General features: G+C 35.5%; 1 protein-coding gene, 2 long non-coding RNA genes and 1 pseudogene across 3 annotated transcripts; all 4 read right to left on the reverse strand.

The window, feature by feature from the left end:
* Positions 1-26,160: 26,160 nt before the first annotated feature.
* Positions 26,161-31,603, reverse strand: LOC145961753 (nuclear RNA export factor 1-like; annotated as a pseudogene).
* Positions 31,604-37,902: 6,299 nt separating this feature from the next.
* Positions 37,903-40,148, reverse strand: LOC145961553 (uncharacterized). Its single transcript, XR_014435651.1, has 3 exons — positions 39,933-40,148; positions 38,664-38,864; positions 37,903-38,010 (listed from the first exon to the last, which is right to left on the reverse strand). It is a non-coding gene; the product is annotated as an uncharacterized LOC145961553 (long non-coding RNA).
* A 2,710-nt stretch (positions 40,149-42,858) lies between these two features.
* On the reverse strand, positions 42,859-45,126 carry LOC145961662 (uncharacterized). The gene is made up of 4 exons (XR_014435674.1): positions 44,167-45,126; positions 43,901-44,000; positions 43,692-43,739; positions 42,859-43,545 (listed from the first exon to the last, which is right to left on the reverse strand). It is a non-coding gene; the product is annotated as an uncharacterized LOC145961662 (long non-coding RNA).
* A 2,781-nt stretch (positions 45,127-47,907) lies between these two features.
* On the reverse strand, positions 47,908-55,659 carry LOC145961754 (uncharacterized). The gene is made up of 8 exons (XM_083082219.1): positions 55,509-55,659; positions 50,467-50,517; positions 50,327-50,376; positions 49,801-49,892; positions 49,533-49,699; positions 49,222-49,329; positions 48,895-49,128; positions 47,908-48,265 (listed from the first exon to the last, which is right to left on the reverse strand). The coding sequence occupies exons 1-8, from the start codon at positions 55,657-55,659 to the stop codon at positions 48,240-48,242; spliced, it is 879 nt and encodes a 292-aa protein (XP_082938345.1). The 3' UTR covers positions 47,908-48,239.
* Between the last annotated feature and the right edge of the window lie 5,289 nt (positions 55,660-60,948).

Genomic DNA, 60,948 nt, shown 5'->3' on the forward strand with positions numbered 1-60,948 from the left:
CATTTGCGGCAATCAAAATTAAAAACAAGCAAGCAAGTTCGTCAAAACCGAAGAAGAATGAATCACAAAAGGATAAACGGAATATTAAGTGCTTCTATTGCAAGAAAAAGGGACACTACAAATCGGATTGTTGATTAAGAATAGCGAAGTAAAAGGAAAGTGAAGAAAAAGAAATTAAGTGAAGAAAAGAATCATCGAGCTCTATGTATTGAAACAAAGAATTTATTAGACACAAACAATGAATACGATTGGTTGGCTGACAGTGCCGCTTCAAAGCATATGTCGCATCAAGAAGAGTGGTTTACTGAAATAAAGAAAAGTATAAACGAGTGTACAGTCCAAATAGAAGATAATTCTCAACTGAAGGTAGAAGGCTATGGTTCTATTCGCTTACATGCATGGGTTGACGGTAAGTGGGAGCCAAGAACTCTCGAGAATGTGCTATTTATTCCAGGATTAAAGAAAAATTTACTATCAGTCGGTGCAATAACAAGTAAGAATTTAAAGGTAACGTTTGATGTTGATAAATTAGAGATTCGTGGTTCAAGATTGATAGCCACTGGTATAAAGCAAAAAAATCAGTGCTTCAGGATGCTGTTCAAGATGGAGACAACTCAAGAAGAAGCTAACGTGCCAGTAGGAGACTCAGCCCTGTCGTGGCATGAAAGAATGGGACATATTAACTTTCATTCACTGAAGGGCCGACAATGGACTTATACCAGGTCTCAAAATAAACAGTCCCGACGCACTGTTTTGTGAAAACTGTCAATATGGAAAACTACATCGAAAACCATTTCAGAAGAAGACCCAAGAGAGAGCATTGAAGCTAGATGAGTACGTGTACATGGATTTATGTGGGAAGATGACACATCCATCAACAGATGATTCAAATTATTTCTTATTTCTCAAAGATGACGGTATATCATGTCGGTCAGTGTACTTCATCAAGCACAAGAGCGATGCATTCGCAAAGTTTGCCGAATATAAAAAGCTAGTGGAAACACAAACAGCAAACAAAATAAAGAAGGTGCATAGCGACAATGGTCTCGAATTCAGCAATGAACAATTTTGACAGTTCTTCAAGGACAACGGCATAATACATGAGTTCAGTGCTCCCTTTACAGCCGAACAGAATGGAAGGCTCAAGAGAGAAAATCGGTCAATTGTGGAAAATGCCAGAACAATGTTGATTGCAACAAATCTTCAACCAGAAAATTGGGCTGAAGCAATAAACACTAGTGTATACATTCTGAATCGGAAACCGCGCAGTCTGGACAAAAAGATTCCCTATGAGCTGTGGACAAGAAAAGCAGTAGATCTCAGACATTTACGCAAGTTTGGCGCCGATGTCTATGTACACATCCCGAAACAATTTCGAACTAAGTTCAGCAGTAAGGCGAAGAAAATGGTCCTAGTTGAATATGAAAACGACAGCACAAAACTATCACGTACTAGATACAACTACCGGAAAAATCACTATTACACGTGATGTCAGCTTCAATGAAAGTGTACACAGTGAGGAAGACAACAACAAGAAAATCGATAACACCTTCTCTGTATATTTCAATAACAAAAGAGCAGAGCCAGAAAACGAAGAATTAGAACAAGAGGATGAACCAGAGAATGAAGTGTTCGAGGATGCAGTAGCCGGACAAGACAACGAAGATATTCAAGTAACGCAGAAACGAAGATTACGTGACAGGAGCAAACTACGCAGACCATCATCCCGTCATCAGACCTACTTCATCCCGTTATGATGAAGAATGCTACATAGCATGTTCAGCAGTAACTATAGATGAACCACAAACATTCGAAGAAGCAATAGTTGGTGATAATGCCGAAAAATGGAAACAAGCAATGACAGAGGAGATAGAGTCACTCAGAGCAAATAATACATGGACTCTAGAAGAACTACCAGAAAACAGGCAAGGAATACAAGTGGATATATCGAGTCAGGAAGAACATCGATTGATCTATTGAACGCTACAAGGCTCGACTGTGCGTAAAAGGCTTTCTGCAAAGGAAAAGTATTGACTACGGAGAAATCTTCTCGCCAGTAGTCAGATACGACTCAGTACGCATTTTACTAGCTCTTGCAACAATCAACGAATGGAAAATAAAGCAATTCGATGTAAAGGCAGCTTTTTTGTATGGTGATCTGAAGGAAGAAGTGTTTATGAGACAGCCAGAAGGATTCAGTAGCAATAATCCAAATCTAGTATGCAGACTGAAAAAGAGTCTATATGAGCTGAAACAAGCTCCACGATGTTGGAACGAAAAATTCAGAAGTTTTCTCAACAAATTTAATTTCAAACAACTCGAATCAGATAGAAGCGTCTACAAGACAATATATGATAATGTTGTTGTTCATCTCGTTTTATATGTGGACGACGGACTCATCCTCATGTCTGAAGAAGGAAAGGTAATCCAGAAGCCACTAAATGAACTCGGATCCATGGTGGAAATAAAAATCAGCGAATTTCAATGTTTTGTCGGATTGGAAATAAAATGGAATCGAAAGGAGAAAACAACATTTATCAGTCAAAGAAGCTACATATCCAGAATTCTGAAGAGATTTAATATGGACAACTGCAGAGCGATATCAGTTCCAGCAGATCCAAGTACATATCTAACAAGCAACGAACAGTCAAGAAGACGAAGAGGTTGGAAAGAGCAAAACTCCTTATCGTGAAGCAGTGGGCAATCTAATGTTTGCAGCAATTATGTCACGTCCAGACATCATATATGCAGTAGGTCAAGTCAGCAGATTCTTGAGCAATCCACGAAAAACTCACTGGACAGCCGTCAAAAGAATCTTAAGATACCTGCAAGGAACTCAAGATGTCGGCATTCTGTACAGCAAGAACTCTGACGAACTAAAAATGTAGCGACGCAGACTTTGCAGGAGATGTCGAAACACGGAAATCTACATCAAGATATGTGAGTATGTTCGCAAACGCACCTGTAACGTGGTGCTCACAAAAACAAAAGTGTGGCACGCTCAACAACCGAAGCCGAATACATCGCCGCATCCAACGCAGCACAGGAAATCATGTGGCTGAGAATATTTCTCAAGGAGACTCGAGGAATAATAATGTCACCTACGAAGCTATTGACAGACAATCAAAGTGCCTTGAATCTTGTGGAAAATACGGAGCATCATAAATTCACAAAACATATAGATGTAAAATGTCATTACATTCGTGAGCTTGCAGCAAGAGGAGAAATTGAAACAGTATATGTACCATCTGATAAACAGTTAGCAGACTTTCTGATAAAACCATTGTCACGTGAAAGATTCAACTCAAACTGCAAGTCTATTGGCACAATTAAAAAGACTTTAACAAAAAATTAAATTAAAAATAGGAGTGTTAAGAAAAGAGTTTAATTTAGTTTTTTTTAGTTATGTTTTCTATGTGTCTCATTTAGATATTTTTCTCTCTATAATTATTTTAAGTTGGCACTAGGCAGAAGTTTTTTTTGTGCGGTTTGTAGCACTTACTTTTTACTCTCACTCACTTATCTCATCTAAGTTAAATTATTCTTTGTACAATAAATGAAACTACAATATGAAATAAGTTGTTCTCTACGAAGGCTCACATTTCCACAAATACATACAATCAAAGTTCAACAGATACAATTAGTCACAAGTACAATAAATTATATATTATTAATTTATAATTGAATCTGAACGAAAATTCGGATTCGCTTAATTTCTAATACATTTTTGATATAGTATAAAAAAATTCTACGTTAAGTTTAAATGACAGTTAAACAGTCTTTAGGTCGAATTTATGAAAACTTGGCGTGTCTGGGTTCGGATTATTTCACAAACAAATATATCTCGCTAGAAAGCTCCGTGGCGGAAAACTTACTCGCACTGAAAAACCACTTTCGAAGTGTATATAAAGCAAGCATGTTTGGAGAATTAGCTAAAGATAGAAAAATATGGAAACATTGGGGAAACTGTTAAAAAAGATGTTAAGCTTCGATTTTACTTTCGGCGTATGCGACGAAAGTAAAATTGATTTCATATATGCACTGCCACCGGAAATATCAAACATCATAATGGTGATGTTAGACAGCAGATCTCTTTAGTACGCTGCGATGGTCAGCCGCAGCTGGAGACGCATATCGGAAACCGAAAATCGAAGAAGTCTGCGACGGATGAACAAGTCAAGACCACGAAGGTATGCTGCGGTTAAATCGAGGAAGAGAATGCTTCTCCTCGATTTAATCGGAAAAAATCAAAACAATACGGAGCGGATATATTGCCAAACACCAATGTATGCCGCTCCCAATGGAAAATGGAAAAATGCGGGACTAACACGTAATATAAGAATATAATGGTAAAATGTAATCAAGTATTCGATTAAATCGTTCGTGAGAACAAAAATGCGACAAATATAGTCGATGTAGACAAATGTAATTTATCATGTTGTTCTTAGATGATGTAGACAAATGTAATTTATCATATTGTTTTTCTTAACCTTGATTATATATATTGCCTTTTACTTAATTACGAAAATAAACATACATATTTATGTGTAATCTAACTTCTTTAATTTATTTCTATATGTATGTATTTTCTTTAAGGTAATAAAGTGTAAGATTAAATGGGTGAGATCGTGATAAAAAGAGAGATAGGGGCAGAGGTGAGGAGGGAGATATTACGATTCGTAATTATTACGGAAATAAAATAGATAGATAATCATGTAAATGTGTTACGACCAGGGGACACGATTCTTTGCTTTCCCATGACACAGGCACACGCGCAAGGAGTCTTTAGGAAATATTAACGTCAATAATAAATCGCAACAGAATACTCGGTAGTGTTCCAATAATGTCAGCTAAATACTTTCGACTCATAATATTCTAAAATTAGGGAGATCGTAGAATCCAGTCACGTCTAAGTTCACGTCTAATATCAATGCACCAGAGCCTGAACAGTTATGGTAAATTGATACCTAACCATCACGGAATCAACTTCACAGAATCTAAAGAACTGTAACATGTATGAAGAAGACGGGCGCTCTCCGGAAGGTGACTGGATGTATCGATGGCTGATCGTCGCGACATACAGTTTATCGCAGGCACAAGGGGGTTCCTAAATATCCACAAGGTGAGGTAGAAAAGACTGAATAGAAATTCTAACGGGGGAGATTCTATTTGTTGGATTCTTTCGAAATTTTACGCAAATCGTAAACCGAAAAACAGAAACGAAAATTTTTCGCGGAACACAACACTATTATTCTCGATACGTTGTCAAGATATGCTCGATTATTCTCGTCTTCGCGATTTTTGCTCGACTGCCACTTTAATTTAAGTGTGACGCGGAACGGGGTGAAATCTATTCTCCTGCAGAGACCCCATCTTCGCCGCATCGCCCACTCTTTACAACAGCCCACAGAGCCGTTTGCCAAGCCTTCGCTCGATTGCTGCTGAATTCAACGCTGAAATCAACAACAAAATAGAGTGGGTCAAGTTATTTCTGGTCAATTTTCATTATGCTTTCTAAATTGCCTCCCTTCTGGTAATTATTTTTACGTCATAATCAAACATAGTCAACTAAACATTCAATTTCATAATGCCTAAAGTTTTACATTTTTTCTCTAGATATGTTTTGTTTGTGAAATAAACGACCCAGACACGCCAAGTTTTCATAAATTCGATCTAAAGACTATTTATGCGATTTTATTTTACGTAGAACCTTTTTTATACTATATCAGAGATGTACTAGAAATTAAAAGAATCTTAATTCTCATACAGTTTTAATTATAAATAAATAATACATACTTTATTGCACTTGCTGCTAATTCTATCGATCTCGTATCTGTCTTCAAGTATTTTTAGTTAGATTTTTTGTTATGTAAAATGGAAATTTTTTATCACGTTATAAGTGATGTACGCGCGCACTTAATATACGCTTGTTCAATTAATGCGCATCCGTGCCGCTAGAAGGCTCCGTGGCGGAAAACTTACTCGCACTGAAAAACCACTTTCGAAGTGTATATAAAGCAAGCATGTTTGGAGAATTAGCAAAAGATAGAGAAAATATGGAAACATTGGGGAAACTGTTAAAAAAGATGTTAAGCTTCGATTTTACTTTCGGCGTATGCGACGAAAGTAAAATTGATTTCATATATGCACTGCCACCGGAAATATCAAACATCATAATGGCGATGTTAGACAGCAGATCTCTTCAGTACGCTGCGATGGTCAGTCGCAGCTGGAGACGCGTATCGGAATCCGAAAATCGAAGAAGACTGCGACGGATGAACAAGTCAAGACCAAGAAGGTATGCTGCGGTTAAGTCGAGGAAGAGAATGCTTCTCCTCGATTTAATCGGAAAAAATCAAAACAATACGGAGCGGATATATTGCCAAACACCAATGTATGCCGCTCCCAACGGAAAATGGAAAAATGCGGGACGAACACGTAATATAAGAATATAATGGTAAAATGTAATCAAGTATTCGATTAAATCGTTCGTGAGAACAAAAATGCGGCAGATATAGCCGATGTAGACAAATGTAATTTAACATATTGTTCTTCTTAACCTTGATTATATATATTGCCTTTTACTTAATTACGAAAATAAACATACATATTTATGTGTAATCTAACTTCTTTAACTTATTTCTTTATGTACGTATTTTCTTTAAGGTAATAAACTGTAAGATTAAATGGGTGAGATCGTGATAAAAAGAGAGATAGGGGCAGAGGTGAGGAGGGAGATATTACGATTCGTAATTATTACGGAAATAAAATAGATAGATAATCATGTAAATGTGTTACGACCAGGGGACACGATTCTTTGATTTCCCATGACACAGGCACACACGCAAGGAGTCTTTAGGAATTATTAACGTCAATAAAATTGCAACAGAATACTCGGTAGTGTTCCAATAATGTCAGCTAAATACTTTCGACTCATAATATTCTAAAATTAGGGAGATCGTAGCATCCAGGCACGTCTAAGTTCACGTCTAATATCAATGCACCAGAGCCTGAACAGTTATGGTAAATTGATACCTAATCATCACGGAATCAACTTCACAGAATCTAAAGAACTGTAACATGTATGAAGAAGACGGGCGCTCTCTGGAAGGTGACTGGATGTATCGATGGCTGATCGTCGCGACATACAGTTTATCGCAGGCACAAGGGGGTGGTAGAAAAAAGTCAACCTATTGTTTTTAACAAATGTGTCGAGCACTTAATAAAAGGCATGGAATTTATTAGAACAAATGGCCATCAATACTGAGAATCCTGTCTCCCTTTTGGAAGACGCTTTCTTCTTTTTGCGGACGAATCTAATAAAATTCTGATTTGTTACATCTTTCCTAAATATCCACGAGGTGAGGTAGAAAAGACTGAATAGAAATTCTAACGGGGGAGATTCTATTTGTTGGATTCTTTCGAAATTTTACGCAAATCGTAAACCGAAAAACAGAAACGAAAATTTTTCGCGGGACACAACACTATTATTCTCGATACGTTGTCAAGATATGCTCGATTATTCTCGTCTTCGCGATTTTTGCTCGACTGCCACTTTAATTTAAGTGTGACGCGGAACGAGGTGAAATCTATTCTCCTGCAGAGATCCCATCTTCGCCGCATCGCCCAGTCTTTACAACAGCCCACAGAGCCGTTTGCCAAGCCTTCGCTCGATTGCTGCTGAATTCAACGCTGAAATAAACAACTAAATAGAGTGGGTCAAGTTATTTCTGGTCAATTTTCCTTACGCTTTCTAAATTGCCTCCCTTCTGGTAATTATTTTTACGTCATAATCAAACATAGTCAACTAAACATTCAATTTCATAATGCCTAAAGTTTTACATTTTTTCTCTAGATATGTTTTGTTTGTGAAATAAACGACCCAGACACGCCAAGTTTTCATAAATTCGATCTAAAGACTATTTATGCGATTTTATTTTACGTAGAACCTTTTTTATACTATATCAGAGATGTACTAGAAATTAAAAGAATCTTAATTCTCATACAGTTTTAATTATAAATAAATAATACATACTTTATTGCACTTGCTGCTAATTCTATCGATCTCGTATCTGTCTTCAAGTATTTTTAGTTAGATTTTTTGTTATGTAAAATGGAAATTTTTTATCACGTTATAAGTGATGTACGCGCGCACTTAATATACGCTTGTTCAATTAATGCGCATCCGTGCCGCTAGAAGGCTCCGTGGCGGAAAACTTACTCGCACTGAAAAACCACTTTCGAAGTGTATATAAAGCAAGCATGTTTGGAGAATTAGCAAAAGATAGAGAAAATATGGAAACATTGGGGAAACTGTTAAAAAAGATGTTAAGCTTCGATTTTACTTTCGGCGTACGCGACGAAAGTAAAATTGATTTCATATATGCACTGCCACCGGAAATATCAAACATCATAATGGCGATGTTAGACAGCAGATCTCTTCAGTACGCTGCGATGGTCAGTCGCAGCTGGAGACGCGTATCGGAATCCGAAAATCGAAGAAGACTGCGACGGATGAACAAGTCAAGACCAAGAAGGTATGCTGCGGTTAAGTCGAGGAAGAGAATGCTTCTCCTCGACTTAATCGGAAAAAATCAAAACAATACGGAGCGGATATATTGCCAAACACCAATGTATACCGCTCCCAACGGAAAATGGAAAAATGCGGGACGAACACGTAATATAAGAATATAATGGTAAAATGTAATCAAGTATTCGATTAAATCGTTCGTGAGAACAAAAATGCAGCAGATATAGTCGATGTAGACAAATGTAATTTATCATGTTGTTTTTAGATGATGTAGACAAATGTAATTTAACATATTGTTCTTCTTAACCTTGATTATATATATTGCCTTTTACTTAATTACGAAAATAAACATACATATTTATGTGTAATCTAACTTCTTTAATTTATTTCTTTATGTATGTATTTTCTTTAAGGTAATAAAGTGTAAGATTAAATGGGTGAGATCGTAAAAAGAGAGATAGGGGCAGAGGTGAGGAGGGAGATATTACGATTCGTAATTATTACGGAAATAAAATAGATAGATAATCATGTAAATGTGTTACGACCAGGGGACACGATTCTTTGCTTTCCCATGACACAGGCACACACGCAAGGAGTCTTTAGGAATTATTAACGTCAATAAAATCGCAACAGAATACTCGGTAGTGTTCCAATAATGTCAGCTAAATACTTTCGACTCATAATATTCTAAAATTAGGGAGATCGTAGCATCCAGTCACGTCTAAGTTCACGTCTAATATCAATGCACCAGAGCCTGAACAGTTATGATAAATTGATACCTAACCACGGAATCAACTTCACAGAATCTAAAGAACTGTAACATGTATGAAGAAGACGGGCGCTCTCCGGAAGGTGACTGGATGTATCGATGGCTGATCGTCGCGACATACAGTTTATCGCAGGCACAAGGGGATTGTAGAAAAGAGTCAACCTAATGTTTTTAAGAAATGTGTCGAGCACTTAATAAAAGTCATGGATTTTATTAGAACAAATGGCCATCAATACTGAGAATCCTGTCTCCCTTTTGGAAGACGCTTTCTTCTTTTTGCGGACGAATCTAATAAAATTCTGATTTGTTACATCTTTCCTAAATATCCACAAGGTGAGGTAGAAAAGACTGAATAGAAATTCTAACGGGGGAGTTTCTAATTGTTGGATTCTTTCGAAATTTTACGCAAATCGTAAACCGAAAAACAGAAACGAAAATTTTTCGCGGGACACAACACTATTATTCTCGATACGTTGTCAAGATATGCTCGATTATTCTCGTCTTCGCGATTTTTGCTCGACTGCCTCTTTAATTTAAGTGTGACACGGAACGGGGTGAAATCTATTCTCCTGCAGAGACCCCATCTTCGCCGCATCGCCCAGTCTTTACAACAGCCCACAGAGAGGTTTGCCAAGCCTTCGCTCGATTGCTGCTGAATTCAACGCTGAAATCAACAACTAAATAGAGTGGGTCAATTTATTTCTGGTCAATTTTCCTTATGCTTTCTAAATTGCCTCCCTTCTGGTAATTATTTTTACGTCGTAATCAAACATAGTCAACTAAACATTCAATTTCATAATGCCTAAAGTTTTACATTTTTTCTCTAGATATGTTTTGTTTGTGAAATAAACGTCCCAGACACGCCAAGTTTTCATAAATTCGATGTATAGACTATTTATGCGATTTTATTTTACGTAGAACCTTTTTTATACTATATCAGAGATGTACTAGAAATTAAAGGAATCTTAATTCTCATACAGATTTAATTATAAATAAATAATACAAACTTTATTGCACTTGTTGCTAATTCTATCGATCTCGTATCTGTTTTTAAATATTTTTAGTTAGATTTTTTGTTATGTAAAATGGAAATTTTTTATCACGTTATAAGTGATGTACGCGCGCACTTAATATACGCTTGTTCAATTAATGCGCATCCGTGCCGCTAGAAGGCTCCGTGGCGGAAAACTTACTCGCACTGAAAAACCACTTTCGAAGTGTATATAAAGCAAGCATGTTTGGAGAATTAGCAAAAGATAGAGAAAATATGGAAACATTGGGGAAACTGTTAAAAAAGATGTTAAGCTTCGATTTTACTTTCGGCGTATGCGACGAAAGTAAAATTGATTTCATATATGCACTGCCACCGGAAATATCAAACATCATAATGGCGATGTTAGACAGCAGATCTCTTCAGTACGCTGCGATGGTCAGTCGCAGCTGGAGACGCGTATCGGAATCCGAAAATCGAAGAAGACTGCGACGGATGAACAAGTCAAGACCAAGAAGGTATGCTGCGGTTAAGTCGAGGAAGAGAATGCTTCTCCTCGATTTAATCGGAAAAAATCAAATCAATACGGAGCGGATATATTGCCAAACACCAATGTATGCCGCTCCCAACGGAAAATGGAAAAATGCGGGACGAACATGTAATATAAGAATATAATGGTAAAATGTAATCAAGTATTCGATTATATCGTTCGTGAGAACAAAAATGCGGCAGATATAGTCGATGTAGACAAATGTAATTTATCATGTTGTTCTTAGATGATGTAGTTAAATGTAATTTAACATATTGTTCTTCTTAACCTTGATTATATATATTGCCTTTTACTTAATTACGAAAATAAACATACATATGTATGTGTAATCTAACTTCTTTAATTTATTTCTTTATGTATGTATTTTCTTTAAGGTAATAAGCTGTAAGATTAAATGGGTGAGATCGTGATAAAAAGAGAGATAGGGGCAGAGGTGAGGAGGGAGATATTACGATTCGTAATTATTACGGAAATAAAATAGATAGATAATCATGTAAATGTGTTACGACCAGGGGACACGATTCTTTGCTTTCCCATGACACAGGCAAACACGCAAGGAGTCTTTAGGAATTATTAACGTCAATAAAATCGCAACAGAATACTCGGTAGTGTTCCAATAATGTCAGCTAAATACTTTCGACTCATAATACTCTAAAATTAGGTAGATCGTAGCATCCAGTCACGTCTAAGTTCACGTCTAATATCAATGCACCAGAGCCTGAACAATTATGGTAAATTGATAACTAACCATCACGGAATCAACTTCACAGAATCTAAAGAACTGTAACATGTATGAAGAAGACGGGCGCTCTCCGGAAGGTGACTGGATGTATCGATGACTGATCGTCGCGACATACAGTTTATCGCAAGCACAATGGGGTGGTAGAAAAAAGTCAACCTATTGTTTTTAACAAATGTGTCGAGCACTTAATAAAAGGCATGGATTTTATTAGAACAAATGGCCATCAATACTGAGAATCCTGTCTCCCTTTTGGAAGACGCTTTCTTCTTTTTGCGGACGAATCTAATAAAATTCTGATTTGTTACATCTTCCCTAAATATCCACAAGGTGAGGTAGAAAAGACTGAATAGAAATTCTAACGGGGGAGTTTGTATTTGTTGGATTCTTTCGAAGTTTTACGCAAATCGTAAACCGAAAAACAGAAACGAAAATTTTTCGCGGGACACAACACTATTATTCCCGGTACGTTTTCAATATATGCTCGATTATTCTCGTCTTCGCGATTTTTGCTCGACTGCCACTTTAATTTATGTGTGACGCGGAACGGGTTGAAATCTATTCTCCTGCAGAGGCCCCATCTTCGCCGCATCGCCCAGTCTTTACAACAGCCCACAGAGCTGTTTGTCAAGCCTTCGCTCGATTGCTGCTGAATTCAACGCTGAAATCAACAACTAAATAGAGTGGGTCAAATTATTTCTGGTCAATTTTCCTTATGCTTTCTAAATTGCCTCCCTTCTGGTAATTATTTTTACGTCGTAATCAAACATAGTCAACTAAACATTCAATTTCATAATGCCTAAAGTTTTACATTTTTTCTCTAGATATGTTTTGTTTGTGAAATAAACGTCCCAGACACGCCAAGTTTTCATAAATTCGATGTATAGACTATTTATGCGATTTTATTTTACGTAGAACCTTTTTTATACTATATCAGAGATGTACTAGAAATTAAAAGAATCTTAATTCTCATACAGATTTAATTATAAATAAATAATACAAACTTTATTGCACTTGTTGCTAATTCTATCGATCTCGTATCTGTTTTTAAATATTTTTAGTTAGATTTTTTGTTATGTAAAATGGAAATTTTTTATCACGTTATAAGTGATGTACGCGCGCACTTAATATACGCTTGTTCAATTAATGCGCATCCGTGCCGCTAGAAGGCTCCGTGGCGGAAAACTTACTCGCACTGAAAAACCACTTTCGAAGTGTATATAAAGCAAGCATGTTTGGAGAATTAGCAAAAGATAGAGAAAATATGGAAACATTGGGGAAACTGTTAAAAAAGATGTTAAGCTTCGATTTTACTTTCGGCGTATGCGACGAAAGTAAAATTGATTTCATATATGCACTGCCACCGGAAATATCAAACATCATAATGGCGATGTTAGACAGCAGATCTCTTCAGTACGCTGCGATGGTCAGTCGCAGCTGGAGACGCGTATCGGAATCCGAAAATCGAAGAAGACTGCGACGGATGAACAAGTCAAGACCAAGAAGGTATGCTGCGGTTAAGTCGAGGAAGAGAATGCTTCTCCTCGATTTAATCGGAAAAAATCAAAACAATACGGAGCGGATATATTGCCAAACACCAATGTATGCCGCTCCCAACGGAAAATGGAAAAATGCGGGACGAACATGTAATATAAGAATATAATGGTAAAATGTAATCAAGTATTCGATTATATCGTTCGTGAGAACAAAAATGCGGCAGATATAGTCGATGTAGACAAATGTAATTTATCATGTTGTTCTTAGATGATGTAGTTAAATGTAATTTAACATATTGTTCTTCTTAACCTTGATTATATATATTGCCTTTTACTTAATTACGAAAATAAACATACATATGTATGTGTAATCTAACTTCTTTAATTTATTTCTTTATGTATGTATTTTCTTTAAGGTAATAAGCTGTAAGATTAAATGGGTGAGATCGTGATAAAAAGAGAGATAGGGGCAGAGGTGAGGAGGGAGATATTACGATTCGTAATTATTACGGAAATAAAATAGATAGATAATCATGTAAATGTGTTACGACCAGGGGACACGATTCTTTGCTTTCCCATGACACAGGCAAACACGCAAGGAGTCTTTAGGAATTATTAACGTCAATAAAATCGCAACAGAATACTCGGTAGTGTTCCAATAATGTCAGCTAAATACTTTCGACTCATAATACTCTAAAATTAGGTAGATCGTAGCATCCAGTCACGTCTAAGTTCACGTCTAATATCAATGCACCAGAGCCTGAACAATTATGGTAAATTGATAACTAACCATCACGGAATCAACTTCACAGAATCTAAAGAACTGTAACATGTATGAAGAAGACGGGCGCTCTCCGGAAGGTGACTGGATGTATCGATGACTGATCGTCGCGACATACAGTTTATCGCAAGCACAATGGGGTGGTAGAAAAAAGTCAACCTATTGTTTTTAACAAATGTGTCGAGCACTTAATAAAAGGCATGGATTTTATTAGAACAAATGGCCATCAATACTGAGAATCCTGTCTCCCTTTTGGAAGACGCTTTCTTCTTTTTGCGGACGAATCTAATAAAATTCTGATTTGTTACATCTTCCCTAAATATCCACAAGGTGAGGTAGAAAAGACTGAATAGAAATTCTAACGGGGGAGTTTGTATTTGTTGGATTCTTTCGAAGTTTTACGCAAATCGTAAACCGAAAAACAGAAACGAAAATTTTTCGCGGGACACAACACTATTATTCCCGGTACGTTTTCAATATATGCTCGATTATTCTCGTCTTCGCGATTTTTGCTCGACTGCCACTTTAATTTATGTGTGACGCGGAACGGGTTGAAATCTATTCTCCTGCAGAGGCCCCATCTTCGCCGCATCGCCCAGTCTTTACAACAGCCCACAGAGCTGTTTGTCAAGCCTTCGCTCGATTGCTGCTGAATTCAACGCTGAAATCAACAACTAAATAGAGTGGGTCAAATTATTTCTGGTCAATTTTCCTTATGCTTTCTAAATTGCCTCCCTTCTGGTAATTATTTTTACGTCGTAATCAAACATAGTCAACTAAACATTCAATTTCATAATGCCTAAAGTTTTACATTTTTTCTCTAGATATGTTTTGTTTGTGAAATAAACGTCCCAGACACGCCAAGTTTTCATAAATTCGATGTATAGACTATTTATGCGATTTTATTTTACGTAGAACCTTTTTTATACTATATCAGAGATGTACTAGAAATTAAAAGAATCTTAATTCTCATACAGATTTAATTATAAATAAATAATACAAACTTTATTGCACTTGTTGCTAATTCTATCGATCTCGTATCTGTTTTTAAATATTTTTAGTTAGATTTTTTGTTATGTAAAATGGAAATTTTTTATCACGTTATAAGTGATGTACGCGCGCACTTAATATACGCTTGTTCAATTAATGCGCATCCGTGCCGCTAGAAGGCTCCGTGGCGGAAAACTTACTCGCACTGAAAAACCACTTTCGAAGTGTATATAAAGCAAGCATGTTTGGAGAATTAGCAAAAGATAGAGAAAATATGGAAACATTGGGGAAACTGTTAAAAAAGATGTTAAGCTTCGATTTTACTTTCGGCGTATGCGACGAAAGTAAAATTGATTTCATATATGCACTGCCACCGGAAATATCAAACATCATAATGGCGATGTTAGACAGCAGATCTCTTCAGTACGCTGCGATGGTCAGTCGCAGCTGGAGACGCGTATCGGAATCCGAAAATCGAAGAAGACTGCGACGGATGAACAAGTCAAGACCAAGAAGGTATGCTGCGGTTAAGTCGAGGAAGAGAATGCTTCTCCTCGATTTAATCGGAAAAAATCAAAACAATACGGAGCGGATATATTGCCAAACACCAATGTATACCGCTCCCAACGGAAAATGGAAAAATGCGGGACGAACACGTAATATAAGAATATAATGGTAAAATGTAATCAAGTATTCGATTAAATCGTTCGTGAGAACAAAAATGCAGCAGATATAGTCGATGTAGACAAATGTAATTTATCATGTTGTTTTTAGATGATGTAGACAAATGTAATTTAACATATTGTTCTTCTTAACCTTGATTATATATATTGCCTTTTACTTAATTACGAAAATAAACATACATATTTATGTGTAATCTAACTTCTTTAATTTATTTCTTTATGTACGTATGTATTTTCTTTCTTAAGGTAATAAACTGTAAGATTAAATGGTTGAGATCGTGATAAAGAGGGAGATAGGGGCAGAGATGAGGAGGGAGATATTACGATTCGTAATTATTACGGAAATAAAATAGATAGATAATCATGTAAATGTGTTACGACCAGGGTACGCGATTCTTTGCTTTCCCATGACACAGGCACACGCGCAAGGAGTCTTTAGAAATTATTAACGTCAATAAAATCGCAACAGATCTCGGTAGTGTTCCAATAATATCAGCTAAATACTTTCGACTCATAATATTCTGAAATTAGGGAGATCGTAGCGTCCAGTTACGTGTAAGTTCACGTCTAATATCAATGCACCAGAGCCTGAACAGTTATAGTAAATGGATATCTTTTTTTTTACATAGGGAAATGTCCTATAGTATAGCGGGGTTTATGCAGGACTACGGAAGTCCTCTCGACTCTCCGCTATAACTCCATGTTTGCCTCTATCGCGCACGATGATGGTGCTCCACGGAATGGCTTGCGCATTCGGCCCCTACGCTCCTCTGCACGCAAGATCCCTCTCATGTGTAAATAGAGTATTCCCTGTCCTTTGTTGGGGTATTAAACCACCCCATTCCTGAACAAGTATGGCGACTAGACGCGGCCGCGCTATCTCGTCGCTCCTCCGGGGTTGGACAGTATGTATGAGGACGTCTGAAGCAGAATGTCACCCGCAGTCCCTAACCGAGAGTTATTTAATTCTTCTCGACCCGTCACTGGAAGAAGTGCGAGGGTAAATTTCCCTGCAGGAGGCATTACTGTAACTGGACATACTCCTAGCGCTTTCCCTCCTGCTGCGGATGGTAGCGGAAAACGGTTCGTCCTCACGCACCACCATGCCGTGACCTCCTTTCGCGAGATTACGTCCTCGCAGAAGAAGACCATGGCGCCCCACGCATTCTCGTTCCCAACTTAGGCCTTGACCGCGGCCGGAGCGAGAGATCATCACCGACGATTTGTCCGAGAACATCCGGCGCTGCACCTCCAGGATGTTCTGAACGTGTCCCTCACCTTCGCACAATGGTAACATTTTGTTTTTATTTCGTACTTTGCCTTCTCGTGCAGGTACTCACTAAAGGAGCCATGCCCGGTGAGCACCTGTACTAAGAGTTACTCCGCCATGCCGCCGATCCACCCAGTCCTTCAAGACCAGGTGGATGGCCCCGACAACTCGGAGGCCGGCATTAGCCAGTCTCGCCTTTCATTTTAATATTGCTAGCTGCCGGGCCTGGTGCTTAGCAACTTCTGCCGCTTGCGGTGTTGGGACAACACCCCATTGGCGGAGAACGGTACGCCACTCGTATAGAGAGCGTACATTTCCGCCAGCAGATCCCATGGAATGGACCCCGACACACACCGCTAGGGCCGCCTCGTAGAAGGTGGTCCTATACCCCCGTGTGATCCTGATCGCCAGCCTTCGCTGCAGGCCAAGCAGCACGGGTGTACTGCCTCGGCTGACCATCAAATCTTTGGAGCACATGGGGTCCCCTTAGAGTGGCCTTCACTTGGACACAGTACAATTGGACACAATGCAAATAGACACGGTGCAAATAGGCACGAAGCTTTGCACATGGTTCAATTGGACACAGTGCATTTGGACACAATAATTTTGGACACAGTAGCTTTTGAATACAGAAGAAAATTCATTTGGAAACCGTTCAGTTGCACACCGCTCAGTTGCACAGCGCTCAGTTGAAAAAATATAATCAGCTATCTTATTGCGTTTCATTGTAAATATTTATATGTTTGTAGTATGAGTGCTGGCGGATAGGGGGTACGGGGCAGAGCCCCTCCCTCATCTTTCATAAAGCTAACATCTATTATAAAAGCAAATATATATACTAAAAATACCGAAAAGATTAACAAAACCTATACGCAAGGTAGGACGCTTTCATTAGCGATTCATAATACACTCTACCTTGCGTAAGGGCCTCGCTAATCTTTTCAGTATCTATTATTTTTAGTATAATGTAGACTCATCAAGTATTTAGTAAGGCGAAGATTTATGCAATAAAATTCTAAAAAATTAAATATGCAGCAAAAATCTAATCACATTAATAAAATCACATTTCTAATTTTTTCAAGTAAACCGTTCGCCTTTGTAACATATCCAAGCAAACAGTGTGCAATTTAACGGTGTGCAACTGAGCGGTGTGCAACTGAACGGTGTGTAACTGAGCTGTATGCAACTGAGCGGTGTGCAACTGAACGGTGTGCATTTTTATGTGTTCAACTGAACGGTGTCCAAATGAATTTTCTTCTGTGTCCAAAATTATTGTGTTCAAATGCACTGTGTCCAATTGAACCATGTGCAAAGTTTCGTGTCTATTTGCACCGTGTCCATTTGCATTGTGTTCAATTGTACTGTGTCCAAGTGAAGGCCACTCGTATATTTTATGTAAAATCCTTTTCAATACCGAAAGGCAAGAAATAAATAAATCTATCTATCTGATCCCGCGAGTGCTATCTGCGACTATACTACGAAACTCTACTAAATCTAAAATTATGTACTATAAATGTTGACAAAAAATCAGATCGCAAAAAAAAAAACGCAGTATAAAGAATATAATAAGAGAGAATCGCGCAACGTAAAAATAGGAAGTTATCCTTGCAAATGTGCTTTACTGAAAATGTTGCAATAAAAGAGAGTTTAGAAAGCGCTTTAAGTGCACAGCTACAACACTAGCTCAGAATTTTTGCATGTCCAAATATCCAAAGAATAATGAATTGTGATGCAATACACATAGAAAGTAAATCAAAACTGTTGAAATGTAAAAGTTATAATTTTTTGTAACAGTAATATATAACTAGTATTCCTGTAACATAAATAATTTTCTAACAGGAAATTATATTTCCTACATTTTAACCGACGATTTTATTATTATTCTTCCTATTTTTTGTTATATATTTTTTGTTCGAAACGATTAAATAGTATTATGCGTGCAAATCATTTAAATTCAAATTATTTGCTAAATTTATTTTCCTTTAAAGAATTAATAAAATAATTTAAAAATCAAGAAGCTTCCGTTTGGAAAATTTGAGATTTTTCTATTTGACAAAAGAAATGTTAACTGCTTCTCAAATTCAGTTTTTTTATAGAAGAAGACATGTACATATATCATAAACATATTGTTACGCCCGGGGCGAGGGACTTCGAGATTTATCGAAGCGCGAATTAGCGGACTACCGGCACTCGCGGATCACGTTAAATAAATTAACACTTTTAAGGATAACAAGGAACTTTAATACGAACACAGAACACACACATAACAGATTAACACAACGGATTAATAACACAATAAAGGCTCGTAAGAAAACGCGTCCATTTAGCTTAACAGCTCGGCTCAGCTGACTATCGTTGTTTATCAACATTCTTCTTGTCAACGGGATCCGGACAACGGCAGGGCCGTAATGACTCGGGCGCGCGCATAACACTGCCTCTCTTCTTCAAGATTGTCGTCCCGACAATCAGCAAGGGGCTTCATGACTAATCCTCGCGGACTTCCAAGGACCCCGAACGATATCCTGCTCTCCCTGAGCTGCTGCTACAGGTTACCGAGCATCGCTCCGACCAGGCTCCAATCCACTGGGCAGACTCCCATTCGACTCCTTCCAGAGAGTTGGCCAGTCCCTCAAGAGCCGACTCCAAGGCAGCCTCCCATTCTTTTACTCTTCTTCTTTGTGTTCGGCGCAAGTCTATTCTTCTGTCCTTATCTTCCCGTTGCCTTTCTTCGGACAAGAGGGGGTATTCACCGTGGATCTATCGTCCTAAAGGACTCCCCAAGTCCCTGCCGCGGCATTTGCCCTCCGACCCACGGGAAAACCACGGCTCAAAAACCGTGGGCGAGGCAGTCTTCTATTAAGATCTCCTCTTCAAATGTTTATCACAGTAGACCACTCCGACACGTCTCCAAAATTTCTTTCCTTTACAACAAAAACAATAAAGCGAGTAACAAGTACTAAACTTTTCCATCCATAACTCTCTCCCCTCGGGCCTCGGATGTAGAACCATTCCCTAATCAAAATAATTTGGTTGTCCCTCCCACAATACTTCGATATCTCTACCAATAACAATTCACTCAAAGAAACAATTGGAACCAATACAACCATCATTAAAACAAACATCGGAAGTCACGAATATTACCATCCAGGCCTTCTAATGAAAGAATTATCCCCTATTCAAGATACATCCGAGCTCACTTTAATTCCAAACACGTTAGCTCATTCTTTTAAAGAAATTTTTTTTAAAGGAAACATTTTTAACAACGTTTTTTTAAAACAAATTACGCGTGCGGATCTGACTGCGTGCGATTTAGCCGAATTTTTGTAATATTGGAGCGACTTAGCTTTGTGAAGGCTGAGACCGGCTCCCTCGCAGAAGCTGCAACTCCTCGTTGTGCCGGCGAAGCATTGCAGTGATTTCCTCGCGCATTCGCCGCATCTCAAGCAACACAGTCTTTAGAGCTGTCGACTCCGTCGCTGCCGATTCCGTCGCTCTCGATTCCGATAGTTCTCGCCTCCTCCTTTTCACAGTTATCGTCGCCATCGCTTTCGCTCTCTCTATCCCGAACGAGCCCCCAAAATGTTACGCCCGGGGCGAGGGACTTCGAGATTTATCGAAGCGCGAATTAGCAGACTACCGGCACTCACGGATCGCGTTAAATTAATTAACACTTTTAAGGATAACAAGGAACTTTAATACGAACACAGAACACACACATAACAGATTAACACAACGGATTAATAACACAATAAAGGCTCGTAAGAAAACGCGTCCGTTTAGCTTGACAGCTTGGCTCAGACTCAGCTGACTATTATTGTTTATCAACATTCTTTTTGTTAACGGGATCCGGACAACGACAGTGCCGTAACGACTCGGGCGCGCGTGTAACAATATAACAATAACAAGATAAACGTTGCACTAAGCCATACAAGCATGCACGATCACCTTTGCAATCAGCCGATCGAAAAATGGTTCGCGCATGGTAAATATGATTTTTCGCACATCAGATCTCGTTAGTGGCCTACAATGCGCTCCGGCCTGAGGACGTGTGTGAACTTAGCATTCGACATTTACAAAATAGAAATTTAATATAAGCATTCGATTAAATATTGTTTGTACTCGTTTGTACTGCTTTTTGTTTCGTTTGTATCTTAAAGGTGTGAAAGTTATAAGGAATTGAAAAATCACCAGCACCCCATTTTGAGTTACAATTTTTAAAATGTTATTCGATTAAGCATCGTTTCTACTTGTTTATATAGTTTTTCGTTTCGTTTATAGTCTCCGGAATGGAAACATTGAAAATTCCCCTAAGAGATAATTTTATTACTTTTAAAGATTTTCCAAATCTGAAAGCGGATGCTGCTTCGTAATTGTTTATCAGTTTACCAGTTCCTATTGTTTTTCATTTCTATTGTTTAAGGGGGTACGCCACCTTGACAGGTTCAAAAAAATGGAAAATTTTTTTGCTTTATTTTAATGTTTGAAGTGTCTAAAATGCTGGGCCAAAAGGATTTTTGGGATACAAAGTTTTTACAAAGTTACAGCACTTTGAAGGGTCGCGCGTCCGCATAGGTAGAAAGCCGCAAGCGGAAGGGATCGGAGCCTGTTTCTCGTCGCCCGAATGAATTCTTTTATGCTTTATGGCTTGAGATTAATATGAAAATTGTATTACCATCACGGTTTGATGTTTATCTGGTGGCAATTTTTGCCACCAGATGGTGTTTATAACACTGATTTGTTTCGAGGTTACAATTCACGTGCCGTGCGCATAAAGTCGACTTTTTATCGTGACAATGTCGAGTAAAAAGCGTCCTTACATCGATTTAAAAGGAACTCATGAAACTAAAAATCGACAAAAAAGTTTCAAAAAGAATTGGCCGAAGAATAGATATGAAATGGAGCAGGAAACTGCAAGTACGAGTGCGTCGGCGAAAAAGCTGAGTAGCGGGCAAACGGTTGATGTGGAAATGAACGCAATTTTTGGTTACCGAATTTTGAATTTCGTAACTGTATTTTCTACTATTAGCAGTGTTGTGAGATGTAAAAATTGAGGCGGTGACGTAAAATTCCGGGAAACGAGCATACGAGGACTTGGATTCAAGTTACTAATTGTTTGTGATTCGTGTGAACCAACAAGTGTCAATTCAAGTCCCCTTATAAACGACCATACTTATGAAATAAACAGGCGATTGAGTTTTGTTTTTAGATTACTAGGAATCGGTCTTACTGGGATTGAAAAGTTTTGTGGACTGATGGATTTGCCAAAGCCTGTTTATCATTCTATGTACGATAAAATTATGATGAATGTTTATACCGCGGTTGAAGCTGTTTCCAAGAGATCCATGAAAAATGCTGTTGTTGAAGAAAAACAAAAAAATCTTGACGCGGGAAATAGTCCAGGATTAACGGTGATGGAACGCGAATGAAGCGGGGATTTTCGTCGCTTTTTGGCGTTTCGACACTGATTGGCTACTACTCCGGCAAAGTTACAGATTTTATGGTAAAATCCGTATTGCAAAGCTTGTGAGACATGGGAAAAACTTTCTTCGTCAGTTGAATATGTATTATGGAAAGAAACTCACAAAGAAACATGCAGTGCCAATCATGAAGGATCATCCGGTAAGATGGAAGTAGACGCAATTGCGGAAATGTTTGCCAGCTCGAACGAATTATATTCTGTACAATATATAAGATATGTAGGAGACGGCGATTCTAAGACGTACAACGGAGTTATTGCTTCGAAGCCTTACGGAGACACAAACATTGAAAAAAAGGAATGCATTTGTCACGTTCAGAAACGAATGGGCACTCGCTTGCGGAATGCGAAAAAGAACCACAAAGGTTTAGGAGGCAGAGGAAAACTGATCAACAAATTGATTAATGAACTGGCTGTTTATTATGGACTCGCAATCAGGAGAAACGTAAACAATAAGGACGAGATGAAGAAAGCAATATGGGCTACGTACCTCCACAAAATTTCAACGGACAAGACGCTGCAGCACAAGAACTGCTCTGAAGAATGGTGTTCGTGGAAGAAAGCAAAGGCGAATGAAACATTGAAGGACTACAAGCACAAGAACCCACTTCCCGAGGACGTACAGGACACAATTTATCTTATTTATAAGGACCTCACTTCGGACGATCTTCTGAAAAGATGCGAAGGCGGGTTTACACAAAATAATAATGAGAGCGTGAAATAATAATGAGTCCGTCATTTGGAATATGGCTCCGAAAACCACTTTCTGTGGTAAAAAGAACTGTTGATATTGCCGCAGGTGTCGCCATTAGTACATTCAACGACGGTTATATGAACATCCTTTTAATGATGCAATTAATGAATATTACTATTGGCACACAAGCTTTCGAGTACTGCGATAAAATGAACGAGCGCCGCGTCAACCATGCCGAGATCCGAGCGCAGCAGTCATCCAGAGAGGCCCGCCAGCTTCTCAAGGAGGCCCGGAGGCAAATGAGGAATTTGCAAACACAGAAGGATCCCTTTATGGCTCAGGAATAGCTGACTAAAGGTAAATTTTAAAAAATTTGGTTTTATTTAACCTTAAACTTCATTTGAAACTTTAAACACGTTTTTCTCGAAATCACATTTTTTAACCTTGCCACCAGCAGAATTTTGGCGCTGTTCATTCGATTGACTTGAAATTTTGAGGAATCATAGACAACAATATTCTCTTTCGTGTAGCGTAGCCGATTTTTGATATGCTTATTTATAACAATTTTATGAAAGTTTAAAGTCAATTTTTATATAGAAAAAAATAATGCTCAATTTTAAAAGTACCGCCATTTTGTTAAAAACAAAATTTTTAAAAACGGTTACGCTACACTGAAGACAATCTATTTTTAAACAAATTTCACAAAACTGGACCTATTTTTTATGTTTCAGGTCCATTTGATGCTGGTGGCAAGCGGACCGTGCCACACGCTGCACGCTCAGCAGTCATAGTAAATAATTAATTATTGTTATTATATTTGTATCAGATTGACGTGTTTAATAAAAGTCTAAAATATACTTATTAATCCCAAAAACTGTTATTTGATTCTATTGATTAGTCTCTGAGGAATATCACTTCGAATTTGACCCATTTTTTGAGGCTGTCAAGGTGGTGTATCCCCTTAATTTGTATCCTCACGAGAGTGGAAGTGCGGAATATTGAAAATTCGCGTAAGGGGTACTTTTGCCATTTTTAAAGATATTCGAAATCTGAAAATAGGTGCTGCTTCGTAATTATTTGTATACATTTATACTCTTTTCATTTCGTTTGTATTCTCTGGGAGTGATAATATTGAATATTGAAAATTCGCGAAAATAGGAAAGTTAGAAAAGGGGTAAGTTTGCTATGTTTTTCCGAGTTCCCGACAGTTCTCGCAAAGTTTTCACTGTTTTGATAGATTTTAACGATAGATCCGGCCTTTAAATACTTTTTTAAAATAATTTTTTAATTTTAGCGGTGGCTACTTTTTTTAGACTTAAGAAGTGCTAGCAATTATTTTTTAAACCTACGCCAAGTTTAACTGCTAATTTGAAGAGCTAAAATCTATTTTATAATCTGTAACTCTTAAAAATTAAGTACAATTAATATAATGTTTAAAATCTTAAATATGAAATAAATATTAAATATGATGAATAGATATTAAATACATGTAGCGTCGTGTGAAGTGTTGCGAAAGGATTTTTCGAAGGATCAGCCACTAAAATTAAAGAGAAAGAAGAAAGTATTTACGATAAATGGCGACTGAAAAAGAAAAAAATAGTATCCGTCCACAAATTAGATTTATGGAACAAGAAATAACCGAGGAGGAAATGCAAATGACAATAATAATATATTATTTTTTCAACGATTTGGAATTATTTTGCTTACTTAATTAACCATCCATTGCGCATTTATCTTATTTCGTTAATCACTATTTCTACGAGAAGAATTTATAAAATCACAGCTATTGCACGGATTACCTGCTTACGTGTTTTTTTGTATGGTCTCGATCTCGGACATTTTCGACAGGTGAGCGATTCACATCTTTGAATGATTTCAAATGTTTATTTCAATTTTTATTGCGTCTGGCTACAGTTATATATTTAATAATTTGTATTATATTGGTATATGATCATTTTTAGCGACCGTTATATTCAAATATGCGTCGTTTTTATTATTCAACATTGTTTCTGTTATCGTTTGCATTTGAACTCCAAAACTCTTTCTTTTTTATTTTTTCAACATTGAGAAGAAGAATCCAATAAGTCAAATAGAATAGATCGGAACGTTTGTCTGTCCACTTTACTGAATTTGTATTCTTCATTATCAACATCAAATTAATTATATTTTTAATTTATATTTATGCATACGTTCCGCGTTTTTGTTTTTTGTCCTTTTTTATTTTTTATTTGATAGTTCAATGTACGAACCAATTAATACTATAATTATTATTTAAATATGAAATCTAAAATCTTTTAATATTGTGTATTTTGTATATAAAAGCTAAATATAATGCATAAATCTATGTCTGAAATTTTTGAAAGCTAAACAATATCTATATATAATCTGTATATCTATATATTTATAATCTATATAATATCTATATGATCAATAATAAAATAATATAAATAATAAAGTAATACATCTATTTGGAGAATAAATCTATCTACATTCTTATCAATCTATTCTACATCTCGATTCAATTTTTTTTAAATTTTATATAAGACTTTTTTAAATCTATTTAATAATTTCATATAATTTTTTATAATTTTTTTGCTTGCATTTTATTTTATAGTTTTTTTTGTTTTATATTTTATTTTATTGGTGTTTTATTTAATATTTATCGATGTTTTATTTAAACTTATTTAACATATATTCTAAAAGATTTTTAAAAATACATGTACAAATTTATTTATAGAAAATTAAGCATTTATGTAGTTTAAAAGAAGCCTATTCTACTTAATAATAAATATGACATTGAGAAACTTCATAAAATAAAGAAAAATTAAGAAGAGGTTCAAAAAATATCAATCAAAACAAATTACAGAAGGCTAAAAACCAAGCGTCTATGTAAGAGCGTATACAAAAGATATGTAATTATTATTAATTCACATTAAAATATAATAAATCAAATAAAAGATCGAAATACATAATATAAAATAGAAAAGCGTGGCAAACGTTTCGTTTCCTACTCCAGGCCCTTATATCAATGTCATTACAAAAATATTATAAAGTGTGAGCGAAAGTACAATAAAAAAATTGAAAACATAAATCAACGTGTGCTACGATTTTTTATTTTATATTATGTATTTCGATCTTTTATCTGATTTATTATATTTTAATGTGAATTATTAATAATAATTACATATCTTTTATATCTTTGTTCTTACATTAAACTTCATAAAGCTGGATATCGCCTTTCGCATATTCCATTGAGCTTTCGACAGATACGATTTGTACCATTGTCATCCTGATGATTTGCCTCATTCTGATGATCAGCATCGACTTTATGCTCGAGCTGAAGAAAACTGGCATGATCTCATCGTACGCATTATATATTTCACTACTATTTTGTCAAGTGTCACAGGTGTTTCTCTGGTACTGCGTATATGTGATACTTATCATTTAAACTGTGATACTTGTTGTCCAGGGAACCCGATAATATGAACGTTCTGGAGGACATTCGTGCTGGAACTTAATTTCTGGAATAAACCCGAGACGCAGAATATGACACAATTGTCATCGTCGTACATAACGTCGTATGTGAAGGAACTCTTGTCATAATAGGATTTGAGCAATTTGTTCAAAGCCACCACAATGTCCTCTTGAGTATGATAGAGTAACATATTTTTCTTTGAGCCCTTCTTCAGAAGATTCCTATTGCTCGTGTACAAATTGAGTCCAATTTTCTGTGTTACAGAATTGGAAATGGCGAAGCTCATAGAATAAAATGCGTCTTTGTGATTGTGTCCGTAAACTCATCTTGTCTAGTTGATCATGCAGGTTGAAGAAGTGATAGCCGAATTTATACACGAGACGCTGCGTCCTTTCGTCTTAGAAGTGGTCTTTGTACATTAATGGCACGATACGCCACCTAATTCTTACAAATGCAAACAATATTTTCTCGCAGATTCGACGTACTACGTACTACGTACTACGTACTAGTTCACTGTTGAGTAATTTTTGCAAAGTAGATTTCGGTCCAACCAAAGTTTGACGACCTTTGGATTCTTCTAGGAGATCCAGTACGTTCATATTTAATAAAATGTTATGTCTCAGGTCTCTAAGAATTTGATGGATGTTGAATTCGAATTCTCTACTGCTGATAAATTAAATAGTTCGTTGCGTTGTAGATTTAGATGCTCAATAATGGCTATAGCATTTTTCATTCATCTTCAAAATGATTGGACATTCTGAGCTGAGATAATGGGCAATAGTCAGACAGACAGGATAGACAGTCTTGTTTATCCGGATCTAAGTGAAAATATTCCAGGTTTAAGATTTTCTGATTTGAATCGTATCTCTTGATTTGGTGCGCTTAATAACAGACACTGTATGGATTCTTAGATCATTGATCGAGGCATCTCCCAAAGGATGGCATCACCATTGATATTCTGATTTATGATGATTTGTTTTGCATAACTTTTCGAGAACAGGATCGCAATTTCTCGTTATGAAATATGTATCCTCTCCATAAATATTTCATATCAAATTGGATGGTGGTACTGCCTTTAAAATAGCCTTCAAGATTGTCTTTTCGTATATTGAGACTACTTTTAATAACTCTTTTTGTGCCTACTGCATCTTAATAGTATATTTTAGTATATAATAGTATATAATAGTATATAATAGTATTTTTAGTTTATTTTTGAAAAGCAAACAAAGTCTTAAGTAATTTGAAAATTTTAAAAATGTTAAAACTAAATTACTAATTTAATATATATTTCTTGAATCACATCTGATATATGTATATTATCCCATGGATTCATTTTTGTATATTATTATATATAATGTAGCTATATAATGTAATGTATATAATAATGTAATAATTATATATTTACTAGAATATAATTTATATCATTTAAGACTATGTTCTACGGAATTGAGTTTAATTCATGTTTAATGTCTAGTCGATTAATATATCATTTGTAAGTATAGATGTATGCATACCTAAAATGAACATAATAATGGGTACATCTATAATAATGGATACATTTATAATAATAAACATCTGTAATAATAAAAATAATAAATATATTAAATCGAAATTAGACATAGAAATAATTTAAATTCAATTATGAAGAATTTTTTTCGCAATTTTCTTTGCAATTTTTCTTAAATGATATAAATCATATTTTGGTGTGTAGAATAGTACATTATACATATATACAATATAAGAATAATAACAATGAACATTATATATATCGCATTTGCAGGTACATACTGGTACAAATATAATTTAAAAATTTAATTGTAAAATCCACTCAGATCATAAATCCATATGTGATAATATATGTCAGAGATATGAATAAAAAATGTATATGTATTAAATTAATAATTTAGCTTTTATATTTTTAATTTTTAAGAGTTTCAAATTAATTAAGATTTTTTTTTCCAAAAATAAAAACATACCATAAAGATTTTGAATTAAGTTAAATAAAACATAGACGAAATAAAATACAATAAAAAAAATAATGAAAACAAGTACAATAAAATGAAATACAAATACAAAAAAAATTACAAAACATAAAATTATAAAAAGATCAATAAGATGTATAGATTATAAGATAGATTTCAGATTTTTAAATTTCAGATAAATTTATAGATTGTTACACATTTATAGATTATAGACAGATTTATATTTTCCAGGTAGATTTATTACTTTTTTGAGATTTTCTTAATTTTTCTATTTTATTATTTTCCAGATATATTATTATATAGATATATTATTTTGAGATTTTCTTATTTTTTATTAATTTATTATATATATTTCAGATTTATAGATTATAATTATATACCATAAGATAGGTTTTAGCTTTTAAATTTCAGATATAGATTTTAAGAATTATATATTATATTTAGCTCTTTTAAGATTTAAAGATTATAAGATAGATTTTAATTTTCATATTTAAAATTTTAAGATTTATATATACGAATATATGTGTATAGGCTAAACTATATTTAAAACCCGATTTCATCAACGTCGTTTATCTTGATTTAATTCCCTCTTTGTCTTTTTTGCACACATACCTGTATGTACATGATATTTATCGTAATTTTTTATTTTAAATAAAGAAACTTATGAAAAGGGAATCGAGAAATTAGTCACGGCACAAGATACATATAATATTGAAAACAGTGAGATTTCATCTCATGAAATAAGAGAAAAACAAAAACAACAATGGCGCAATAATGCAAAAAAAAAAGAATTAATTCATATTCTTCAGATGAAGAGGATAAGGAAAATCGACAGATCCAAAATAAAAAACGATTACCTTCTCTTCCGAAATTACAAGATTTTGCATTAGTAAATAAAATTATGGGAAATATTACGCAAGATATGTTTAAAGGGTAATCATGCATAAAAAGGGCCCACCTTCGCACAAATGTGTTATTGACGTATGTTGTGAAGATGTTATCCCTGATTAACATTCTGAAGGTTTTAGCCGGCGGTCGTTCTTTATTCAAAAGTTATTAACAAATAAATGTGAGAAATATTGAAATAAAGAATCTACTTTATTTGTTCACCGATTTGCTTTATTTTTAAATATGTTATAGGGGAGATTTTCCCGAGTAATTTCGTATATATACAGGGTGATTCAAAATAACCTAACCTAACCCCCTTGTCCCTGAAATGACACATTCTTGAATCAATTCTAAGACGATTTTTCATTTGGCAAAATTTCGTCCGAAGCTTAGTTTTTGAATTATTAAAGGAAGTAATTAACGTATGACGGGTCGAATACAAGAGGCAGGCAAGGGTGGCGCGATTCACCGTCAGACGCGGGTGCTTACGCGGGGCGCCTGCTGCGATCAGCTGGTCGCTATACACATACAGACACACATGCGAACACATACATTCTCTCTCTCTCTCTCTCTCTCTCTCTCTCTCTCATTCGCTCACTCACCTGTATTTTTTTTTTTTTTTTTTACGAGAGAGGGGAAAATGCATTTTATGCATACCCACCGGTCGATCCAGTGAGTTATGTGGGACTCGAGTACCAAGTCGAATTACCAACTCGGTACTCCCTACCCACTAAAAACCCCTCTCTTTTCACGAATTTCCTTTGACACACTGACCCTCTGACTTCCCGAGATCTGTTTTCACATAACGTCAAAAAATAGTTATTATTACCTTGTTCGATGACTTTTGATGTATTGTTGTAATTGCTTGAAGGAGAAATGAATTTTCCGATAGATCGTACGTTCTCAAATTTAACGTAGATATCACGTTGCAAAAGACAAGAAATCCACACTAAATTATTAACTGAAAGTTTTTCTTCTTTCATGAACTGTATTCTTTTATAAACTTTAACGTAATTACATTTATTTACTCACTCGATGAGACGAGAAATTTACTAATGAATCTATCACTAATCACTATTAATCACTGTCGAATAATAACTGTTGGCGATTAAAAATCACTCGATGAAAGAAACACGCGCGGACACGTTACTACACGACGCGACGACGCGACGACACGACAATGCGACGATAATTACTCGACGACTGGAAGCAGTTTTTTGTCATGGTAGGTTGCGGTAGGTTAAGGTACTACTGGCGCTATCGAACGCGATCATGTGTTCGATTGAAGAATGCGGTAAACATAATAAACATATTAATATTATTATTATCATGAATGTGTGATATCCATACATCGTATGATATCTATTTAAAAATTAATTAGATTAAATAAGTGTTTTTAAAATATTTATTACTTTTACTATTATCATATAAAATATTAATATTAAATATTCATTGAACTATTTTATCTATTTATTTATTTATTTATCTATTTCACCTATTTATTTTTAACTATTTATTATCAATGATCGAAAATCGGTCATTGATAATAAATTGTTAAAAATAAATAGATGAAGTAGATAAATGAAAAAATATTAATTAATCGCGTTTTATTCTCTCTCTCTTTTTCTTGTGTTTTTAATTGCAAAATAAGATACTCCATACGTTAAAAAATTGGTCGCTCTGAAAAGAGCGAATTGTTTTTGATCGCCCTAAAAAGGGCGGATTAATTTTGAACATTTATAATAAATGTTCGAAGTGGCCCCCATCCATTCTAACGCAAGCTCTCATGCGTTTCAATAAATTTTGTTGAATATTTTCCATTACGTCTTCTTCTATGGACCATATGGAATATCGCAATCTTGTTTCTAAATCTTCTACATCTTCAGGGAGCGTTTTGTAGATCGTTTCTTTGCAGTATCCCCAAAGAAAAAAATCCAATGGATTTAAATCCGGGGATCTTGCAGGCCAACGTATTGGACCATATCGGCCCATCCAACGTCCAGGAAACTTGTTGTTTAGAAAAGTTGTCACAATCCTGGCATTGTGTGGACCAACACCGTCTTGTTGAAATATAATTTCTTCTCTTTCCAATAGCGGCACTTCTTCTAGGAAATCTGGTAAATTATTCTCCAATAATTCCAGATATGCTCCGCTGGTTAAAATATCCGGAAGGATAACTGGGCCCAGTATTTCTGTTCCCATAATTCCAGTCCAGATATTGAGCTTCCAACGAGTCTGAAAATTTCTGACTCGTGTAGCTCTGGGATTTTCTTCGCTCCACAAATGCATGTTATGTGTATTAAATATTCCTTCTCGTGTAAATAGCGATTCATCGCTAAATATTATACGAGAAGGGAATCTAGGATCTCTATCCACGCTCCTGAGAAAATTTTCGGGTCGCGGGTCGCGGGTCGCGTGTCGCGGGTCGCGGGTCGCGTGTCGCGGGTCGCGGGTCGCGTGTCGCGGATTCGTCGCGGGAGGCGCGGAGAGGGCATGGAGCCCCGCGAGGATCGTATAAATACGGAGAGACGATCGCTATTGAAATCAATAATCGCTCGATTATTAGAAGAAGAGTTAAGAGAACATGGCAAGCTATACGATTGAAGAATATTACGACATGATAATGTCACTCGGTGCATCCGACGGGCAGCATTACGTTGCTGCAAGACGATACGCCGAATTATACCCAAATCGGGCGAGACATCCAATGCCTGATGTTATACTCGGAGCAGCCCAAAGATTATTCGAAACGGGCAATGTTCTCCCGAATAAACACGACGTTGGAAGAAACCGAACCGCAAGAAATTTGCGGAATACCGAAGAAGTGGTTGGTGCTGTCGAGCAAGAGCCTGAGACAAGTATTCGGACTATTGCTCGAGAGCACAATCTCTCATATTCAACGGTACAGAGGATATTACGAGAAGAAAAGTTGCACGCTTATCATTATATCCGCGTGCAACATTTAAGACCAGAAGATTATCCTCTGAGAAGAACATTCTGCGAAAATTTTCTCAGGAGCGTGGATAGAGATCCTAGATTCCCTTCTCGTATAATATTTAGCGATGAATCGCTATTTACACGAGAAGGAATATTTAATACACATAACATGCATTTGTGGAGCGAAGAAAATCCCAGAGCTACACGAGTCAGAAATTTTCAGACTCGTTGGAAGCTCAATATCTGGACTGGAATTATGGGAACAGAAATACTGGGCCCAGTTATCCTTCCGGATATTTTAACCAGCGGAGCATATCTGGAATTATTGGAGAATAATTTACCAGATTTCCTAGAAGAAGTGCCGCTATTGGAAAGAGAAGAAATTATATTTCAACAAGACGGTGTTGGTCCACACAATGCCAGGATTGTGACAACTTTTCTAAACAACAAGTTTCCTGGACGTTGGATGGGCCGATATGGTCCAATACGTTGGCCTGCAAGATCCCCGGATTTAAATCCATTGGATTTTTTTCTTTGGGGATACTGCAAAGAAACGATCTACAAAACGCTCCCTGAAGATGTAGAAGATTTAGAAACAAGATTGCGATATTCCATATGGTCCATAGAAGAAGACGTAATGGAAAATATTCAACAAAATTTATTGAAACGCATGAGAGCTTGCGTTAGAATGGATGGGGGCCACTTCGAACATTTATTATAAATGTTCAAAATTAATCCGCCCTTTTTAGGGCGATCAAAAACAATTCGCTCTTTTCAGAGCGACCAATTTTTTAACGTATGGAGTATCTTATTTTGCAATTAAAAACACAAGAAAAAGAGAGAGAGAATAAAACGCGATTAATTAATATTTTTTCATTTATCTACTTCATCTATTTATTTTTAACAATTTATTATCAATGACCGATTTTCGATCATTGATAATAAATAGTTAAAAATAAATAGGTGAAATAGATAAATAAATAAATAAATAGATAAAATAGTTCAATGAATATTTAATATTAATATTTTATATGATAATAGTAAAAGTAATAAATATTTTAAAAACACTTATTTAATCTAATTAATTTTTAAATAGATATCATACGATGTATGGATATCACACATTCATGATAATAATAATATTAATATGTTTATTATGTTTACCGCATTCTTCAATCGAACACATGATCGCGTTCGATAGCGCCAGTAGTACCTTAACCTACCGCAACCTACCATGACAAAAAACTGCTTCCAGTCGTCGAGTAATTATCGTCGCATTGTCGTGTCGTCGCGTCGTCGCGTCGTGTAGTAACGTGTCCGCGCGTGTTTCTTTCATCGAGTGATTTTTAATCGCCAACAGTTATTATTCGACAGTGATTAATAGTGATTAGTGATAGATTCATTAGTAAATTTCTCGTCTCATCGAGTGAGTAAATAAATGTAATTACGTTAAAGTTTATAAAAGAATACAGTTCATGAAAGAAGAAAAACTTTCAGTTAATAATTTAGTGTGGATTTCTTGTCTTTTGCAACGTGATATCTACGTTAAATTTGAGAACGTACGATCTATCGGAAAATTCATTTCTCCTTCAAGCAATTACAACAATACATCAAAAGTCATCGAACAAGGTAATAATAACTATTTTTTGACGTTATGTGAAAACAGATCTCGGGAAGTCAGAGGGTCAGTGTGTCAAAGGAAATTCGTGAAAAGAGAGGGGTTTTTAGTGGGTAGGGAGTACCGAGTTGGTAATTCGACTTGGTACTCGAGTCCCACATAACTCACTGGATCGACCGGTGGGTATGCATAAAATGCATTTTCCCCTCTCTCGTAAAAAAAAAAAAAAAAAATACAGGTGAGTGAGCGAATGAGAGAGAGAGAGAGAGAGAGAGAGAGAGAATGTATGTGTTCGCATGTGTGTCTGTATGTGTATAGCGACCAGCTGATCGCAGCAGGCGCCCCGCGTAAGCACCCGCGTCTGACGGTGAATCGCGCCACCCTTGCCTGCCTCTTGTATTCGACCCGTCATACGTTAATTACTTCCTTTAATAATTCAAAAACTAAGCTTCGGACGAAATTTTGCCAAATGAAAAATCGTCTTAGAATTGATTCAAGAATGTGTCATTTCAGGGACAAGGGGGTTATTTTGAATCACCCTGTATAAGGTGTATATGATGGGGCTTGCGGAAAGACTGAGGGAGGAATGTGAGGCTAAAAGAGTGATTCCGCAGAATCAGACAGGGTTTAGGAAGGGAATGGGTACAATGGATAACATATATATGGTAAATTATCTAATAAATAGGCAATTGGGAAAGGGAAAGAGAGTAGTAGCATTATTTGTGGACTTGAAGGCGGCATTTGACACGGTGGACAAAGAGGTATTATGTGAGACAATGAGGATGAGAGGGATAAGAGAGGGTTTGGTGGAGAGAGTGAAAGAAGCACTGAGAGAGACGAAAAGTAGGGTAAGAGCGGGAGGGTAAACGGGGGAGAGTTTTTGGATGGCAAGGGGGGTAAGACAGGAATGTCCATTGAGTCCGTTGTTATTTAGTATAATGATTGCGGACTTGGAGGAGGAGATGAGAAAGGTGAAGTGGGGAGAGATCAAGATGAGTGGGGGAGAAAGGATATATACCTTAGCTTATGCGGATGATATAGTGCTATTGGCGGAGGAGGAAGATGAAATGAGGAGCATGATTGGTAGATTGGAGGAATATATGGAGAGGAAAGGTTTAGAGTTGAATGTAGGTAAGACGAAGGTAATGAGGTTTAAGAAGGGAGGAGGTAGAATGAAGAAGAGAGAGTGGAGGTGGAGAGGAAAAAGGATGGAGGAGGTAAGGGAATTTAGGTACCTGGGGTATACGTTACAGAGGAATGGAGGACATAGCGCATATTGGGGAAAGGATTAAGAGGGCGGCGGCGGTAATGGGAGAAGTATGGGGAATAGGGAGAAGAAAGTTTGGCAAGGATTGGAATAGAAGGCTATGGCTGTTTGACAGGCTAATGTGGACAATATTGAGCTATGGAGTTGAGATATGGGGTTGGAAAGAAAGGGAAGGAATAGAAAGATTAGAGGAAAGATATATGAGGTGGGTACTGGGCCTAGAGAGAAGAACACCAGGATATTTGATAAGGGAAGAAATTAAGAGGGGAAAGTTAAGAGAGAGAGCGGGAAAGAGAGGATTGGGGATTTGAGGAAAGACTGAAGGAAGGGAAAGGTAGTGAGTTGACGAGACTATGCTGGGAGGAATTGAGGGAGGGGGCAAGGGAGGGAAAGGTAGGATCAGAGTGGGAGGAGGAGAGAAAGAGGTTCTTTGAAAGCAGGAGATGGGGGATTGGAGAAATAGAGAGGAAGAGAGAGGAAGGGGATGGGTGGTTTGGAGAATTGATTAAGAAGGACAAAGAGGAGCAAAGGTTGGAGAGAGAGGGAAGGATAAGAGACTCAAGATATAACAGATGGTATAAGATGATAAAGGAAGAAGGAATACCAGAATATCTAAAGGAGGGATGGGGAGAGAGCAGGTGGAGGAGGGTATTGAGATTTAGATTGGGGAATGAGATAGGGGAGAGTAATTATTGGGAAGAGGAAGATAAAAGGATGTGTAGGTTATGTGAAGGGGAGACGGAGACTTGGGAACATGTATGGGAGGGGTGTAGAGTGTGGAGGACTGGGGGGAAAGCTGGCAGGAAATGGCAGGGTGGATATTGGGGGGAGGAGGGGAGGGAGAATGGTGGATGAGAGAGATAGAGAAAGAAAGAGAAGTAAGAAAAGATAGAAGAGGGAGAAGAGAGGGGGGGGGGCAGAGGAAGAGGAAGAGAGAGAGTGAGAGTGAGAGAGAGAGAGGGGGGGTAGAGGGAGGGACGACGGAGTTGAGAGGTTGAATGAAAAGCAAGAGGAAGCGGAAGTCGAGGGCGTGTGTGTGTATGTGTAAAGGAGGGAGGGGGAGCGAAGAGATTCGCGATCCCTCAAGTAGTTTATAAGTATAGGTTAAGTTTAGGATAAAAATAGATTTAAGATTTTTTTTGTAATAGATTGTAACCCTGAGGGGAACAATAAAGATTATTAATTAATTAAATTAATATCGCTCGTATCCATTTCATTTGCATTCTCTTTTGCAATTTGTTTTGATCCTTTAGTATCAACTTTTCGTTCCTTTGATTTATCTAAAATAATTATATGCATATGTATTAATTAACACTCATCATTTGAAAAATAAGTAAGCCCTCATAAAAACATACAGATAAATGTACAGTAATAACAAGCCGATTAAGTTTTTGTTAAATTTAATCAAAAACTTTTGAGTTTAAATTATATAATAAAATGATCGTTATTATTACTCTATAAATATAAACGGAAATATCATGTAAAACCCTGGGTATCTATTATGAAACTGTTCGGAAACGTTTCCGTTCGGAATAATTTTGTTTTTCCCTAGATTTTCTATTGTGCATTTAGAGGAAAACAAAATTATTCCGATCGGAAACATTTCCGAACAGTTTCATAATAGATATCCTGATGTCAGAATTTTTCATTAAGAAACGTAGGAAAAATTTACAACTAAACCGTTTGACAAAAGATGACATCAGTGACACTCGCGTATCGATTTTATGAATCACGACCGTAATTCACAATAACCTTTTTATTGTGTGAAACTGATAACGGATGCTTCACAGATGACATAGTGCTGTAGATTTTAAAATTACGTCTATATGAATTGTTTACGTATTGTAAACAAATATTAATAATAAATATAAATATGTATATTAATAATATATTAATATAAATATTAATTTTACAGATTAATATTAATATATTTTTAATATATATTATTTATATTTATTATTAATATTTGTTTACAATACATAAATAATTCATGTAGACGTAATTTTAAAATCTACAGCACATTGTCATCTGTGAAGCATCTGTCATTATTTTTTCTATATGAAGAAAGGCATGTGACGCTTGAATTGTTGCCGTTTTTCCGCGATGCCGATTGGTTCTTTCGACTCAGTTCATGTCATGAGCAGCTGTCACTTGTGTTAATTTGTGGTTATTTGCAAATTGACAGATTGCATAAAAAGTCTAAAATCGTATAAATAAGAAGTCTTTTAAATTAAATTAATAAATGTATTAAATGTACACAGCGTTACTTCTATCACCAACTTTTTTAGACATATGTGTATATATTTTGAGATATTAGAAACACTAATCTATTTGCAAAAATATTACTTACATTTTCTCTGATTTTAAAAATTAATTTTCTGTAATTAAATTTATTTTTTATATATACTTATATATATTCTTATTTCTTATTTATTTCTTTTATTACTAACAGAATGCAACAGTGTGTTGCATCAACAACAACACTGAAAAAAAATTATTAAATTCAAATAAAAATCTATTTCAATACTCCTTAGTAAATCATTTATTTAATACTAATAACATTGATTTGATATATTATTTGTTCTCATTTCTTATTTATTTTAAATTAATGATAAAAAATTTTTAATTATCAAACATTTTAATTATTTAATTTAATTAAATTAAACTTAATTAAACTTAATTAAAATTATTTTAATATATAATTTGCAATTTAGTTTTTCTTTTCTTTCTTATTCTCAATTTTCTTTTCTTCCTTATCCTCAATTTTCCTCTTTCTTGGAGTTTGTGTTGCCTTTAATAGCGCTGCTATGGACATTTGTCCTTCTATTTTTTTTATGTCTTTTAAATTGTTAGTTGCCAAATATAGTGGAACCGCTGTAAAATTATAAAGATAATAAATTATTTAATATTATAAGTCTTAAAAATTAATAAATTAATTATGAGTTAGAGAGAGCAAGGAGCCATAGCAAGATTTTTGTGCTACAATTAATACGTTTATTCTCGTGGTATAACAGAAGTATCAGTCTACTTTAGACCATCTTCAGTGTCATACAACGCATAATATGGATTGCCACAAAAGTCAACGCAGAATTATAGATTGTCGCAAATTTTAATAGTCAACGCAGAATATTCACGAAGAATGTAGATTGTAAAAATGTTTTTTCCTACTATAATAATATAGACACGGATATAAGTACTATTATTGAATTTTAATAACACTAAAGGCGGTCTAAAGAAAACCGAGACGTCTGTTACACGAGAAGAGAATAAACGTATTAATTGTAGCATGAAAATCTTGCTGTGGCTCCTTGCTCTCTCTAACTTATTGATGATTTAATAAATAAATAAATTTTTGATTAAAGATTCAATATATATTAAAATAAAAAAATGCCCAAAAATATTCTAAAATACCAATATGTGTATATATATATATATATATATATATATATATATATATATATATATACATATATGTGTATATATATACATATATATATATAATATATATACATTTATATATTGTTTACCTGTAGCATACATGGTTCCAACTATTTTTATTTTCTCTCCTTTACTTATCTCCATTTCATAGTAATCGTCTTCGTTAAAATTTAAAATGTGCACTTCTAATTTATATGTTCCATCAGTAATCGATCCGCAACCAATCATTTTATTTAGTTTTATTTTGTTATGTATAAATGTGAAGTTTGTTTTGACGAATCCTTCTAATACTATAAAAGAATACAATTTAATGTTATACAATATAAATATAGTAATAATAACAAAAATAATATAAATACAATAAAAAAACTATAAAAAAATATATATTTGTTCTTAAAGAAAATTTCTTGTGTGTAAATATATTGAAGTTTATATGATGTATATATGTATACAGGGTGACTCATTTTAACTTAGGCAGCCAAATAACTCGAAAAATAAGCAAGATAGAGAAAAATGTTTTAGACAAAAGTTGTATGGTTTCGAGGGGGCCATAAGATGGTATCATTGGTTTGACCTTGAAGAGTCATTTGAAGGTCACGTGAAGGTCACTTCAATTTTTTTAAATGGAATACCCTATATATTTTTGTACATTCTTGTAGCTTATTTCGAGAGCTTTCCAAAACACTATAATTAAGTACCTTTCCGTTAAGTACTTTTTGAGTTATGATGCTTGAAATAATTTCTTAATTTTACATAAACCGTAAAATATCTTGTAAAATATTCATTTTTCGATTATCTTACCTTAATACTTTTACGTACAAAATAATGAGAAGAATCAATTGGTATAAAGAAAACACATAGTTGTTTTTAAGAAAAAATATGGAATTGTTAATTGCAAATTACATATTTTTTCTTCGAAACAACTATGTGTTTTCTTTACACCAATTGATTCCTCTCATTATTTTGTACATAAAACTATTAAGGTAAGGTATTCGAAAAATGAATATTTTACAAGATATTTTACGGTTTATGTAAAATTAAGAAATTATTTCAAGCCTCATAACTCAAAAAGTACTTAACGAAAATGTACTTAATTATAGTGTTTTGGAAAGCTCTCGAGATGAGCTACAAGAATGTACAAAAATATATAGAATGTTCCATTTAAAAAAATTGAAGTGACCTTCACGTGACCTTCAAATGACTCTTCAAGGTCAAACCAATGATACCATCTTATGGCCCCCTCGAAACCATACAACTTTTGTCTAAAACATTTTTCTCTATCTTGCTTATTTTTCGAGTTATTTGGCTGCCTAAGTTAAAATGGGTCACCCTGTATACGAGGGCGGTTCAATAAGTACCCGTCTTTGAAGACAGGGGGCGTTGCTGAGGGAATTGGTGTTATCATCGTGTACTGTCATCTGTCAAACGACGCTATAACAAATTTCACACTGATTCATATAGCGTTTTCGACTCGTCGGGTTCAATCGCTCTCGGAGCGATTGAACCCAATTTCCAAATAAACTTGTGTTCAATCGGTAATGAGTTTAAACCTGAATTAGGTTCTATTTATAAACCAGCACTGAAATAAAATGGCGAGTCGATATCATTGCTTAATACTCGCTGTTATGGAATTTTTATCTTCGGATAGTTCAGATGATGAAGACATAAAAATGAAAGCAAAGGCGATAAATATACCGAAGAAAATACCTTGCATAGAAACATTTATGCAAGTAATTGATCAATAATAGGTGCTTTCCATTTACATCAAAACTCAGATAAATCTCACTTCTGTCTTTCTTTAACATGAATGTTGAAGAAAGACAGAAGTGAGATTTATCTGAGTTTTAATGTAAATGGAAAGCACCTGTAATGATAATGAAGTGAGTGTGAACATAACCTTTTCAAACAAAAATTTCATAACAAATTTTTATTTATATTACAATATAGAAAATATATTATATTTTTACTAACAGTTTAGAGATCGTTTCCGTATTTCACGTGATACATGTGATTTTCTCATTGATATGTTTAAAAGAAGTGAATATTATCCTTTGGCGTCCTTAGGAGGCACGCAACCAAAAACAGCTAAAGAACATATTCTTTGTTTTTTATGGTAAATATTATGTATATTATTATCATTATAAATTAATAAAAAAATTTTATTTGTATAATTTCACATAAGATTTTTATCTAAACATTCATTTTTGATATTTATTTTCAGGTTTGTAAGCAATAAAACTGTTATGCGTAGTGTTGCAGATTTATTTAATGTTTATTTATCTACTGCACATAATATGATCAATAGAGTAATAGATTTTTTTTGTATAGATTTTTTTGTATAATTTAGCTTCATCGATAATTAAGTTTCCCCAAACTGCTGAAGAAAGAGAGAAACATGCAATTGAATTTAAAGAGGTATAATAAAACATACTTTTAATATTTTAATAAAAAAAAATATATTTCTCGATTAAGCACATTTAAAAATAAAATTTATAAATATATTTATATATGTTACTGAATCTTCAATCTTTTTATAAAAAACTATATTTTTCTTCAAAATATATAAATTCATGCTTTTTACAACAAAATTTTTGAAAGCAAATAAATACAAATATTGTGAGCAAACGAAATTGATTTATAAAAACATGCTTTATAGATTAATTTTATAAAAACATTTTATACTTGTGAAACACGAACATACAAAATGAATAATTTTGATTTTAATATATATATATTGTAAGAATTATTTTATAAAAATGTAACATTCTATAAATTTTACTTTCAGATATGTGGTATCCCTGGTATTGTTGGGTGCATTGATGGCTCATACATAGCTATTCGAACACCTACTCATAAAATTAGATCTACATATGTTAATCGACATGATGAAACAGCTTTAACATTACAAGGAATATGTGATGCTCAAAATAAGTTTATAGATGTTTTTACCGGTATTTCTAGTAAAATACATGATTCTCGCGTCTATAGTATGTCTTTCATTCGAAAACAAATATGTGAAATGGGAAAAGATTACCATATAATTGGAGATGCTGCATATCCTTTGTCTATAAATTTCATCACACCATATAAAAATTATGGCACTTTGAATGCAACAGAGACGACGTTCAATAATGCATTTTGTAAAGCTAGAGTCAAAATAGAGAATACATTTGGTATTTTAAAAACTAGGTTTAGACAACTAATTCGTTTAGAAATGTGGTCTGTTTTAAAAATGTCTAAATTTATTATTGCATGTTGTGTATTACATAATTTATGTATTGATAGAAATGATAATTTAGAAGTCACAGAATGAATATAGAAATATATCATGAACCAGATGAATACATACTATATCCATCACAACAAAGAGAAGCTGGTAAACAAAAAAGAAATATCTTAGCTGCCAAACTCATAGAAAACATCGATACATAGTATTATTTATATTTATGTTTTAAATTAACGTTTATTATTATGTTTCTATTTAATTTTATTTATAATACAGGGTGTTTCAAAATGATTCATCCGATTTCACAAGGCTGTAACTTATACATGAATGAAGGTAGAACCTCGCGGCAAATGTGAAACTACATATCGAAACGTCAAGTTTTCCGTGGCGTATGTTGGATGTTGCCGGTTCACTTGGTTGCTGGTAGTCGCCCTGGTGCCGCTACAGCTGGTACTTTGGTACTGCTAGCGCGCACGTTCAGTATGCGTCGAGATGGTGACAACACAGCAACAAAAAGCGTTTTGTATTCTCCGTTTCAACAAGTATGAGTCAGTTACAACTGCAGCGTGATTTCCGTCGACATTACGGGTTTACGAGTTTGACTACCGTTTAGACGTATGCCATGCGTCCAGTGGAGGGCACATTGAACATTTGTGAAAACTTGGTATTCTTAAACTTGGTATTCTTATACGTATATTAAAATTTACCCGAAGGTTCTATCTTCATTCATTTCAAAGTTATAGCCCTGTGAAATCGGATGAATCATTTTGAAACACGCTGTATATTAAAAAAAGTGCATATAATATATATTTAAGCAATAAATATTTTTCCAAGAATTATAGTTTCTTACATAACGTAAAATATAGATTTCAATTTCTTTTTTCCTTACACAAATAAACAAATTCCTTATACAAACAAAAAAACGACATTTATCAATAAAAAAACATTAAAACAATTTAACAAATCTGTTCGTAAAACTTTATAACTCACAATCAGTCTTCTTTAGAATTAACATACATTTTTAGAAATAACATATTTTAAATTTATATAAAGCGCGTTTACGTATTTTTTAATAATCTTATTCAGAACTTGCTTATTGCTCTTATTCAGAACTCTTTTGCTGATTTTCCAAGTAAAGATATTAATAATTCACATTTTTCTTTATGACGTCGATTTCTATTTTCTTCAGCAGGCTGATATTTCTCGGAGAACATCCTCCAACGAATTAGATTTTAATCTTTTTTTTGATTTTTCATATTCAAAGTCTTCTATATCATTATTAATATCAGATCTGTTATTCTTTTTGCTCAAACCTATTTTCATCTTTTTATTTACTTTTATATGATTAACGCCAAGTAAAACTTCTGGTTGAAGACTATCATCTATACTTTTAATTTCTTCAAACTCACTGTCATAAGGTACTTCTTTTGGGCTATTTCCAGAAATATTATTATTAATTATTGCGTTTTTATTTTGTTTACTAGCATTTTTAAATCTATTAAGGCATTGTTGTCCGGAAACGTCTATGTTAAATTGTTGTTTCAACTTTTTACTTATTTGCTCAAATAAGGCAGTTTTATTTTTAAAAGCCGAACGGGCCAATTTGAGGATAATATATGCGGTATTGATTGAATAAATATTTTGTTTCTTTTTCATTCCATCTATGTATTACGTGATTGATATTAATGTTAGAATTTTGATTTTCTTTTTCACAATATCTTGTGTTTCCAAAATACTTTCCGTACCTAAAAAAAGTATGTAATGTAAATATTATATATATTTTAAAGTTTTTAATAAAGATTAATTAAAAATTTGTATATTTTTATTTAAAACTTTAATCAATAAATCCACATTTCTAAGATATTTATTACTATATTTATATTATATTTACATGATGTTGATGGTGATGGTGATGGTGAGTTCAATGTATCGATAATACCTATTGATTCCAAATAGATTATGGATATAAATTTTATTTCCCTTTCAATTGAAAGAGAGAAAATATTTTTATTATCTAATGTTTATACTATAATTTTTAATTATTGCAATATATAATGTTGTTATGTATATATTATATTTACAATTACATCTAAACCTAACCTTTATCATTTATAACTTCACACAAGATTTCGTTTTCATTATTTTTAATTGGATCATTTCCATCGTAAATCATCCTTTTGACTACCATTGTTCAAAATATCTGTAAGAAATATTTCATTATTAATATATATTTATATGGAATTATAAAAGAAGCACATTAATCTTTTTCTTTTTCCAATACAAATATTAATAACATTAATTTCTTTGTATATTTTATTATAATTAACTTCAATTTTTTATAAAGTAAAATATTAATTTTTACTTACAGTTAAACAGTTAAATTTTCTATTATAATTGTTCCTCAAGTTTAGGTGCAAGCCAAATTAATACGGGTTGAACATGGATCGGGTAATTTGATTAATCCTAGTAACCGAAGGTGGATCCTGTCAGCCATTACATTCTTCAGAGAATGGCTGTGATTGGTCAATAACGACTACCCCGGAGTGATTGAACCCGAGCAGTCGAAAACGCTAATAGATTACTTTGGATTTGGCAGCCATTTGAGTAAGACGTGTTTCGTGGTTTTCGCTAAGATGGAAAAAGAGCAGTATCGTTCAGTGATTCGCTTTTTGCTTTTGGATGGGAAAACGTGCGAGGAGATAAAAGCGAAGTTGGATGCTGTTTATGGGGACCCTTCGCCATCTATGACCACAGTTAGATATTGGTTCAACCAATTTAAACGTGGTCGAACATCCGTTTTTGATGAGGAGCGCCCAGGACGTCCGGCAGACGTAGTTACCGAGGAAATCATTGAAAAAGTCCACGACATGATTCTCGCTGATCGACGAACGAAAATGCGCGAAGTAGCAGAGGCCGTAGGTGTGTCGACCGGAACGGCAATTAATATTTTACACGATAAGTTGACGATGAAAAAATTGTCGGCCCGATGAGTGCCGCGATTGCTCACGGTGGACAACAAGCGGATGCGGCTGTCAACTTCGAAGCAGTGTTTGGAGCAATTTAAGCGAGATCCGAAGGACTTTTTGCGTCGAGTTGTCATCGTCGATGAGACTTGGATTCATCATTATACACCAGAAACCAAGCAAAAATCAAAACAATGGGTTTCTCCCGGTGAATCTGCTCCAAAGAAGGCGAAGACGGTCCCATCGGCCGAAAAGGTCATGGCGACGATTTTTTGGGATGCGAAGGGCGTCATCTTCATGGACTTCTTAGAAAAAGGAAGAACGGTCACTGGACAATATTACAGTGAGTTATTGGACCGCTTCGACAAGAAATTGAAGGAGACACGGCCTCATTTGGCGAGAAAGAATGTGCTGTTTCACCACGACAACGCACCAGCATATTCATCCGGAGTTGTCGCCGCCAAACTGCATGAATTGCGTTATGAATTGCTGCCGCACCTCCCGTATTCGCCTGACCTGGCTCCCTGCGACTTCTTTTTGTTAAGCGTACGTGTGAGCTCGGCGCCTGCGCATTATGATTACACTCACATGTCCGCTCAGCTGTAGTTGCATGCTGCTGGCGTATGCACTCTGGCAACAGCCTGCGAAAGCTGAGACAGTTTTAGTAAAAATGTGTTCGCGTAGTAAATTAACAGTGAAAATGAAGTGTACTCTGCAGGAATATACGGATATGATTGTGGTATACGGGCTAGCGGGAGAAAATACTTATCGCGCGGCCGCAATTTACGTGGAATGATTTCCCGGGCGTGCACGAAAACCAAGTGGACGTACAATTTTACGTGTTGTGCAATAATTATGTGAAACTGGGTGTCGTGCATAATATCGGGATAACCGGTCCAGCAGTGCGTCTTCGTGTACGAGATGAAGAAAGGATTCTTGAAGCATTTTATGAAAATCCTGGAACTAGCGTGCGTCGTGTGGCACATGAATTTGGTTTTTCCCGATACGCGGTACATCACGCTTCACATGTAACGGATTACGCTCGTATCATTACCAACGTGTGCAACACATTTTATCGAGGGATTTTCAACCACGGATCAATTTTTGTGAAGGTACTGTCATCATCAATTTTTTACATTTACGATACATTCAGCGTACAGTAACGGCATTTTGAACAATTTTCACAAATATTTAAATTGAGAGTGGAATAGGCCTATGGGGGAAACCACTATAAAAAAAGCGCACCATGCTATCTACCGCAAGGTGGTGTGGAAATGATAGCGCATCATTTTCTTGCCACTAAAAAGACGAGTCATTTTTCGGCGCGGTATTGCGATATATCCATGGACATAGGAATAAAGGGACGGAGTATAAACCTCTACTTTAGGCGAGGGGAGTGAAGCCGCTTCCGGGGAGCGGGGAACACGGTCACGTGGTACTTTGGTGCCGCATTGGTAATTGGTTCTAGCATAAATGCGCGAAATTTGAAAATGAGACATTTAGTTTGTTTACAATTATAAATGTGTGATAGAATATTTTGAGTAAAATAGAGAAACAAAGTGTTTTATTTATAAATCAGCATATTGAAATGTTAATGGTGTTAATGCATGTCATCGAGATGTCAGAATTAAATGATAAAAAAAAGTTAGAATCTATAGATATGAAAAATCTTTATTGTTTTTGTTTTAGTATTTTATTTTGCAATTAATTGCAATGAATTCAGTAAAATAAAACTATTTATAAATAGAAATAACTAGAAAAATATTTATGATTATTAAGATTTTTAAGATTAGAAAATTATTTTTCACTTTTCTGCATTTAATAATGTGATTTAACGGATTTTGCAACAGCATATAACTTGCCCATGGAAGTAAGTATTGGTTACAGTTTTATAATAAAATATTAAAAATTTTATTATAAAATGTTAATGTAAATACCTAAATATTGATAAATAATTCATTCTTTAATAAATTGTACAACTGTCAATATTTATTGCATAAAGGGATTAGGATGGTATTATTAATAACAAAATTATTTTTTATCAATTTTATTACATTTATTGACCTTTAAATAAAATTAGCTTATTAAATACATGTCGCATACTCATTGATGTATTAATAGCTTGTTGCGCAATATAATGTAATCTTATTTTTATATATCTATTACTTATTGAACGTATTAAATGAACAATATGATTATCAAGTGCGCTTTGTTCAGATACATGATTCTCTAAATTTATAAATAAGTTATGTCCAATTAAATTATTTAAAACTTGAACTGTCAAGTAGGCAACGGTAAATTTCTTATCCATATAGGTATTGCCACTTTCACATAATGCATTTCTAATTATTTTTTCACATATGCGGCAAATTGCTATTACATCATTAGATGGATATGTTAATCGACCTCTATCTTTATAAGCAATTAAACTATCGCTATACATGATTTTATTTGATTTCAATGCTTCTATACATTGGGTGCATAAAATAGTTTTTTGTAATTGCATGACAACGTATCCAGCAATATACACTGTCACTTCTTTTGCAAATTCAGATAAATTTCTTAAATCTGGTATATAATCATGATCATTTATTATATCATTCGTTACAACTGTATCATCCTCAAGACGATCTAATCCACTAGACCACCGAATAACATCTTCTGAATTAACAGTCGTATTAAAGGATGATACGTGTAGGATAGATATTTCTTCTAAGGCTATACAATTTCCGTTTGAAATGTTTCTTAATTCACAATGTACTAATATTTTTTTTATTGCAGCTTGAAATTGCCGAGATGTTGGGTTATTGTTACCACCTCCCCTTGATCTAATGCAACCAAACAAAAGCTCAACATGATCTTGATTCAATTTGTAAAATGGAATATATTTTAATACATTTTTTTCTTGACACCAAATTTTATACAAAATTTGGGCACTATTTATGCATATTAAAAACCTTAGAAATCCAGTTTTCCTACGACCTTTATACAAAAGTTCCCCGTTAGTTGTTTTTAAAGATGTTATGTAGGTTTTGCAAATTTCTAATCTATTTGTAAATATTGTAATATTTTCAAAACATAATGCTTTTTTAAAACCTGTTTGTTTTAAACTTTTAGAGTTTAATATATCGAATAAATCATTGAAAATATTTAAAAATTTAATTGTGGCTTCAGCATATTTAAAATCATCCAGTTTTAATACATCTTTGCAGTAATGTAATGAATCTGCCACAGATCGGCTTAATGTTTGTGCAGCTAATCTCACTTTCATTTTTTGTTTACCATAATTAATATGTGCTGTTCGCAACTTATTTCCCAAATGCATTCCTTCTATTGCTTGTAAATTGTGCAATTTTTCAAGATATTCCCATTTCATCAATTTGTTATCTTCATCGACAAACATTTTCAAGTCCCCAAATGCATTTCTTATTAATTTCAACATGTGGCATGGATCTGGAAATATTGCTATCGGTTCATTAGTAACTGGGTGTTGAAATGTCGCCTGCAAAGGTAAAATATTAAAATTACATCCTAATTGTTGCATCATAGCAAAATTGGTAGCTGTTCCATCACACGTAACACACACAATCTGCATGCCTGCATCGTGCAAAGAAGAAATGCATTGTAAAGTTAGATTCTTTTTTTGTTCTGCAGTTATTCTGTCAATTAGGAAATAAGCCAATGGAATTTTCCATGCACCATTAATGCACACAACCATAAAAACTAAAGCATCTTTTGCAAGCCTCGTATCAGTGACAGTTACAGTCTCACCCATATCCACATATCCATTAAATTTTTTACCATCATATTCTACATGCTGACGGATAGCCATCTCGTCAAATACTAATGATCCAAACAATTGATAATCGACACTATTTGATTGTTGCTTGATAGCATTTACAGCTTCTAACATAATGCCAGGTTTTCCATGAATGCTTTGATACCACTTAGATATTGTTTTACAATGTGGTAAGCAATTATTAAATTCTTGTCGTACATATTTATACGCTCTTGGCGAATAATAATGTAAAGTTAGAGCAAATGATCTAAGTCGACTATCAAATTGTTTGTTTAAAGGTTTTCCTCTATTTTTAAGCAATTGTCTTTCTAATATTTTAGAATTTGACCCACCTATGTCTTGTAATATCTGCAATTCTTCAGTCCCTAACATATTGTTTTTCTTGAGTGAATTAAGAATTGCCTCCAAAGTGATTATTCGTGATTCCTTTCGTCGAACCTTCTGTTGCAAAAGTTTAAACTTTTTTGAAAAAGAGGTTTTTGTGTCTTGCAATTTTTTGTGGAGGTATTCCTTTTCAAGAGCGTTATGGTCTCTCTTTGGTGATGTATTTGTTGACTGATCCGCAACTAAAAAATTTAAAAAATATAATGTATAACAAATTTTAATTTTTTAGAAAATTGTTACACATATTATATTAAATAAGATGAAATATTTCTTACAATGATTGCATCCAGGGATAGGAGATGTGGCTCTATCAATTTTTAAAGTATTACATACAGAACTTGATGCAATAATACCATCATTTGGAACATTCTCAATCACACGTTCTAGCAAGTAAACATAAGATACAAAGCAATATATAAATAAAACTGCATAATCTTGTGCCATACAATAAATCAGACAGTTGGGAAAGTTATTTGATAAAAATAATGCCACTACTAACTTGTAAACAGAAAAAAATTATAATAATAATGGCATTACAAATAACGTATTATTTCTCAATCCTGATAATAATAATACTATTTGATACCTATATACGGTAGTGCATTTGGTCGAAGTCTCTTTGTACCATATAAAAAATTAAAGGCATCTTCTGCAAAATGTGCGGAACAAATTCTTGCTCCAATAGGAACTAATTCCGCATTTAGCTCTAGTATATCCAACCAAAGCAATTTTGCTTTTTCATTCTTTAGAAATCTATTAAAAAATAAATGTGTTACTTTATATTATATCATTTGTCTTATTTTGATAATACAATATAATTTTCATATATGCTAATAAAATATGATTTTTCTTACCGGTGATATGAGACATTATTTATATTTTTTTCTTTTATTTGTCCCAAAACGGGACGACTTCTTGTACGGTTTTTACAATTTTTTACAATGCACTGTGACATTGTAAAAACAGTATATTTTTTCTTTGAATTATAATTCAATAAAACTGTTCTGACACTTCCATGACACTTCTGACTCTCGATGAAAGATTGCGCTTGCGCGATCACAACCAATCGCCAATGCGGCACCAAAGTACCACGTGACCGTAGTTTCCCGCTCCCCGGAGACGGCTTCACCCCCCGCAGCTATTGCTCTGTCCCTTTATTCCTATGTCCATGGATATATCACACGCCACCATCATGTCTCGGAGAGCGATCCGCCCATCGCTTCGCCACGCGCCTAGTATAAGATTACAGTGGGACGACTCTCGTCGCCGCGCGCTTCTACTCACGCAGATTGGCCGATATTCTTTATTTAATTTTTCGTTAATTATTGCGAATGTCACAAAACAGTACAAGTCCTTCCTTCTTAATTTGAGCCAATTTACCTCCTTACTTCGTGTGGGTAAAAATTTTCCTGACACCCTGTATATTGAATCTTTAATCAAAAATTTATTTATTTATTAAATCATGAATAAGTTAGAGAGAGCAAAGAGCCACAGCAAGATTTTCATGCTACAATTAATACGTTTATTCTCTTCTCGTGGTATAACAGACGTCTCGGTTTTCTTTAGACCACCTTTAGTGTTATAAAAATTCAATAATAGTACTCATATCCGTGTCTATATTATTATAGTAGAAAAAAACATTCTTACAATCTACATTCTTCGTGAATATTCTACGTTGACTTTTAAAATTTGCGACAATCTATAATTCTGCGTTGCCTTTGTGTCAATCCATATTATGCGTTGTATAACACTGAAGATGATCTAAAATAGACTGATACTTCTGTTATACCACGAGAATAAACGTATTAATTGTAGCACAAAAATCTTGCTATGGCTCCTTGCTCTCTCTAACTCATAATTAATTTATTAATTTTTAAGACTTATAATATTAAATAATTTATTATCTTTATAATTTTACAGCTGTTCCACCATATTTGGCAACTAACAATTTAAAAGACATAAAAAAAATAGAAGGGCAAATGTCCACAGTAGCGCTATTAAAGGCAACACGAACTCCAAGAAAGAGGAAAATTGAGAATAAGGAAGAAAAGAAAATTGAGGATAAGGAAGAAAAGAAAAACTAAATTGCAAATTATATATTAAAATAATTTTAATTAAGTTTAATTAAGTTTAATTTAATTAAATTCTTTTATTTCATTTTATTATTGTTCTTAATAATAATCTTTAATACATGTTACATAATATAATATATAATATAAGATCGCCAACAAAAAACAGTGTTTTTCAATTTCATTACAAATTTGTTTTGTAATGAAATATTAATTTTAAATGGCAAATTTTTAAATAATTAAAATGTTTGATAATTAAAAGATTTTTGTCATTAATTTAAAATAAATAAGAAATGAGAACAAATAATATATCAAATCAATGTTATTAGTATTAAATAAATGATTTACTAAGGAGTATTGAAATAGATTTTTATTTGAATTTAATAATTTCTTTTCAGTGTTGTTGTTGGTTGCTAAGTGCGTTTTGGCTTCCTTCACGCGTGTCTCGATTTGCCGTTATTTGTGCAAATTTTGACATCTCGTGTAACTTGTGTACTGATCTCTATCTCAGTTTTTTTAATAAAAAATAAGGAGATAGAAGAAGGAAAGAAGAAGGATAGAGTTATTAAAGAAGTTATTATAGAAGAAGGAAGAAAGAAAACGAAGAGTCGACTAAAAAAAGGGTATCTATTTTTATTATGTATTATGTATTTTTCATTCCTTTTAAATTCTTCTCAAAATTTCTGTTATTTCTTCTCTTAATGTATTTCATAATTTTTTATTTCTTTTAATTGGTAATTATGAAGGAAAGGGATTTCCTCATCGATTTGGTTGGAACTTCGCAATTTTGTATATTTTAGTGCGTGAAATACGAATCTAGAAGTTAAAATTGTCGCGTTGAATTATAAAAAAAGTTATTAATTACTTTTTAATGTATCAATTATTCTCTGCTTTAAAAAAATAAAATTCTATTTCCATCTTTTAAACCATTTAATTTAATATATTACAGCATCTTCAGTCCAACAAAACTGCATATTTATTAAAGAAAATAATAATTTTAGTTTTTTTTTTAAAGCAGAGAATAGTTGATATATAAACTGTGCGTCTATATCATGTCAGTATGACAAATATCCTAACCATATAACTGTTAATTTTAGTATTTAATAATTTTTTTCCCAATTGAGAGCGACAATTTTAATTTATAGATTCATGTTTTACGCACCAAAATACACAAAATTGTAAAGTTTTAGCCAAATCGATGAGGAAGCCCCTCTCCTTCATAATTATCTTTGAATTTTATTTTAATAATTACTTAAAAAGTTAAAATTTCATATAAGATTTCATTGAGAGAGCTAATCGAGATTATTATTATTAATATATCATTAATATATCCTATTATCCATTAATATGTCCTTTACAGAACACAATTTGTATGTGCGTGCATGTGCGTGCGTGCGTGTGTGTGTGTGTTTTTTAATTTCTAATTTTTTACATATGAAATTAGAAATTAAATTTTCAAAACACAATTTTAATTACGATACAATTAAATATATATATATATATATATATATACACATTACCGCCAAAAGTATTTGTCATCCTAAAATATTTAAGGATTTTCTAGGAAAATAAATATATTAATATATGAATATAAACTTAAGTTGCAGAGAGTGTTCAAAGTTGATTTTTATAACATTTTTACGAAAAAATCTGACTCACTTTTGATCAAATGCCTTTCGTTAAAACTTTATTTATTGATTGTATTCATAAAAAGATAAAAATCACTGATATCATAATTTTTTATTTTTTTTAATTTTTTAAAGACAATAAAAAGTAGAATAGTTTTGTAACAATTACTACGATAGTGTAAAGTCAAAGCATTTTTCTAAGCAATTTTTTAATTTTTTCAAATTAATAAAAAATTTATTTTTACAATTTAATGACTTGGCAACTAACTATTAATCCTTTTTTTCAAATAAATAAATTAATACATCGTAAAATTAATGTCAACATAAAGATAATTGTTTGAATCTAATATTGTTTACACTTTGTAATGTTTTTCTTAAGTTTTATGTCATTATTTTATCTTATCTATTAATATACTACTTATTTAAACGATTTTTATAAGAAACAAGATTTTTTAATTAAGTAACTATCTTTAATAAAAATTATAAAATTGTGGATAGACAAATACTTCTTGGGATGGCAGTATATACAGGGCGATCCTGAAAAACATTATGTCTTTAAAATGACGTATTCCTGACACCATTCTAAGACAATTTTTCCTTTACCAAAATTTGATTTGAAACGTAGTTTTTGAATTATGAGCAAAAATAGTTAGTAAATCACGCGTCGGGTACAGAAGGCAGGCAGGAGCGGCGCGGTGTGCCGCGAGCGCGGGCGCTCCCCCGACGGGTGATTATCACCGCATGAGTCGCTAACTATTTTATCTTATAACATAAAATTATGCTTTAAATAAAATTTTGGTAAAGAAGAAAATGTCTTAGAATTACGTTAGAAATACGTGTTCCTTAAAATAACGTTATTTTAATAATGAAAAGTTGTTCCGGATCGCCAGCCGTCCGACGTTGCAATCAGCTGATTGCTACACGCGATGTGTGTATGGCGGAGTGTGAGCGTAAGAAAGAGAGAGAAAGAGAGAGAGAGGGAGGGTAGGAGGGACAGACATTCATACACACGCACGCACTTTTTTTCTCGCTCTCTTTCTCTCTTTTACGCAACACTCATACACTCTCTCATTCAGTCTCTCACTCACACTCTCTCGGTCACTCACTCACTCACTCACCTGCTTACTCACTTGCTCACTCACCTTGTAGCAGCGTAGCGAATCTTCATGCTATGTATTGTTGTTATCTGCTGCACAGTTATGATTGCTAGAGATGCGCGACACATCGAAATTTTTTCGATTATTAGTCTCACACTCGATTGACACAATACAGATTACACGATAACGAGTTTACTGTTTATTCACTCACTATTGATTTATCGATACCAAAAATTACTTTCAAAGAAACGCGAATGCAAACAGCACATGACTCGACGCGAAGCGACGGACCGCGGAGACTGCGCGACCACAAGAGTTATGTTGCCAGAAACGCGACACGCGACATCTAACAAACGACTTGCACGTGGCGCGTGATTGACGCGAGATAAGACGAACGATCGGCTAAAACCTTCGCATTGCGAATGCGGTAGAAAACATGAAACGTATAATGACATACTTAAAAAATTAATTATTTATTATAAATAATAACTATTTCTAATTATAATAAATAATTATAGTAGTGAGTCTAGGCCGGTTCTAACTCAGGGGCTCCGAGGGGGGGTGAGGGGAGGGGGGTGACGTCACGCGGGGGGGGAGGGGGTGACGTCACAGGGGATGACGTCACGCGGGGGGGTGACGTCATGCGGGGGATGACGACGTCACGTGCGGGGGATGATGACGTCACGCGGGGGATAATGACGTCACGCGGGGATGATGACGTCACGTGCGGGGATGATGACATCACGTGCGGGGGATGATGACGTCACGCGCGGGTAGGGGGGAGGTCCGCGGCGCGACCGGTGGACGAGGGGGTCCGCGCGGGAAAGGGGGGGGATCCGCGGCGCGAGCGATGGACGAGGGGGTCCGCGCGGGAAGGGGGGATCCGCGGCGTGAGCGATGGACGAGGGGGTCTGCGCGGGTAGGGGGGATCCGCGGCGCGACCGATGGACGAGTGGGTCCGCGCGGGAAGGGGGGATCCGCGGCGGGCCCGCGATGTGTCCACGTGTGAGAAGGACGGTGCACTGGTTTGAAAAGGATAGCGTAAAGTGTGTGAAGAGGACAGTGCGACAAGGATGGCATCAAGTGTGACAAGGACGACATCAACATACGACAAGGATGACGTCAACGTGGAACAAGGACGACGCATTGTAAGATGCTGCATAGGTGGGAGAAGGATGACGCAAAGGTAAGTGAGTGATAGCGATGAGCATATGAATGAGAGAGAACGATAATATCGCGAAGAGAACGCATACGAAAGAGAACGATAATAGTTAAGATAACGGGTGCGAGCGAGAACGAAGATATCGCGAGACTTACAACTAACGCGAGACTTATTGTTAGAACGATAGCGCGTACGAAAGAGAGAGAGAGAACGATAAATTCTTACAACTAGCGCAAGAGAGACGCAAAGGATGGGAGCGCAAGGAGAGGCGCGTAAATAAATACATTTCTTTTTTTTTAAATTAAAATATAAAATTTATTTAAATGTGTGCGTGTATTATACAATTTTGTGTGTGTGTGTGTATGTGTGTGTGTGTGTGTGTGTGTGTGTATGTGTGCGCTTAATATATAATAATATATGATATAAAATTAAAAAAAATAATAATAATAATAATAATATAAGAAATAAAATTTAAAAAAATATATAAGGGGGAGGGCGATGTGCCGGGCTAAAGGGAGGCCGCTTCTGGAACAGAAAAAGAGGAAAGATGTATTAATAAAAAACCTAGTCACAATAAAACTTATAGAAGGAAAAATATGTACTTACATCTGTATCCATTATATGTAATGCCATTGGGCGCCCGAATCTCCCCGGACACCCAAATCTCCTCTTCCGCGTAGGGCTCCTCCCCAAAGAGCCGCCGCAAGTCAAAGATGTCTTCCTCGTCCTGGGGACTCTCCGGGGTGTCACCCCACATATAGGAGAGTTCATATCTCCTTGCCCGACGCTCCGCCCGCACCCACTGCCGGCGCCGGATATTCATAAACCCAGGGATTTGAACCTCATCCTAGGACTACATTAAAAAAATATAATTAGTATAAATACACGCACATTTTTTTTTTTTTAAATATTCGCAAATGTAATACTTACCTCCCAATGGAAGGCCAGCTTAACGAGCAAAACACAGAGCAGGTCGAAGAAATATTGCTTCCACCCTGAGCAATTTTCCAAAATGCTATCCATTATTTTTTTTAATTTGACTTTGACACGCACACGATTCAGAACTTTCTGATGAGAGAACGAGGTCCCGGCACGAGGTTTTATAGTAGAGATGCGACATTATCACCATATCAAAAACGTGTCGTAAGACAAAAGTACGGTCCCATGAAACTCAGCGTGGTATATAATATAATATTAATATTATCATATCGCGACTTTGCGAGGAGACAAACGTCTCGGTATGAAACTTTAGAATAGGGATACGTATCATTATCGCTTTACCAAAAATGTGTCGTAAGACAAAAGTATGCATGTTCCCACGCAAATTAGCATGATATAACGCTATAATGCGTCAACCCTGCTCGAAAGGTCATCGAACAGAAACGAACGACTGTCGAACGGCTATCGAACGCTCGTCGAACGGAAACGAACGCCCGTCGAACGGAAACGAACGGTAATTGAACGGTCATCGAACAACTGTCGAACGCAAACGAACGCTCGTTGAACGGTCGTCGAACGGAAACGAACGCTCGTTGAACGGTTGTCGAACGCAAATGAACGACCGTCGAACGGAAACGAACGCTCGTCGAACGGAAATGAACGCCCGTCGAACGGAAACGAACGGTCGTCGAACGGTAATTGAACGGTCATCGAACGGAAATGAACGGTCGTCGAACGGTAATTGAACGGTCATCGAACGCAAACGAACGCTCGTCGAACGGAATTGAACGCTAATTGAACGCCCGTCGAACGGAAACGAACGCCCGCTGAACAGTCATCGAACGGTAATTGAACGGTCATCGAACGGAAATGAACACCCATCGAACGGAAATGAACAGTCATCGAACGCCCATCGAACGGAAACGAACGCTCGTTAAACGGTCGTCGAACGGTAATTGAACGGTCATCGAACGGAAATGAACGGTAATCGAACGGAAACGAACGCCCGTCGAACGGAAACGAACGCCCGTCGAACGGAAATGAACGGTCATCAAACGCCTGTTGAACGGAAACGAACGCTCGTTAACGGTCATCAAACGCCCGTTGAACGGTCATCGAACGGTCATCGAACGGAAATGAATGGTCATCGAACGGAATTGAACGGTAATCGAACGGTCATCGAACGGAAACGAACGGTCATCGAACGTAAAACTATATTCAATTATCAAATATTTAAATGTTTTATCATGTACTACAATGTAGTATCGAAATACAATATCTGTAGCAGCTGTGTCACGTACGGAAACACGATACTGCACACGTACATAGATAGAGATGAGGAAAGAAAGGAGAGAATAAGAAAGACGATAAAAATATATTGCATCATCAATTTATTATAAATATGGATTCGATGAATCATGATGTTTCAACCATCAATTATAAATCTTAAATATATTTTCTAAAGCGCAATTTTTTACATGATTTTCACAACGTACAGTATTCTTAACATCTAACTTATTTAAAGAAGCTACATCCTCATAATCTGCATCCAAAGTTTCGATAATCACATCGTTTCTCGCATCATTGTCCAGTATATCGGCTAGCCATTGCCGTTTTTCATGCCCTTTAACGTACACGAGAGGTGACGCATCATCATCCTTCCCCGTTGCACCCATCACCGCTGTCGTAATTAAACGTTTCGATTTCCAATATGAAACGTGTCCATCATTCCACGATAATCCATGGTGATTTTTCATCAACCATAAAACCTGACATCTCTCAGATTTTGTGAGCATGTGCCATGGTTCGGGACATGTAAAAATGTAATGAGAAAGTATGGATCCCTTTCTCAGAACCGCAGCTTCCTTCACGACAAAATTTTTGCCAACGATAAATCTTTGTAGATCGACAAACGTTGGCACAGCCATGATGACAAGATCCGATCGCAGACTGATGTCGATCGTCAAACATCTCAATCTTTTATATTTTTCATATGCAATGGAGGGGATATTTGCTGACTTATGTAATTTTGCGGACTACATTGGTCAATGGATTATATTCGACAACCCGATCGTGCAAGATGAGACAGTAGGCGGTAGTATTCGCCGGTATATTTTCCCTGCATTCAAACTCTATTCTCACGTCCACGGTAGCAGTTTTGACAGACTCGTTTTGTCGCGAGCAATCAATGACCGCGAGAGGACCGCAATGTAGAAACTTTGAAATGGTTAATAGCGTGGTGCTGTTATCGCATCCGTAATAAGATTTGCGAAAACGAGAGTACATGTCGAATAGAACGGCGAATCTATTTTTTTCAAAATCTAAATTTAAATCATCGTAGGGATAAAATTCCGAGTTTAAATAGAGTTTAACGTTGGTCAATTTGTAGTCGTCGAACAATGTAACATCTTGTGACACTGAATTCTTTTTACCAGTTTGCAGTGCAAAGATCACATATCGTGGTTTCTCTAGCTGGGAGGCGGCTTTCACGGTCCATGAATGCTTAGTCGTGCTATGCAGCAGAGGAAATTCATATAGATCCCAAGATCTGAAACTCATGTTCAAGTATCGTCCGCTTTCCAACATTTGCAACATCGACAATTTATTAATCTCATTCAATATTACATGAGGCATACGCCATTGTATCTTGAGTAATTCAATCTCTACTTCCGACGATGGATGTCCGAATAGACAATTATTATCGTTGCGTGAACGTATCAGAATCAATTCGTGACGAGCGTTAATCACAACGCGTTTATAATCTTCGCAAAATCCCAACAACATGTTGAGCGGTACGCAATAGTTGAAATAATTTTTGTCACCATTGTACGTCAAATCCCACGCAGCGTTCTTCAAGTTTATACTTTTCTGGTGCGTTAGAGAGACATAATTTTTGAGCGTCGAAGTTATTCCAACATTTCTGTTGCGATCAATCTCTACTCCGTCGAGTTCGTATCGAAGCTCATCAAACATGAATGCGACGCAATTGTTTCCCAATACAACCTTCATTTCGTCATTATTCATATACAACCTTCATTTACGCACATTAAACCTTCCCTCGATGTAAAGAAAGCTTTCGCACGGTAACGTGTACAAATCCTGATGTTGTATAGGTATTCGTATCTCGTCGCTGTATCCAAGCGTCGTATTGGCGTACGGATTGTACGTATGAGTCTCAATCTTGACGATGCGATCGTCAAAGACTGGCTCACCTCCGATATTCAAAATATCAATCATTCTTTTCGTACGATGAATCCCAATGATTTTAAAAATTCACGATTCAACGCGCTCAACTTCTTCTTAATGGCTATCTTATTATTGTCACCCGATACCGCAATAGTATTGTCCCTCGTAAAAGTGTTGTATCTCGCGTGCTCCGTTTCGTTCAGCACGAGCATACTATGTTTGTCGCCGCCGTATATGCAATCTTACGATAATTTCCTCTCCTCGAAAATCGAGCAATCGACCTCTTTGATCCACAATACGTATCGTTAAATCCGTAATGCTCCGTACGATGATCGGCAGATAAATGATCTGTGCCGGCGTTTCCGATATCTTATATCCTGGCGGTATGCTCGGTGAAAATTCATGTATCGTGTGTACGCGCATGCCATTGCTGTACGCACCAGTAGTCACGTTACATTCTATACGAATAATATTTACGTTTATAATATTAACCGGTTCGTCCGATTCGTACCACTCGCGAGGTTGCAATATACGATTCGACGAGAATCCAAGCAAGGATCCTACATTGTCGGGTTTGGTAAAGTTTATTCTGTAGACACATTTGATTTCGCTCTTTAGCGTGCTATGATTGGCGCGAAGCGCTATTGGATATTCCTCATCATAATCGTTTTCAACATCTCTGGAAAGGTGTTCATCTTGCAAAATTGCACGTTTGAGATAGTCATTTATAGCGTGCAATTCGTACGATCCTTCGGGAATCGTAATTTCCTTGTCGTCGTTGCCAAAGTAAAATTTATTATTCGAAAAATTTACGTTTGGAATCGTATGATAAGTTTCAAAATCCGTTAATCCAAGCTCGTAATCGGCATCAGTCAAATCTATAGCGGGAAAATAGCTTACAGCGAGAACGCTGCTTCTGCCAGTCAACGTAAGTGTCAGTGACATGTCGAACGAATACTGAGTCGTGACGATGGATTGTCAGGCTTTAAATTGATCGTCGACTGTTTGAAGAAATTTTAAACACAACTGTCCACAGATGCTCTGATTGTAACTTTGATAAGATGCATAATTGTATTCAATTTTCACTCGTCCGAAATATCGCACAAGTTCCTTGGGTGGTCGAAGGTTTCCAAAACTGTCGAAATATACGACACGATCTCCCCTCTTTGCGTACGCTACCCAATGAGTACCGGGACCATCAACGTCATCCAAATTGACGATACCGCTCTCGTTTCGTCGTACACCGCTTATTGGTAAATTATTGCGCATGAAAACACCTCTAAAGAACGGTATGTGCATACGTTTCGCCAATTGTTCCAATTGCACGTTAGTTGTCGCACCCGTAGCCATTTTTAATGTTTTTTCGACGTTTTTTTTTTCTCTTAGACTTTGTTGAGAATCCCTGTCCACGCTTGTACGGAGCGAGATAAAGTCCGCGACCTTCCATAGCGCGATTGTGACGTTGCAACTCTTCCAGCTGACGTTGCGCCGCCTTGCTATCGTTTACCGCCTTTGCGATTCCCGCCGCACCGCCGGCCAAAGAACCGACAACTCCCAACAACGGTAAAAGTGGTAAAACCGCGTTTCGCTACTGGAAGTATTCGTTTTTTCCTCCTCTTTGTCGTCGATGGCTTTTTCATCCCCATGCCGAGTTTTGTCTTTGCCTTCATTGCCGCCCAAACAGTCGTAGCGGCTGCTCTTTCGCCAAGAGTCGAATCCCTCGCGGTAATGCGTTCTCGCGCTCTTGCAGCTAGTATGCGATCCGCGACGTGTCGTTGACCGAGGTCGTTGCTTCGCGAGTAAGCAATGTCGTGCTCGCGACAAGCGGCGTCCAATGGATTGATGCCTCGATCGCCTCTAGCCAATCGTTTCTCTAATCGAGTTCCCGGGCCGCAAAACTGATAACCGGGAATATGTAATT

The sequence above is a fragment of the Camponotus vicinus genome, unplaced genomic scaffold (assembly GCF_025532165.1).
Source record: "Camponotus vicinus isolate PSW18456_S1 unplaced genomic scaffold, iyCamVici1.0 SCAF_11, whole genome shotgun sequence".
Taxonomy (NCBI): Eukaryota; Metazoa; Arthropoda; class Insecta; order Hymenoptera; family Formicidae; genus Camponotus; species Camponotus vicinus.

Coding starts and splice junctions, on each gene's coding strand:
- LOC145961754 (XM_083082219.1), bottom strand. CDS start 55,659: ATGTGGGGTGACACCCCGGAGAGTCCCCAGGACGAGGAAGACATCTTT. Junction 50,377..50,466: donor ACCACGAGAAGAGAATAAAC/GTATTAATTGTA, acceptor TTTTGATTAAAG/ATTCAATATACAGGGTGTCA. Junction 49,330..49,532: donor AAATGCACTACCGTATATAG/GTATCAAATAGT, acceptor TTTACTTGCTAG/AACGTGTGATTGAGAATGTT.